Below are 72,089 nucleotides of genomic sequence, written 5' to 3'. Positions count from 1 at the left end.
GGAGGGACAGTCTCCTCATGTACCAGTCAGATCTGATTTAATGGGACCAATATCATGACCAACCCAAGCTAGAAAACCTGAAGATTCACTCAGGACTTTTTTTGTCTCTACATTTAACTGTCAATTCTTGCCTATTTGATTTCCCAAATCAATCCCTGACTTCTCTTATCAACCGCCAACTCAGGCCTGTATTATGTCATGGCTGATCTACTGTACCTCCCTCCCTTCTAGGCTCCAATCTCTGTGGACTCTAGACATTTGCTACTGCTCTCTATCACGACTCTTCTTAGGGTTGCTACCTCTCTTGGTTCTCTCGGGACTAGCCTGGTGTTAACACGGCCTGAGCAAACTGGGTCAGTTGCTCAACCTACTTTGGGTTGCAAATGAAACCAGCTAAATCACATAACTGAAAATCCACGGCCTTAATTTCAGGTATAGCTGGATTGAGGAACTCTTATTTTTAAGATTCATCCCTGCCTGAGCTTTTGAATAACCTTAATATTCTTTGGCAGGTGAAAATGACTCCTAGACTTACATCTGTCCATTTAGAGATTTTCTCTTGTGAAAGAAAAGTCTCAAGAAGGTAATGATTGGCTAAGCTGCCATCTACCCCTAAACCAATAAGCCATGGACAAAAGGATTAAGCCAGTCCTTGCAAAAAGACATTATACTCAGGAGGGGAAAATTCTCCACAAGAGGATTAACGTAGTGACTCTAACAATGGACTCAAGCGTGGCAGAGATGATGAGGATGGCACAGGACAGGGCTGCTCTGTCTACAGATCCATCATTCGCAGAGTTGCTGTGATCTGTAGTAGACTCAATGTCACATAGCAGCGAAAACAACACATACACTATAAACTTGACTTGTGATTGACTACTGACTTTATAAGGGCTGACAATTTGAACCCACCCAGTGGTGTGAGATAGAAAAGCCTCAAGACCTGTGTCAGGAAGTATTGAAAACAAGACAATCCTATAAGCATATAGACAGTTCTATTCTAATGCCCATAATCAGATAATGTCATAGAGAATGTGCAACTTGAGTGCTCCTTGGACGCAAGGATGGCAAAGCTTTGTCTCACATGCTTTGTGTACTTTGTTAGGAGACCCTATTTCTTGGAGATTCTATTGCTTGGAAAGGTAGCGGGTGAGGGAAGGAGAGAAAAATTCTCCAAGAAATGGACTGATAATAAGAATAATGCAGGCTAGGGCAGAGTTCAGATCTGTTGCTCTGAGTGACGTATGAGTTGTACTCTACTCAATGGCACTTAAAAACAACAAATCTAATACACGTCACTCTGAATCAACTCCTCCACAATGTTCTGGTTTATTTATTTATTCTCTCCGTGTACACACACATATATAAACAAACCTTACAGTTGCTGTGTTGTGTAAATTATTAAGACGCTTGGCTGCTAACGAAAAGATTGAAAGTTCAAGTCCAGAGATACAATGAAAGGGCTGCCTTCCAAAAAAATCTACTTACAAAATATCAGCCACTAAAAGTTCTATGCACACAGCTCTACTCTGACATATACAGGGTTGCTGTGAGTTGGTTTGGTTTTATATTACAAGCCTACCTTATACCTGGAGCCTTAATCGTACAAAGGGTAAGTGCTAGGCTGCTAATGAAAGGTGCACCAACCAGCTGGTCAACAACCCAGTGCTTTATCACTGTACACTAGGGAACTTTCATAAAGATCAGAGCCTGGGCCTCTCTGGGGCAGATTTACTATGTCACTTGGGAGCACTCGAAATTGAGATCTCAACTTGATCGCTCCTATCAACAGCCCTGGCGGCTGAGTAGAGAAGTACATGTTACTGATTGTTATGTGCTGTCAAATCTGAACTTATAGCTGGCCTAACAGTGGGTTTTCAGAGTATGTAAATAACACAGTTGACTGCTTGTCTTTCCCCCATGGGGCAACTGGTGGGTTTGAACCACCTGCCTTTGGGTTGGTAGTGCAATTCTTTACCACAGGAAAGAAGGGAGCGGACAGACAGCAACAATAAACATCTGTCCCCTTATCCTACAGTCCCCTTAAATCCCTGCAATACAGTGTGTCCTGAGTTATTGAGTTCAGCTAAGAATGAACCATAAAACAAACAAAAAGAAGAAAAAAATATTTGTGTCGTTGAGTGGGTTCTGATTCAGGCAGCCCCACAGGACGGAATCTTTATTCATTCCACAGTGACAATCATTATGGGATCACATTGCCACATCTTTGTCCTGCAGAGCAATTGTTGGGTTTGAGCTACCAACATAGCAATCGAATGCTTTAACCACTTATCACCATAACAACCACCACACACAAACACACACGAATGTTGGTTCTAACTTAGAGCAACCTTCCAGAATGTTGTGGTTTTTTGGTGTTTTTTTGTTTTTTTGTTTGTTTACTTTTTACTCACTAAGCTAGAGCTGGACAATGACTAGGGATGATAGAAAGGAGAACTGAAGCCTTTGAGCTGTGGTGCTGGAGAAGAGTGTTGAATATACTGTGGACTGCTAGGAGAACAAACAAGTTCATCCTGGAGAGGGTGAAACCAGGCTGCTCCTTGGAGGCAAAGGTTCTGAAGCTTCCTATGACATACTTTGGACATGTTGCAAGGTGGGACCAGTCCTTGGAGAAGGACATCATGCTTGAGAGGATGGGGGGACAGCACAGGAGAGCAAGACCCTTGGTGAGATGGTTTGATTCAGTGACTGGGGTAATAGGAGTAAGTGTGTCAGAGACAATGAGATTGCCACAGGATAGAGCAGGATTTAGGGGTGTTGTACATAGGGTCGCTATGAGTAGCAGGTGGCTCGATGGCACATAACAACAACAAGCTACTAGGGTTCCTTAAATCATTATCATGGGACTCCCTGTTTTGAGCTTTTCACATTTCCATATGATATCCCTCCTTTCCTGCAGAGGAAGTCCATACTCCTTAGAGGGCATATAAGGTTTTCTGTGATCTAGTCTTTGTCTGCTCTTTCAACCCTACCCTCTTCACTCTTTTCCTTAACACTTAATCCTCTAACAAACACCACAGATTGAAAAAGTCTCTTTTGCACCACACCTGTCTCCCCTGTCCGGCTCCCAAGCATGCTCAAGACTCAGGTCAAGCATCACACTTTCCTGGAAGGCTTCCTGAGTGCAGCGCCACACAGTACACACCCACCGCCCACGTGTACACATTCACATGCACACACATGTGCACACACGCATGCGCACACACACTTGCTCTAACTTGCCCCTAACAGGACACTATACTGGCTTGAAAAACATCTGTGTATATATTACCTTCAGAGGCAGGAATTGTAGTCTACTCTTTATATGACAAGTTCTAGTTTGGTGCTGGGGACATCCCTGGAATGCACAGTTACATGCTCAGCAGCTTGCCAAAAGTTTGGAGGTTCAAGGCTACCTAGAAATGCCTTTGAAGAAATACTTAATTTATTTCCAAATATGGCTGCTGGAAACCCTGTGGAGCATCGCTCTGCTCTGATGTACATGGGGCCACCAAGAACTGGTACCTACATTGGGAGCTCTGATGGCTTAGTGTTAAGGAATTACATTGCCAGAGCAAAGGCACACAGTCTGAATCCACCAGCTCGTTCTACAGGAGGAAGATAGGCAGTCTCCTCCCACGCTATTCATCACCTCTAGAAGGTCAGCTATGGCTCAGTTCCAACTCAGTGGTACACAACAACAACAACTGGTTGTTGGTTGACATCAGTATTCTGAACACCATGGGCATTCAACACTTGATTTTGAACAGAAAATTCTGAAATTCCAAATGAGACATAAAAACTAAATTAAGGTAATGAGAATAGGGAAGAGAAACTATATTAAAATTACCATCTATTTAAGAGGATGGTGTCTTTCCATATTAGGTGATACTGATTGGGCTGTATACTTCCCCGGGCATAGGGAGACAGGGCAGGATGTGCATACTCTTTTTAAATTATATAACCCTCTTAACTTGTAAATATGTATACAAAGTTACCAGTCATGGGAGGAGTAATTGTTCTTTGTTGTTGTTGCTGTTAGATGCTATCAGTCCCCAAATCATAGCGACCTTACATACAGAACAAAACACTGCCTGGTTCTTTTACCATCCTCACCTTCACTACTGGACATTTATTGGATGCTTCATGCCACGAACAGAGCTAAATGCTTTTTAAGTATCATGACCTTTAATTTTCACAACTCAGTGATATGTTGTTGGTTTTTGTATGACTATGACTCATAGCAAGCCTATGAACAGATCAAACCTTGTCCCATCCTGTGCTATCCTCACCACAATCAGTCACCTGCATGCTTAAGCCCATTGTAGCAGTGGCTGTATCAACATCTTGTTGAGGGTCTTCTTCTCTTTTTCTGACCCTCCACTTTCCCCAGCATAATGTCTTTTTTTCAAGGACTGGCCTGACAATATGTCCAAATATGTGAGATGACATTTCACCATCCTCACCTCCACAGGAGAACTCTAGTAGTACATTCTCCAAGAAAGATTTCTTTGTTCTTTTGGCAGTCCGTTCAATTCTCTTCTCTAACACCACCATTCAAAGACATCAATTCTTCTGTCTTCTTATTCATTGTCCAGTTTTCAGATACCTAGGAAACAATTGAAAAAATAGATCATGGTTTGGATCAGGTACATTGTAACCATTAAACTTACATCTTTGCTCTTTAGCTCTTTTGGGTCAGGGGTTTGGTTGTTGTTGTTTTGGGTTTGTTTGTTTGTTTGTCTGTTTGGGGTCCCCCCTTTAGCACTTTAAAAAGGTTGTTTTTTTTCACTAAATGTTTGTTATTGCTCTTGTGTGTCATCAAGTCAGAACAAACTCATAGCTGACTGTATTATAAGTTTTAAGAGGCAGTAAATCTCCTGTGGAACAACTGGTAGATTTGAACCATATGCCTTTGGGCTTGCAGCATAGCTCCTCACCACTAGACCACCAAAGTTATAAGCCCTGTTTATTTTACAAGGGTGGAGGGGGAGCCTTATGAGGCGTAGAGAAGTTACATTAATTTTCCCAAATGCTAGATGGAATCCAGGAACTTTCTGGCTGTAAGAGCTCACTGTCTTAATTGCAATACTTTTTCTCTTTATCTTTTGCCAGCCCTGTCCTTAATAGTTTACCCAAAGAGGCAAAATGCAATCAGAAGGCTTTTATCCAGGTGAGCAATTTCTTGCTGAGTGATAATTTGGATGATTGTAATACGATTGCAATATGGTGATATAATCATGTGTTAAGTGATGATACTAAGAACGTTTGCTGCTTCTCTACATAATAAAGTCTTTCTCAGATACTAGATTCTAGAAAAAAAGAATGTTAGCATAAAAGCACTCAGGGACATAAAGAACACTTTCCCCAAATGAAAGAGAACAGTTCCTAGAATTCTCTCCTCCAGGTGTTTTGAGCTCTTTTAGTTTTCCTGAGGCTCTGTCTCATTTATTAATTAGATAAGTAAAAGATTATATTCAATTCTATTCATCCTCCCCTGGTTAATCACTACTGCTTTGGCCTTTTTGAGAGATAGCTATAATACAAAGAGGATTGAGTTCACAGTAAAATTCTTATTCTTTTACTTACTTGCCACATGTCTTGGGAGATGTCTCTTAACCTCTTCCAATGTCAATTGCTTTAGCTGGGTATCAAATGAATTAGTAAATGAGGAAGCATCCATAGAACAGGAAGAGGTATAATATGGATGTCAGGAAAAGAACACTCGCTTTCCAAGATCCTACATATCCCATGACACTGAGCAGTACATTTTTAATAACAATAATAGGTTTGCTTTTATCATACTTCCCAGCTTCTTCCTTGTTCTCCAAAATAACCAGTACTGTGTCTGACCCTTAACAGGTCTGTTAATTGATCAGTTTAAGGCTAATCTTTTGTGAACTCTCACCTTTTGTGATTCTTGTCACTGTACAGTAATTACTGTCTTTTTTTAATTGCTCTCATTGCCTTTGGGTGGGATCTGACTCATACCTGACTCTCCAAGAGGTTCTGAGAGGCCGTAAATTGCCCAGAAATTTCCCCGTCTTTCTCCTTCAAAGATGCTGGGGGATTTGAACTGCAAGAGAGTTGAGGTCTTTGGATTTATAGTGCAACTCCCCATGAACTATGCCACCATGATCTATATGAACTCTGCCCTGTAGTTAATAAATTCTTTGTCCCCAGACAATAAATTGGCAGATACTTACTTCAAACACAGCTTCCCTAGAGCTTCAAGTTAAGTGGGGATGGGATAAAACTCTGAATTTACTTTTTTTTTTAACACGTACTTCCAGTGATTCTTATTGTCAGAGAAGTTTGAGAATGTTGCACCCTCTCTTGGAGTTCTTCCAACTGAAGAGTCAGCAGAGCCGAAGAGAGATGATGCCACTCTATGCAACTCTCAGGGAAAGGGGAGGAGAAAGGCAAAGCTTTTATGTGATCAGTTTCCAGGTTTCTGTGATGTCAGCCCACCAGGAGCTGAGCAATACACATTTCTTTGCAACGGTTGGAGAGGTTCCCAAGGGAAAGGCATAACCAGAACAATTTGCCTCTTCTCTCAGTTTTAACGGTTATTTTTAAATGCTATTTTAAGCAATTACCACCTAATGGAGGAAAACTTAGCTCTTCTTGGCCTGGTTCCTACCACCTTTCCTACTTTCTTAACCTGGAGAATATGAATTTGAGAGCTAGATTTTGCCTCAGTTTGCAGCCTGGCTTTGCCATATGCGGAGTCTGGGTGGTGGAATAGTGGTTGAAGCACTTGACTGCTAACTGAGAGATCAACAGTTTGAAACCACCAGGCATTTGGCAAAAAAACAATGTGATGATCAGCTTCTGTAAAGGCTACAGCCTTGGACTTTATTGGGCAATGCTGTTCTGTCCTTATAGCTTTGTTACATTGACTTCTTGCGCTGTCCTTTGTAATCTCCTGTTTAGCTCTCTTACTTCACCATTTTTCCCTTTATCCCCACCCCCACCCCAGGAAGGATCTTTGACAGTAATGTTTATTAATTATGAAATAGTTCTCTTTATCATTATTGTTGTTATTATTTTTATTATTGGTTTGCTTACTTACAAAGTTCTTACACATTGTGTTTCACACTATTCTTTGACCTCTCTCCATTCTAGTATAAGTTCCAAAGTCTCTCTACAGCCATCCTGGTCTTTTCTTTCTTCTCTATCTTTGTAATGATCTTTTGCTTTCTTCTTGGATTATGCCTTTGATGTCAACTTGTGTAGTTTTAGGCCTTAGATCACTAGTGTTCAATGCATCAAAACTATTATGGAGATGATTTTTAAGTTTAGTTCCAATAGACTCGGTGGTGATATTTTCATTCTTGTGGACTGGCTTTACTTTTCTTCTGCTTCAGTTTAAACTTGCACATGTTAATTGATGGGCTGTTCCTATTCAATCTGTATGCTGAGCAAATAATTCAAGAAGATGGATCAAATGCAGAATATGGCTTCAGTTTGGAGAAAGAATCATCCATCAATAACCTGACTTCTGCAGATGACACAACCTTCCTTGCTGAAGAAGATCAAAGACAAAAGGCTTTAATATGGATTGCATCTCAATAAAAAGAAAACAAAAATCTTCACTTCTAGATGAATAAATACTTTCATGACAGATGGAGCAAAGGTTAAAATTGTCAACTATTTCATTTCATTGGGTCCTCACTCAATATCCATGCTAAAAGCAGTCAAGAAATCAAAAGGTGTGTTGTATTAGGAAAATCTGCTGTCAAGGACCTCTCCAAAGTGTTGAAGAGCAAGTATGTCAGTTTAAAGACTGAATGAGCCTAATCCAAACTTTGGTGTTTTCAATTGCCCTATGCATCTGAACTTGGATCTGAATAAGGATGATTAAAGAAAAACCAGTGTCTTTGAATTGTAGTACTAGAGAAGAGTACAGAACATCCTATGAACCACCAAAAGAACCAACAAGTCTGTCTTGGAGGAAGGACAACAATGGTGCTCTTTTCGAGGCTCAAGCATGTCTACAGTGATGAGGATGGCAAGGATAAGGCAAGCTTCTGACCTGTTGTTCATTGGGTACCTATAAGTAGTAAAGGACTTGGTGGTACATAACATCTGCCCTATAAGGTCACTGAGTTTATTTTGCTTTTGGGTTTTTTTAAGTTATTTACAAACACTATAAATTTGAGGAAATTATTTAAGCTCTGGTGGCCTAGTGGCAAGACGCTGTACTGCAATCCCAGAGGTATGAGGTTCAAATCCACCAGATGCTCTGCTGGAGAAGGAGGGGGCAATCTCCTCCTGTACCAGTCAGATCTGATTTGACGGTACACATAAAAATAATACAATAAAAATTTAAAAAAATCTGTGTTAATCTTCCCATCTTCAAAGTGGAGACAATAGTATTTACTTCTATTGAATTACTTCTTCTTTTACATATTGACTTTTTAAAATTCATTGTTGCATATTTTCTTCTCATCCTCCCCCAGCCCATCCTGCAATGCAATAAGGGAAGACTGATTGGTTTAAAATCAGGAAAGGTGTGCATCAGGGTTGTATCCTTATTCTATACCTCTTCAATCTGTATGCTGAGCAAAGAATTAATGAAACTGTAATCTATGAAGAGGAATGTGGCATCAGGATCAGAGGAAGTCTCATTAGCAACCTGTGTTATGCAGACAACACAACCTTGCTTGCTAAAAATGAGAACTTAAAATGCTTGCTGCAGACGATCAAAGACTTCAGTTTTTAATGTGCATTGCATCTCAACATCAAGAAAACAAGTAGTCCTTACTGCTGGGCCAATAGGATCTACAGTACTAGCAGTCATGAGATCAGGAAAATCATCTCATCTGACACAGAAGAATTTCATGAAACAATATATGATCAAGAGTCAATGGTGGAAAAGAAAAAAAAGAGTCAATGGTGATGAAGGAAGGCATTCAGCTGCTCTGAAGGAATTGGGGAAAAACAAGGCCCCAGGAACTGATGTCAAGTAACATATTTTTACAAACAGATGCTTCCCTGGACATGCTCAACCAGGTTGACAACTACCTGGCCAATTGACTGGAAGAGATTCCTATTTATTCTTATTCCAAAAAAAAGAGGTGACCCAACAGAGTGTGGAGAGTACCTAACAATATCACTAATATCACATGCAAACAAAATCCCGCTGAAGATTATTAAAAAATTACTGTAACAGAAATACAAGGTTGGTTTAGAAGAGGCTGTGGCGCTAGAGCCAATGTCGGATGGATCTTGGTCAAAAGCAAAAAGTATTAGAAAAATGTCTATCTGTGCTTCATTGACTGTGTAAAGGCATCTGGCTGTGTGAATCACAATGAACTGTGGCTAACCTTGAGAAGAATGGAAATCCCAGAATGCTTGATTATGCACATGTGACGGCTATGCTTGGACCAGGAAGCAGTCCTTGGAGCAGAGCAAGGAAACATTGCATGGCTCAGAATTGGGAAAGGATTGCCTCAGGGATGTGTCCTATCTCCATACCTTTTCAATCTGTATGTGGAATAGATCATTTGAGAGTCTGGGCTTTGTCAGGAGAAATCTGGCATCAGAATTGGAGGAAGACTCATCAACAACCTGCAATATACAGATGACACAACCTTTCTTGCCAAAATTGAGAAGTGCCTGAAGTGTTTGTTAAAGAAGGTCAAGGACTACAGCCTTCAATGTGGATTGAGCTCAACATCAGGAAGACAAAGATTCTCACTACTGGGCCAATTAGCAGCACCATGTTGGATGCGGAAGAGATTGAGGTTGTTAACAATTTCAGCTTACTCAGCTCCACAACAACACTGTTGACATCAGCAGTCAGTAAATCAAAAGACGTATTGCATTGGGGAAGACTGCTGTCAGGGACCTCTCCAAAGTCCTAACAAGTAAAGATGTCAGTTTAGAGACTAAGCCTGATCCAGATCATGATCTTTGCAATTACTTGCTAGGCATCAGAGAGCTGGAAAATGAGTGAGGATGACAGAAGAATCAATTCCTTTGAGTTGTGGTGCTGAAGAGTATTGAACAGATGATAACATGGGCCACCAGGAAAACAAACAGGCCTGTCCTAGAGAGGGTGAAACTAAGTGTCTCCTTGGAGATAAGGATTTTGAAGCTTGATCTCACATACTGGGCATGGGGCCAGGAGGATCGGTTTTTGGAGAAGGACATAATGCTTGGAAGGTTGGAGTGACAGCGCAGGAAAGGAAGACTCCAGATGAGATGGATTGACACAGTAACCGGCGTAATGAGTATAGATGTGTCAGCTTCAGTGAGATTGGCTCAGGATAGGGCCAGATTCAGGACTGTTGTACATAGGGTTTCTATGACTAGAAGGCAACTCAATGGCACATAATAATAACAATTGCTTTGGGCAAGTCAACTGTCAGTCAGGAAGTTCTCCAAAATACTGAAGACCAATGATGCCAGTTTGAAGACTGACGTGTGCCTGACTCAGGCCATAGTCTTCAATTATTTGCTATGCATTTGTGAACTGGATAATAAATAAGGATGACAAAAGACTTGATGCCTTGAGCTGTGATTCGGAGAAGAGTACTCAATATTCCCAAGAAGGCCAAAAGAAAAAACAGATGTATCTTGACCAGAGTGCTTCTTGGAGGCAAGGATGATGAAGCTTTGTCTCTCATCCTTTGGATATGTTACTAGGAGAGGCTATTCCATGGAGAGGGATATCATTCTTGGAAAGACAGAGGTTTCCTCTAAAGAAAGGAAGACCCCCACCAATGAGATTGATTGACATGGTGACTGCAGCAATGGCCTTAAGTGTAACAGAGACGAATAGGACAGGATTCAGGTCTGCTGTTAATGTTACTATGAGTCTTACTTGACTCCATGACATCTAACAAAAACTGAACCAAAGTTTTCCTTTCTGGAATAAATTTTCTTATTGAAACTGTGAGGTCTTATCATATCTATCTCTTACCTGTTTTGCCTATATCAAGAACCTTCATTAAACTATGCATATATTTTGTGATTCAAAGACCTATTTAGGATAGTGCTGGGGCATGATAGGTATTCAGAGTTGTCATTGTTGGGTATTATCAAATGGATTCCACAAAGATAGAACCTTTTGCCCTCCAGGCTCCCCCCCCCCCCTTATAACCTTTAACTTAAATCTTACTATTTACAAAATGAAAGGCTAACCTTTTTCTTTATTCAACCTGTATCTCAGAGCAGTTCTCTGAATCTTTTATGTTGATTAGCACTCTCTGCTTTAAACTCTTCAGCATATACATCTCACTGCTTTCCTAGACTGTGAACTCCTTCTGGCAAAGTATATTTTAGCATCTACACAAATCTAGCCAGCAGCCCTTGTCACACATGCTTCTATTGCCTCAAGTCAGTTCTGACACAGCATGAGTTTAAAGAACTGAATAGAACTGCTGCACTTCAGGGTTTCCGAGACTGTATAATCTTTGTGGCACAGAATAGGGTAAGGTTCAGATCTACTGTTTATAGGGTCATAGACTATGAGTTGTAGTTGACTTGACAGTATCTAACAACAACAGTAACAACAACAATCTATGTGAAATCAGACTGCCTTATTTTTCCTGAGAGAGTCCTGGAGTTACCGCTCGTTTTTGGTTGTGGGTTTTTTTTTTTTTTTCAGTTAGCAGCTGAAACCAGGGTTCCTATTTACCCACAAAGGCATTCACTGAACATTTCTTGATGGTTTTAATGAATACATCCTGTTGGCTAAAGATTTTTATGTTTCTTAAAGAAACCAAAGATTATTTAAGAGAGGGGAATGATTCCGTTCTCAGTTTGAGGGACATTAAGTCTGGTGGCACTGAAAGCATGTGATTTGAGGCCACCAGCTGCTGCTCTGGAGAAGGATAGGCAATCTCCTCCTGTGCTATTAAGTGCCTCTGAAAACCTGCTGGAGGGTCAGCTATGGGCCTGCTCTGAATCTCCAGTACACAACAACAGCTTACCCTTCGAGAATTGTGTTCATTTGAAAGAAATAGGCTTGCTTGCAGCCTCTTACCACATATAAAAGAATAAAACTTAACTCAGAGGTAAAATTTGAGGAAATGGTTTCACAAAGATTGCAGGAAGGCCTCTCAACACATGCTTTAGAAATGTTCCCAATTGACGGTATGCAGCCTGTCCTTTCCTAGAAATTACCCTTGTTTTCTTATTTAGAAAATTATATACCACAGAGTATTAGTTACCTTTGTGGGTTCTTTCTTAAAAGTTTACTGAGGACCTTGGTTATCTGTAGAAAGGAAGAGGCAGTGTGATTTATGACACTTAGGTCAAGTCGCCGAAGAGGAAATAATTGGGTATTTTCCACTTTTCCAACATACAGCACACCTTACATAGATGAGGGGATTTTTTTAAAAATTCTCCTTGCAGTAGAAAGTGTGTGGTTTTAAAAATAACTGAAGAATATTATCACCAACTATAAGTAGAATCTTTTAGGTAGTCGTGTACTTGTTTACAATTAATTGTTTCATAACTGAATTTTTCATTGCCATGTTAACTTTGTTTATGTTCAAGCAGGAAAGAATTATAGCCGTTAGAATAGAAAACAAATCCCCAAACAATAGCATTGCACTGTTGAGATTTGCCTGAAACAAAACAGTCTGAATAAAGCAATGCTATACTACAGTAAGGCTCATATAAGGTGGAAACCTGTCAGAGAAGAAAAAACAAGTATTTTTCACTTTAAGAAGCGATAGAAAAGTGGTTCTCCTCCAAAAGCAGAGAACATTCAATATTCAGAAAAACAAGGTGGTAGAATTGTTAGGATCTGGTTCTCGTAAGGGTTCACTGTACGTTATACCTCTAAGTATTATGGATTCTGAAGTATTTTTTAAAAATTTATATATATATATATATATTGTGTTACAAGTAACAGATCTCTCTGATGCCTTAAAGATTTCCTATTGCTCTCAGGTAGGTTTTAGAAATGGATACCATGTATTGAGTACCATCCTGTGCCTGGTAGTTTGCATTCATTATTTTGAGTAATTCATTTATTCAACAAGTATTATTTCAGCACCTACTGCTTGCTGGAAAATATGCCAAGGATGGGGCCTACAAATATGAACCAGACAATAGTTTCTTCCTGCAGGGAGAGTCTATAATATAGGGCAGATGACTCTACAAATGGGTCATTTTATCTCCATTTTGCAGATGAGGAAAATGGCCATAAAGCATTTGGGCTACTGGCTACTCTGTTCTGCTCTGTTTCCATCATGCAAAGCACTTTTTCTCCACTTTGCCTATCTAATTTCATTTCTCTTTGCAGAACAATTTTTACTGTGTGGTAGTGGGAAAGGACTGGCAAGAGTTTTTAAGTAAGGGGAAATGTTCTACTATTCAATACTGCTTTTAATCTTTTGGTTATAGAAGAAATATTAGATGTTTTAGATTGAGCTCTGGCTGTCAAAAAAGATACAAGCCTGCACAAGATCTAAAACTCCACAAGTCTAGCCTATGTGAGAAAGAAACTTTGTTTACTAGCTGAAGGGCTCCTGAGTCTGTTACTAAGATATGCAGGAATTTGGAAATCATTGTGACTATTGGACTGCTTTTCCCTGCTCTGATTTCTACTTTTTTCTGATTATATGGAATAGTGACAAGAATGGGAGGACAGAAAACAGGAGAGCAATTGGTGGTGGTTGCAAGGATGGAGAATTGGTCTGAGAAGTAGACAAAGAAAAATCCTGGGGCAGAAAACCTCAGTAAGCAGTTTTGCATTCTTTGTCTAAGCTCCACATAATATTGCTGCAGTTAATTATCAAATGAGTGTTCCAACTAGATTTTTTTTTCCCCTAAAGCTTTTCATTTCTTCTTTGCCATCTCACCCATTATTTTAACCAGACCTCTTAGAACCACAACAGAAATGTCCAGCTGGAAGACACGGAGCTCTTAGAAGAGACTAAGGACTCCAAAAATCTTTGCCAGAACTCTTCTTGTCCGTTTCCTAAATTTAGTTCTGCAAAATATATAGCTTTTGACTGTTAGTCACTTCCTAGTTGGCCTTACCTACAGCAGCTCGTGCCAATGACCTGTCTTAAACAGCTCGCAGTGTTATCTTCCTAGAACACTGGTCGCGTCACTCCCTGCGTGGTTAAAGCCTCTGTTGACTCCCCAAAGTTTACAGAGGGAAGTCCAGATGCCAGATGCCTAAGAGTGACACAGAATGACCTTCAAGTCTGGGCCTAATCCCCATGTACCTTTTCAGCTTTATCTCTCTTATCTTTCACACCAGAGCCACACACAGAATTAAGTCTTTGTTCTCCAAACAGGTTTTGGGCTTTCAGACCTCCATACCTTTGCACAAACTGGTGCCTTTGTCACATTATCCTTTTCTCCACTCTAGCTGGGGAAAAGAAACTTCATTTTTTAAGATTCAAATAAACTGATGACTCTCCAGTAAATAAATTATTATTCTTTTGTAAGTTGATTTGATCACTCTTGTGTTTCCCTAATATTTTGTGTTTGACTTTGTTATACAGCACATTAGATTGCAATTATTTATCCTGACTTTACAAGTTCAATCTCTATTCCTTTTTACTACCTCCAACTCTTCTTTTTTCCCCGACTTCAGACTGAGGTTGAAACAGGTAATCTATAATGTTATCTACTGAGTAAAGGATAGTTTACACTCTCAAACCTAGCCTAAATGTTTAAAAGTGAAACCAACACATTTATGAGACATGATTTTATGAGTTTGTTTCCGAATATATTTTTAAATGTTTAAGTTAAAAGAAAAAGCACACAGTGAGAAATTTTGCAATTAATTCAGACCAGTTTATTGTCGGTATTGTGTTTCAAAAAAATTCATAGCATAAATAACCTTTCATGTCATAAAATAACTTAGTACAATTTATAATAAAACTTTGAGAATTTAACATCTCATGAAAAGACAATAAAATACGGCTTTAAAATATGATTAGAATAACCCTTTCTGCTTTTCTTTTCCTTGAGGGCATATAAACCAAAAATATTCAAAACTAATTGCTGCATTATTTAAACTTTAACAAAGCATATTTGGTTTATTGTAATGTAACTCAACCATTCTAAATGAATACATGGTTTGTTTTTTCTTCCTGCATGGTTCTTTGTAAGTTTTGTTCCTTTTGTCTTGTATTTCTGTTTCAACACAGCTTCCTTCTTCATTTTTACCTCTTTCCATCTGCAAAGTCACCTATCTCCGGTCCCCTAGAACATGTAGTTGAACTCAGTCAGCCCGTTGACATCAGTTTCTGTAATCCTTGCATCAGTGTAGGGAGTAACTGCTTGAGTAACTACAAAGGTATTTCAAAACTTCAGTGCAATTTGGTTCAGTTATTTTCATTCAGATGCCATCACCGTTCAGGGAGGTTAATCACTGGAACCCACTGATCCATGTAGCGACTTTCCCGGCAAAAACAAATAAGTTGACTTAGGGCAGGATCCTTCCATTGTGAGGAATGTGGATTCTGAAACAAATTTAGGAAAACAGACTTATTACTATTATTTGATTGGCATTGGTTAATAATTACACTACTTCGAGGAAGATATGAAAACATCCTGTATCTTTATTGTGCAAAACAGAGACCATTTCAAAAACCAAAATTTCTACCTGCGTGGATTTCCTGCAAAACTAAGCATATGCAAGTTTACATGATTGTAGTTATTCAGTTTTGCATGAAAATATCAGGTTTGTTCTGCAAAACTGTACCCTTGCAAAATTGAACAAAACAATTTGGAGAAATAGCTCCATGCTGTGGGTTCAATGGAATGAGCTTGAACAGAAGTTAAATCGAATGGCCACCTGTTATCTTCCAAACAATGAGAGCAGTATTTCTCAGGAGTTGCAAAATAGCCTGCCACTTAACTAGAACTAGTCAGAATGCAATAAAATTTAAAAGATAAAGCTATCATATTTACTTCTGAAAACAAGTCCCTTACTAACCAAAGTTTATGTCCTCCTATTTTTATTAGAAAAAAAAAAGGTTCACGGGAGGGGGGGGTAAGTAAGATGGAAAAAAAAATTCACTCCAACCTCTTAATGTACTTCTAGGGAATTAATAAGGTCTGTGTCCTACACCACTTCTATTTTTAGCTGTGACTGGCAGAGAATGAAGCTGACTCCTTAATGAGGGCGAGCCAGGAATTTATTTGGCTTTATCTAATCTGCCCTGTTAAAGGAATTAGTCACGGGAGGTAGTGCAGATGTAGGTAGGGAGTAGCTGGCCTGACAGTGCTGACTCACAGGGATCTCTTCCGCTGCTGGCAGCCTCTAACGTGCTTAGACATGTTCTGTACCAAGGAAAATCCTGATGATGAAACTAGCACATCTCGGCTGAAAGTCCGACCACAATCTCTAGTGGGGCAAAGGCAGCCACTGTCTTACCCCCACCCATTCCAGAGCTGCAGTCAGGAGACTTACTTTGCCCTCCCTTCACTTTCTTCCAGGACTGGATAGGCCAGGAGTCCTTTTCATGCTTACCGTCACCAGCACGCAGTGCAGGTCGGAGGGCTGCTCGGCGCCCTCGCTCGCAGCCGGGCTAGAGTCTGGCTCCAGAAGCAAGAGTTTGGCCAGCCGGCCTGGGTTGCTGACGCGCAGGATGTTGATGTCGTTCTCGCAGCAGAAAGCCTGGATCAGGGTGAAGTGGATCTGCAGAGCCACATCCCTGTCGTCGTCCTCGTCGGCCGCCAGCAGGCACAGCACCACGTTATCCGGGTCGCTGAGGGTAGCAGTGGGGGCTAGTGAGCCCCGAGGCACGACTGGCCCACGTGGGTCGCTCGTTCCTTCCATTCCCCTCCCCCCACCCGCACCCCGAGCATGCAGCCAGGACAAGCAGGCGAAAGGCAGCAGGAGGTGGCGCTGCAGGTTGAGGGGCGAGGGGCACGGGGCACGCTGCAAAGCGACCTCGCCGGGCTGGGGCAGGAAGCGGTACCAGCCCCAGGGGAAGCGTGAGAGTCCCACTTACACGTTGAGCAGCTTGGCCGCCTCGTACACCCCCACAGTGATGGTGCGTTGACTCAGGGCTTTGCTGAGCACCTCCTCGAGAGCATCCCCCACTTTATCCATCCTAAAGGCGGACAACGGTGTTAGAAGAGGTCTTACCAATCCAGGTCCTTCAGGGGGCCCGTCACCACCCCTTGGTCCCTCGCAGAGTGCAAGTGCAGCGGTGCACTGGGGTGTTTTGGAAGCTGGGACTCCCCGCCATCCCGCCACCCACCTCATCTCACACTCCCAGAGGCCGGCGTACACAACAAGCCAGAGAGTGTCATCTGCCACCCTCTCTGGACAGCACAGCCAGTCCCTATAGCTGGGCGCAGCCACAGGAGCCGCGCGGGCAGGGCAGTCGCGCTGCGGCTTGCAAAGAACAAGGGAGAAACTTGACCGACTTTCAAAGTGGGTCTGAGCTAGGTCAGATGGGAGATGCCCTCTGCAAACTTTTCCACGAGCGCCCCCGCACACCTTCCCCAGCCCTCTGCACCTGGGGTGCACAGAGTGTGTGAAAGGACTTCAGGAAGTGCCTCTGGAGATTCCCACCCGCCCGAACAGTCCACAGCCTGATTTACCTTTCAGTCTTCTGCTCTCCAGCCGAGAATTCCTCCAAAGTCATATTGCAACTACTGGTCTCCCGCAGAGAGCGGCGTGCCGGCTGCTCTTGCCACCGTGCGCGCACGGTGGCGGTTCTCTGCACTCTCTTCACAGTCACGGTGTGTAGAGCTTCAGATCTCACTGCGTGTCTGGCACTGCCCGGCTGCGGCCGCCCCTAGCCCGCTTGGGCTCCTCCTCCAGCGCCCGCCACCGCAGCGCCGGCCGCCCCTGGCGCCCAGTTCGCTCGCCTGCTCTCTGATCCTCAAGCCCCAGCGGCAGAACGAGTACAGACTACCGCAGCTGCCCACCAGCCACTGAAGGACAAAGGGCTGGCTCGCCCAAGTTATCATGTCAACCTCTAGCCAACCGCCTCCAGCTTCATTTGCATACGGTGCAGCCATTGGGTTATGCAAATTAGCTAGCTCTGGCAATTTGACTCTAACTCCTGGATCCAGGCTGAGAGGAGCGGAAGGGGGAGGAACTACGTGGAAGGAGGCACCAGAGAGGCGGAGGGGTTGGGGAAGGCGGGGTGGCACCCGGCGGAGGGCTGGGTCTTGAGCTGGCTCTCAGATGTCATTGGCTGGGCGCATCTGTGGAAAAGGACTTTGTGGTTAAGCGGTGGAGGAGTGTGTGTGTGTGTGTGTGTGTGTGTGTGTGTGTGTGTGTGTGTGCGCGCGCGCAAGCGGTGGAGTGGGGTGTGTGTGTGCGTGCCTTCAACTTGGTTTAGAGAAAGCTGCCAAGTGTTTTTCTAGTTGGTGTGCTTTTTTTTCTATTATCGTTTCATGTCTTTTGTTTTTAGGGGTTGCTATTAAAATCTATTTCCAGGGTTAATGCACCCACGTCTAGTAATTACTAGCAAGCAGGTTACATAAAACGAGTATACCCAGACCTCTGGGGCAAAGTTTACCTCAAAAGTGTTGTTTATGTAAGTCTGAGCAAAGCCACTTATTAGTAGTAGTATTATTTCGGTGCCCTGATGGCTGGTTTGATTTATTTTTGGAAGGTTCCAAGGGTTGGAAGCTCCAAAGAGAAAAATCAACACGTTTGTGTTTGATGGTGGCAGGGAACCAATTTGGAATCTTTTCCACAGAAAACAGAAGGGAGTCCCACCTGCCCAGTGTAAGTGAAAAACCGTGAGCTGATGATGAACCGGAGGAGCTGGCGGCCACATGTGTGAATCCCAGCTGGACAACCCCAATTCACCTTTCCCAGAGAGCTTTTCCCCAAAAGAGGATTCTCCTGAGCCAGTAAAAGCTGGGAGACAAACGTCTGACACCCACACATGCTGCAGCCTAAACTCAAATTGTTCTCAATATGCTCTAAGCTTCCTTTCATAAAGCAAATGAGTATGTCAGTACCTTCTGCAGAGAGCCTATGATCTCATTGTGAATTATTGACGTTAGATGCTGAATCATGAAGCTAGAGCTATAGGATGTTTTAGTCATATGCTAAAATTTCACCTTTGAGATAATGGCAACCTGTGGGTGGAAAGCAGACCTTTATAACTTCAAGCCATAATCGCACATTTTTGAAATATGAACTGCAATGTATAGACTTTCACTGATTGGGCCCAAAGTCCCTTTCTTTGTTATGCAAATTTATGCAATAAATACAAAAACATTTCTTAAACCTACTTAAATTACCAGAAGTGATGAAAATGCCTCCCACATGCTTGCACTCCAAACAGTGCTGGCATCAGTAAAGTCTCTTTATAGTCAATGTCCACAGAAGTAACTTTTTGCAAAGATAGCAGGGTCAGGTACAGTTGCAGTTATATGAGACCATATGAGTTTCAATGTGGTCTACTTTTTTGGAAGGAGCTCACGAGTCCTTTCTTTCAAATCATTGCTGAGGAAACTTAAGAATCTAATCTGTGAGCAGCTGAGCGAGTGCATTAACCATTTGTGCCACTTAGTAACATGGGCTCTGAGAGTGAATGGTTAAGCGCTCAGCTTCTAAACACAAAGTGGGTGATTTGAACCCACTAGCTTCTCCAAGGGACAAAGATGAGGTAGTCTGCTTTTGTAAAGATTTATAGCCCTGAAAACCCTACAGGACAGTTCTACTACATCTTATATGTGAGAATTAACTTGTTGGTAAAGGCTTATCTTTTGTTAAGTTTGCATCATGCTGGAAAAACTATTCTTTAGTTCTCTTTTGATTTAATTTAATTGAAAAGAAAAGTAGTGGATAAGGTTTCTAGTTTTACTTAGTCAAAGCATTGGAGTTTTGGGGGCCTTTTCATTGTTGTTTTTTTCTTTTCACACAATCCTTAACTTCACTGCCACCAAGAGAACTTGAGTGAAGGAATGGCCATGTCCTGTTGAGTCAGAACTAATTCCTTGCTGACCCTCCACTGGGTTTTTGGAGGCTGTAAATCACATGAAAAATTGCCCATCTTTATCCTGCAGAGCAGCAGGTGGATTTGAATCACCATCATTTTTTCACCCTGATTGCATTGTTGGCAAGAGAATTTAAGTAAAGGAATGGTCATGTTCATTGTCTAATTCCCCCTAAGGTACTTGTGTATCTCATATAACCTTAAACTCTAACAAGAATTGAAACTTAGGTAGGCGCTGTGGTATTTTCAATTTTGCAAACAAACGTGAGTTACACAATCTAGCCTGAGTCACAGTTTGGAAATTGTTGAGCTGTGTTCTTCGGAACTGCAACATTCTACATGCTTGATACTTCTTAGAGTTTCTCTAGAAGGAAGTGGAGAGGCAATCTCCAGATTAGGTTTCATTGATAAATATGATCTTCAAAATATAAATTTAAGTCTGTACATAAGTTAGAATAGTTAGGGATGAGTCATGTCTTAATGTCAGTCAGATGTTTGTCTTAGTAAATAGTATACATTTCTATGCATAAAAACATTAAATAAAGGGAGCTCTGGTGGCCTAGTGGCAAGAAGCTGCACTGCAATCCCAGAGATATGTGGTTTGAATCCACCAGATGCTCTGCTGGAGAAGGAGGAGAAATCTCCTGTACCAGTCAGATCCGATTTGACAGTACATGCACAAAAAAAAATAATAAAATGTAAAAAACCAAACAAAATTAAAGAAACATTTCTAAGTACACTAAAATATCTTTAAAAGAATAATGTTTGATGCATCTTGCAAAGTAACACCTACATGTGATTACAAACCGTTATTTTCATCTCAAAAGTTTAGTATAATAAACTTTACCACTTTGGTTTAAAAGTGTGAGTTGGACATAAGTCAGAACTTCATAACCCAGACTTCCTATAATAAAAAATCGCTGCAGCGACTGTGACTTTACCAACTTGATATTCTTAGCACCTAGTACTATGCCTTAGGCAGATGACACAGCCCTGCTTGCTGAAACTGAGGAGGACCTGAAGCGCTTGCTACAGAGGGTCAAGGACTGCAGCCTCCAATATGGATTGAGACTCAATGTCAAGAAGACAAAGATTCTCACCACTGGGCCAATTGACAGCATCAGGATGGATGGTGAAGAGATTGAGATTGTTCACAGCTTTAGTTTGCCTGGCTCCACAGTCAACACTCTTGGCACCAGTAGCCAAGAAATTAAAAGGAATATTACCATGGGAAAGTCTGCTGTTTGGACCCCTCCAAAATACTGAAGAGCAATGGTGTCTCTCTGGAGACTAAGGTGTGTCTGATACAGGCCGTGGTCTTCGCAATCACTTGTTATGCATCAGAGAGTTGGACAATGTCCAAGGAGGATAGAAGAAGAATTGATGCCTTTGAGCTGTGGTGCTGGAAAAGAGTTTTGAGAGTACCATAGACTGCTAGGAAAACAAACAAATTCATCCTGGAAAGGGTCAAACCTGGTGGCTCCTTGGAGGCAAGGATTCTGAGGCTCCATCTAACATTCTTTGGACATGTTGTAAGGAGAGACCAGTCCTTGGAGAAGGACATCATGCTTGGGAGGGTGGAGGGACAGTGCAGGAGGGGAAGGCCCTCTATGAGGTGGATTGATTCAGTGACTGGGGTAATCGGGATGGGAGTGTCAGAGACAGTGCGATTGACACAGGACAGAGCAGAGTTTAGGGCTGTTGTACATAGGGTCGCTATGAGTAGCAAGTGACTTGACAGCACATAACAACAACAAGAAGTACTATGCCTGCCTTTAGTAGAAACACAGTCAATGTATAATGAGTGGACTACAATCCAAAATTTGAACAAGATCTTACAATTTTTTTCAGTTTTGTAAATCATATAAATCCCCCTCTAAAGTATTTCACATTTAATCTTAATTAGAAAGCAAACAAACATAACCCAAGAACTATATTCTTGATCTTTGCTGTTAAAAACCTTATGATCTAATAGATAAGTTTATGCTTGAACTGGATTTTAGGACAAAATACTATGCACTGTCATCAGCTAGCTATGCTGAAAGTCCCATGACTTTAGTCATCTGAATGGAAGCTGTAGAACAATAGAACCCATGTATTGTTTACACCAATTCAAATGAACCACAGTTGTAATAATACCCTATCGTGTTCATCATGTGCAATAAAAATGTGGCATAAAATTGTTAATTCTTAATATAGATCTAGCCTCTCACTCAACAACCATATTGCCTGCTTTATTTGACCTCATGAGAAAGGTATTTGTTAAAGGATTGTGGGGGTTTTCTCTATGAGATAAGCCTGAGCTTCCAGTATTCAAAAATATTCATTTGTCATGCTTTCTGACTCACACAAGTTACATCATTTTGTCTTATTGCTACCTCGAATGCTTCATCAGTGATTATCTTCAAAATCAGACTTTGTGGCTAGAAGCAGAAACTACATGTAGCTGCATTTATAATATAGTTATGTGTTAGAATGAGCATAGATTTTTTTCTTAAATGTTTATTTACCCTGGAGGGAGGGGGAAAGGGAACTTACTATTTGTAGGTAAATCAGATAAATTTCCCTAGATAAACATAAAATACACATATTTTTAACAATCAATATGAGAATTCTAGTATAATAAATAACTTTAAAAACTACTCCTGGTAGCCCTGAGTAGTTTAACTGCAGTTATCTTTGGAAAGGATGCCAAATGGTTGTATTTAGCAATCAAGTGGAAATATGTGCTCAAGAATTATGGAAATTTTTTAGCTTTGCTACTTGCTTTGTGTACGAAAGGTCTTTATGAAGTTGTTTTAGGTTTTTTTTTTTACTTTTATCATGTATACATTAGGCCCCAGGAATCAATGGGATACCAATAGAAATGTTCCAAATAATAGACGCAGCCCTGGATGTACTTACCAGTCTATGCCAGGAAATTTATAAGACAGCTAGATACCTGACCTTCTGACTAGAATAAATTTATATTTGCACCCATTCCCAAGAAAGATACCTCAACAGAATGTGGAAATTATCAAACAATATCACTAATATCATATGCAAGGAAAATATTGTTGAAGATAATTCAAAACCAGTCAGAATAGTACATTGATAGAGAACTGTTAGAAGTTCAAGCTGGGTTTAGAAGAGGCTGTGGCACCAGGGATATTATTGCTGATACCAGATGAATCCTGGCTGAAAGCAAAGAATACCAAAAGAATGTCTATTTTGTCTTTTATTGACTATGCAAAGGCATTTGACTGTATGGATCATAAGCTATGGCTAACCTTGAGAAGAATGGGAATTCTAGAGCATCTAATTATGCTTATATGAAATCTATACTTGGACCAAGAAGCTGTTGTTCAGAGAAAGGGAACACTGCATAGTTAAAAATTGGGAAAGATGTGTACCAAGGCTGTATCCTCTCTCCTTATTCAGTGTGTATGCTGAGTAAATAATTTGGGATGGAGATAAATAATTTTTGAAGGAGAGTGCAATATCAGGATAGGAGGAAGGCTCATCAACAACTTTCATTATACAGATGACACAACCTAGCTTGCTAAAAGTGAGCAGGTCTTACTTCAGTGCTTACTTCAGAGGATCGAGGACTGCAGCTTTCAATTTGGAGTGCATCTTAACATCAAGAAAACAAAATTCCTCACCATTGGTCCAACAGACAACATCATAACAGATGGAGAAAAGATTGAAATTGTCAACACCATTGGTGTCAGCAGTCAAGAAATCAGGAGATATATAGCATTGAGACATTCCATGGTCAGGGATATTGCCAATGTCCCGAAGAGCAATAATGTCAGCTTAAAGACTAAGGTGTACCTGACTCAAGCCATAGTCTTCCCAGTCATCTGCTATGTATCTGAGAGCAAGACAATGTATAAGGATGACAGAAGGAGAATCCATGCATTTCAATTGTGGTGTTAGAGAAGAAAGCTGAATATCCCATGGACCCTCAAAAGAGCAAATAGGTATGTCTTAGACTAAGTGCAACCAAATGTTCATTGGTGGCAAAGCTTGTAAAGCTCCATTTCACCTATTTTGGGCAAGTTGTTAGGAGAGGCTGTTCCCTTAGAAAGATACTTCCTACTTGGAAAGTCAGCAAAGGGAAGGAAGTTCCTCAGTGAGATAGATTGAAGCAGCCTCTGTGGCAATGGACTGAAATGTGTCCAGGATGATAAGGATGGCACAAGATAGGACAGAATTCAGATCTATTGTTCTTAGGGTCACTATGAGTCTACTCCACTCAATGGCACTCAACAATAACAACAACTCACTCTAAGTACATAATTAGAACTTTCCCCCTTTTTAAACAATAAGCCTTTAACATCTGAAGGAAATAGGATGCTTTTTATTTTAGTATTAGAAAGAGCATTGTTCACACCAAAGGGAAAAAAACCAACCCCACAAGTTTGACTGTGACAGATGTATCTACCATATTAAATTTTACTCTGAGAAATCATAAAGTTCTTGGGGATTCTTTTGTTTGGGTTTCTTTCTTTCTTTTTTAGAAGTCTGGTGAAGTTAGTTTCCAGATGCAGCCTTGATCTTCCTTTTCTGAAGATCATTAAAGCAAGGTTTGATTTTTGTTTGGGGTCTCTTTTTTTTTTAAAGTAAAACTGGCTTTTATTACAGATATACATAAACAAATTAATCAATCTTGCCATACCTTTCTGTGTGTGTGCTTAGATTTCTTATACCCGTAACTGAATACTCTGCTTCAATAGGATAAGCGCCTTAGAGAAATTGATTGCAAAGATCTGATAATCAACTCCCAAATTTTATGCTTCATTTTTCCATTTCTCTCAGTTTCTTGGTATATTTAAATGTGTTGTTGTTGCTATGTGTCATTGAATCATCTGCAACTCATAGTGACCCTATGCACAATAGCCCTAAACCCTGCTCTATCCTGTGCCAATCTCACTGTCTCTGACACTCCTACTCCCATTACCCCAGTCATTGAATCCATCCATCGAGTGTCTTCCTCTCCTGTGCTGTGCCTCTATCCTCCCAAGCATGACGTTCTTCTCCAAAGACTGGTCCCACCTTGAATCATGTCCAAAGTATGTTGGACAAAGCTTCAGAATCCTTGCCTCCAAACAGCAGCCTGGTTTAACCCTCTCCAGGCCGAACCTGTTCGTTTTCTTAGCAGTCCACAGTATATTCAATACTCTTCTCCAACACTAAGCAAGAAAATCTCAATAAATTGCATGCTTGAGAGTCAAGAAAGATCACGAAGAACTCTGGCAAGTTGCATATATCCCATGCTGCTTTTGGTTCCCCATCTTTTCTTTGCTTCAAATCCCCATGCAAGTTTCTTCTTTTTAAAAACAACCTGCTGAATTTTCAGCATTGTTTTTGGCTTTTACGAAGTTGTGCTAGGCAATAACTTTGGCAATTTTAACACCAATCTCTCAAGTTGGCTGTTTGCAAGGCTGTTTGCTGAGTTCCTCAGCCTTCTCAATATTCCACTCATCTGCAGGCTGACCTATTTTCTTTTCAATACCCAGTTTGTCAATCTTTTTCTTTTTCAGAGGGGAATCAAATTGATCACTGACTCCAAAATATTGGGTAAGCTCCTTCCACTGTGCATCGTTTGGGGACTATACATTATGAATTGTTTCTTCATTCTTCAAGTTACCTTCCCTAGAGCCTCTTCCTCTTCTCCTCCTGAATCCTGAGGATGAGGCTTTCTGTTCTGATTTTTTTTTTCTGCAATTCTTGAAACATATTCCACATGCTTAAGGAAATTCCAAAAGAACACTCTTGAGAGGCATTTACATCTCCCTCTGTTTCCAGTTTTGGATCATCCGTTGGGAAATCAGAGGTTTCTATTTTTCTGGTCATCTTATCTTCAACTTCCTGCGAGTGAAGAGCAGAATTTTTTGATGTGACTTCATCTTCAAAATCAGCTCAATCTCACTTTCATTTCGGTCAGGAGGCAGTAGTCCCCTCCATGTCTTTTCAACCAGAAACCAGCTGCCCGGCAGCCATTGTAGGACCCCACCAACTCAAGCAAGGGTTTTTTTTTTTAATCCATCCACAATGTGTCTTGCTTTAGGATCAAAATGTGGATTTGATTTTAAGATAAAAGTTTAGTCTCTTGGGACATCACTGTAGTAGGCAGAATTCTTAGGTGGCTTCCAGGGTCTTCACCTCTTGACATTACACTCTTTGTAATTCCCTCCCCTCCAATGTGGGCAGAGCCTGCCATGTGTTTCTAACCTACAGAAGATGGAAAAGTAGATGAGCTTTTAACCCTATATTGTGTGGTGGCAAAAGTAAAATAATCTTTTAACGGTAATTAAGATTGCTGATTGTTGACTTTTAATTAATTGAAACAGAAATTATCCTAGGTGGACCTAACTTAATTGAGTGGGCCCTTTAAAAGGACTGGAAATACCAGAGACTGTCCATTGCAGGCTTGAAAGAACCCTGCTGCCATAAATTCTACAGCTGCAAGGAAATAGCATCTGCCAGCTGGAACCTAGGGAAGCTTGGAAACGGATCCCTCACTAGCCAGTCCAGCCTGGCTGACACCTAGATTTTAGCCTTATAAGACCCTAATCATAAAACTCAGCTAAGTCATGCCCAGACTTTTGATGTCCAGAAACTATGAAATAATAACTAGATGTACCTTTAAATCATACATTGTGTGATTTGTTGTTTTTCTTGATTTCTTCTTTAAAACATTCTGATTTTAATGGAAGTTTACAGAAAGGTTGGATTTTCATTCATTCATTGTCATATATTTATTCCCTCTGCCTCACTTCCCCTTTGTCTAGTCCACTTTGTGATGCATCTCTTGTCCGGATTGTTAATTATTGTATGTATAATGACCAATTCATATGTTCCTTTCAGATAGTCTTTCTGCTCATCTGTTCCAATGCAATTTCATTCTTTTCCTGTTTTCCTCACTACCCACCATGTGTGGTGATGTTTTAATATACCAAGAATTAATATAGTCACCTTAATGCCTTCTTGTGTGTTCAACATATCTTAGGTGGTGTTTTTGTTGTTGTTAGGTGCCGTCAAGTTGCTTGCAACTCATAGTGACCCTATATGTACAACAGTTCTGAACCCTGTTCTAACCTGTACCAACCTTATCATCTCCAACACTCCCATCCCTATTACTTCAGTCATTGAGTCAATCAGTCTCATCCAGAGTCTTCCTTTCCTGAGCTGTCCCTCCAACCTTTCAAGCATGATGTCCTTCTCCAAAGACTGGTCCCTCCTTGCAGCATCGCCAGAGTATGTCAGGGGCCATTAAATAAATCTCAACTCACAGTGACCCTGTGACAACATACTGAAACACTATTCAGTCCTGTGTCATTCTCACAGTTGTTGATATGTTTGAACTCACTGTTGCAGTCACTGTGTCAATCCATCTCACGGAAGGTCTTTCTCTCTTTTGCATGAGCCAAGCATGATGTCTTTCTTGATGTACTAGTTCCTCTTAATAATATATCTAAAGTACTTGAGACAGTTTCACCATCCTTGAGCCCAAGGAGCTTTCTGGCTGTACAACTTCTCAAACTGACTTGTTCATTATTTAGACAGTTCATGACATATTCAATGTTCTTTTCCAAAACCATAAAGGACATAAATGTTTTAATCTTCCTTCTTCATTATGCAGCCTTCGTGAAGATATATTCTTATCCTAACGAAATTATCCTTTTATATTCAGAATCATGACATTGAAGCCTTGGGACTCTTGATTTTCAAGCTAATCATTTTATGTTATTACCTGCTATTCAAATTTCACTGACCAAGAAGTAAAACCAATTAAGCTTATGTATTCATTGTGTTTCTGATGTATAAATAATAAGAGATTGTCCATCAGTCTCATGCAGAATTGCTGGTAGGTTGCCTTCATATTTGTGTCAGCAGCATAATTCCCTATGGATTAGGCCACTAGAGCCTGTCTCCCTCCCTCTCTCTCTTCGTACTAAACATACAACAACAACTATACGTGTGTGTGTGCCATCACACTGGAACTAACTCATAGCTGACCCTCCAGTGGGTTTTCAGAGGTAGCTATAAATTGCACAGGAGGAGATTGTGCATCTTTGTCCCAAGAAGCAGCTGATGGATTTAAACCACATGCCTTTGGGTTGACAGCATAACTCCTTGCCATTAAATATTTATCTATCTATCTATCTATTTATCTATCTATCGCTAAAAATCAATTTCTAATGATCAGATCTTAATACTGGAGAGCCTAATGACTCCAAGTTACAGACAACAGGTAGTCAGGGTCTCAGGCTGCTGGCTTTGTATTGTAGATTGTTGACTTCGGAGGCTGATATGCCCAAAGCTCATTATCAGGAAACAGAGTCAGAAATGGCTGACTTGGGAGACTGGTGAATCCAAAGTAGGCAAGCATAGCAGATCTCTGTTAGCCAGATATAGGATGGATTGCTCCCTAGCTTTGCCATAGAGCTCAAATATATCTATAGCCACATCATAGAGGAGACATTCTCATCATCCAATAAGATTGACCATATTTTTGCAGAACCATCTATAATCCTGCCTTATTAGCATCATGCTCTTGTTAGGTGCCAACAAGTTGAGTATAACTCATACCAATTCTATGAACAGGTGTGAACCCTGTCTTAGCCTATACCATTCTCACCATTTCTGACATACTTGAGCCCATTGTTGCAGTCACTGTGTCAATCCATCTTGTTGAGAGTCTTCTCATCTTTCACCAACCATCAACTTTTCCAAGCATTATGTCTCACTCCAACGAATAGCCTCTTCTAACAACATGCCAGAAAAGAGAATTTCCAGAAGTTCAAACTAGATTTAGAAGAGACTGTGACACCAGAGATATCATTGCTGATATCAGATGGATCCTGTGTTAAGCAAAGAATATGAGAAGAATGTCTATTTGTGTTTTATTGACTATTCAAAGGCATTTGACTATGTGGAACATATAAAATTATGGCTGACATTGAGAATCCCAGAGTCTGGGAGTCCTAGGACACTTACCCTATAAACATATACCTAGACTGAGAGGCTATTGTGTGAATAGAGCACATGAACACTGAATGGTTTAAAATTAGAAAAGATGAGTGTCAGATTTGTCCATTTTCCATACCTGTTCAATCTGTGTGCTGAGCAAAATACTCAAGAAGTTGGGTGCTGTGAAGAATATGGCATCAGGATTGGAGGCAGACTCATCAATAACATTTGTTATGCAAATGACATAATTTTGCTTGCTGATAGTAAGAAGAACTTGAAACACTTGCTGCAGAATGTTAAACCCTGTAACCTTCAATATGGATTGGATGTCAATGTGAACAACTATCTTTCCCCATGGACCAATAGGTAACATCATAATAGGTGGAGAAAAGATTAAAACTGTCAACAATTTCATCTTACTTGGATTCACAATGAGTACACTTGGTACCAGCAGTCAGGAGATTAGGAAATGTACTACACTCCAGGGAAACTTTGCAATCAGGGACCTCTCCAAATTATTGAGGAGCAATGATGCAAGTTTGAGAATTAAGATATGCCTTATTCAAGCCACCATGTTTTTCAATCAATTGTTATGCTGTGAGAATTAGACAATGATTAAGGATGACAGAAGAAGAATTGATACCGTTGAATTGTGGTGTTAAAGAATATCCCATGGATTGCCAAAAGAACAAACATATGTCTTAGAGAAAGTGCAGCCAGAGTGCTTATTGGAGACCAATATGATAAAGCTTTGTCTTACATACTTTGGTGATGTTGCTAGGAGAGGCTGTTCATTGTAGAGGGACATTCATACTTGTGAAGATGGAGGGATGGCAAAGGAGAGGAAGGTCTTCAATCAGGTGCTTTGACACAGTAACTGCAGCTGTCGTCTCAAGTGGGTCAGAGATTGTGAGGATGGCACACGATAGGACAGGGTTCTGATTTGTCATTCATAGGGTTGCTATGTTGTTGTTGTTGTTGTTATGTGCCATTGAGTCGCTCGCGACTCATAGCGACCCTATGTACAAGAGCTCTAAGTGCTGTTCTATCCTGTGCCAACCTAGCCATCTCAGACGCACTTATTCCCACTGCTCCAGTCACAGAATCGATCCATCTCACCAAAGGTCTTCCTCTCCTTCGCCTCCCCTCCACTCTGCCAAACATGATGTCCCTCTCCAAGGACCTGTCCCTCCTCGCAACATGCCCAAAATATGTCAGATGAAGCTTCAGAATCCTTGACTCTAGGGAACATTCTGGCTTCCCCCTCTCCAGGACAAACCTGTTTGTTCTCCTAGCAGTCCATGGTATATTCAACACTCTTCTCCAGCACCACAGCTCAAAGGCATCAATCCTCTTTCTATCAGCCCTATTCACTGTCCAACTCTCTGATGCATAGCACATAATTGCGAAGACTATAGCCCGGATCAGGTGCACCTTAGTCTCCAGCCTGACATCATTGCTCTTCAGTACTCTTGAGAGGTCCCTATGAGTCATGTTTAACTCTAGAGTACCAAACAACAACTGCATGCCCACACAGAATGGCTAGAACAGTAAAAAGGTGGAGAACTGCCAGATTCAAGTTGGATTTAGAAGAGGCTATGTTGCTGATTTCTGATGGATACTGGCTAAAAGCAAAGAATAGTAGAAGAATATCTATTTATGCTTTATTGACTATGTAAAGGCATTTGATTGTGTGAAACATAGTAAACTCTGGTTAACATTGAGAAGAATGGAAATCCCAAAATACTTAATTGTACTCATGTGAAACCTATACCTAAACTCAGGGGCTATTGTGCAAACAGAATCAGAGAACATTGCGTCGAGGTTATATCCTTTCTCAATACCTATTGAATCAGTATGCTGAGCAAATCCTCCAAGAAGCTGGGCTCTATGAAGAAGAATGTGGCATCAGGATTGGAGGAAGACTCATCAATTACCTTTGTTATGCAGATGACACAACCTTGCTTGCTCAAAGTGAGGAAGACTTGAAGCACTTACTGCAGAATGTTAAACACTGCAGTCTTCAATATGAATTGATTGCATCTCAATGTTAAGAAAACAAAAATCCTCCCTAGTGGACCGATAGGTAGCATTATGATAGATGAAGAAAAGATTGAAATTGTTAACAACTTCATCTTACTTGGATCAACAATGAATACACCTGGTACCAGCAGTCAGAAGAGTAGGAGATGTATTGCACTGGGAAAGTCTTTAGTCAGGGACCCCTCCAAGTTATTGAGGAGAAATTATGCCAATTTAATGATTAAGATGCACCTCATTCAAGCAATGGTCTTTTTAATCACTTACTGTATGAGAGCTGAAAAATGAATAATAATGACAGAAGAAGGAGGAATGCCTTTAAACTGTGATGTTGGAGTATTGAATATCCTATGAACTGCAAAAGAACAAACAGATATTTCTTAGAGAAGGTACAGCCGGAGTGCTCCTTGGAGGCACAGATGATAAAACTTTGTTTCACTTACTTTAGACATGTTGCTAGGAGAGGCTGTTTCTTGGAGGTGGGCATCATGCTTGGAAGTGTGTAGAGATGGTAAAGGAGAGGAAGATCCTCAACCAGGTGGATTGACACATTGACTATAGTAATAGGCTTGAGTGTGTCGGAGATTGTGAGGATGGCACAAGATAGAACAGGGTCCAGATCTATTGTTCATAGAGTTGCTACAAGTCATACTCAACTCTCTGGTACCTAACAACAACAACAACAACAACATGCCCAAAATAGATGAGAAGAAGCTTTGTTGTTTTTTACTCTGGCTGTACTTTCTCTAAGATAGATCTGTTTGTTCTTTTAGAAGTCTATGAGGTATTCAGCACTCTTCTCCAACACTACAGCATAAAGATATCAATTCCACTGCCATCCTTATTTCATTGTCCAGCTCTCAGACTCATAGGAAGTTATTGAAAAGACTACAACCTAAATCAGGTGCACCTAAGTTTTCAAATTTATATCATTGTTACTCAGTAATTTGGAGAGGTCCTTGACTGTAGACTTTCCCAATGCAATACATCTGCTGATTTCCTGACGTTGCTACCGAGGGTGTTGATTATAGATCCAAGTAAGGAGAAATTGTTGACAGCTTCAGTCTTTCCCCCATCTATCATGACACAATGCCTGTCAGTTTAGTGATAAGAATTTTTGCTTTCTTGATTTTGAGATTTAATCTATATTGAAGATTCTAGTCTTTGATCTTCTACAGCAAGCATGTCAAGTTCTCTTCACTTCCAACAAGCAAGGTTGTGTCATCTGCTATAGGTTGTTGATGAGTGTAAAAATTGCAAGGGTCATTTGAGGACAGCCATATCTAACATTTACCAACTTCACAAAGGGGAATTGCCTCTGTCAACAGCATCAATAACAAAACCAATTTCTATGAGGTCACACATATCCCCCACACTCCCCTACCTCTTTATACTCATCTTAATACCAGTCTTACTGCTTTGCTGGGTCCAAAATCTGATGTGGTAGCTCACAGACTACACAGAACCATATTGGGTAAGTAAAAATGTTGTCATACACATTAATAACAGAATACAGTCAAGACAGCTCCTGAAATGTATACACAGGCACCCCAGCCTCGAACCTTATGGGTTTTTGGTCGATGTTCCCAAGTTCTCAGTCCTGCCAATATTGGTTCTCTCCCACCAAGGTCCTATCTCACATCACATCTGCAGTTTGACCACAGGTATTGCTGTTATAAGTGTAACCAATGCAGAAGTGGGGTGGGGGGAGTGGGGTGAGGTGGGGGGTGGTGGTCCTATATTGTTTTGATTTTTCTTCAATGGTGTCAGAAGATCTGTCTGTTATCACTGCTGTCTTGCTCAGTTCAGTGAGGAGACTAGCCAATCCTCTTGTAGACTGTTGAGTTTCACCAATTCCATGAATGATACATAGTCAATCCCCTTTTGGATAGGCTAATGTGCCCCATTAGCATATTCCTGCACATCTACAGAAAAGCCAAACAATGATTAGTAAAAGTCATATTGAAAGAGAAACTCTACAATGAGTCTTTCTTTGATCCTGATCCACACTGTTCTTCATAGAGTCTAGTTTCTTGTATTACTTACTCAGCATACAGATTGAATAGGTATGGAGAAAAGATATAACTCTTACACAGACTTTCCCTAATTTTGAACCTGGCAGTGTTTCCTTGCTCAGTTTGGACAACATTTTCCTGGTCTGGATATAGGTTTCACATGGCATAATTAAGTGTGTTGAGAGTCTTATTCTCAGTGTTCGCCTTACAGAGTTTATTATTGTCAGAGGTTAGAATTTACCACACATAGGATTGGTATGTGGAACTCTGGGGGCCTACTGTTAAGAAGTCACTCTGCCAACCCATAGACATGCAATTCAAATTCACTAGCTGCACCATAGAAGAGATATGGACATTCCTCTTCCATGCAATTTACAGCTTGTAAAAACCCACTGGAAGGTCAACTATGAGTCAGTTCTGACTAGACAACAAGTAACAACAACAATAGGATAGCTATATTATATTGAGATCATGGTCATGTTTATATTTACTGCCACAGTCCACCTCTTGTTCACCTGACACCTATACACATCTCCTCAAATTATATATAATTTCTAAACAAAATAAATTATACAATCATGCCTAACATGATACAACTAACACATGTACATTTTACCTTAATGAGTGAAAAAAATTTCATATATTCATAAAAAATACTCATAAAAATGACAATTCTTGTTTAATTGATCACAAGGTAACTGTACCTGGTATTTAGAATTTCCTTCTTTCAATACGTATTCTGTGTTCCCTTTGCCCTTAGTAAGGACTCCAGCTGGTTATTATTCTTTGCTTGGTGGAATGGCCCAAACTTTCATTCCTGAAAGCTCTAGGCCATTAACAATCATGCCAGAATAGGGTTGTCATACTTTTCCATTTACTTAAATCACAAGGTAAAACTAAAAGATGACTTAATAAATCTCCAGTATTCCAGTCGTATTCTTCTTTACCTCCATTATGTAATACCAATCATATTTTACTTTGATAATCAGGATCAATCACATCAGACAATACAGCTATTTCCTTCTTCACAGGCTAATCCAAAGGCATGAGTCCAGATCAGTGGAATCATCTTGTGTCTCCAGGTGAGAGTACTTCTCCCTTTGGAACTAAGACTTCAATATCCACAGATCATAGATTGCAGATACAGGAAGCAAAAATTTTGCAAGAGAGTCATTAAGCGTAATAGTGAGGGGTACAACTTACATATTCACCCCTTGGTTCCTTGACCCATGAATCATTGCTACTGGAGAAATAGCTCCATTTCTGCTTTAGAGTATATATAGGCTTCCAGGAGAACATTGCCCCATCCATACAAGATATCACCATTTTGCTGGTGGTGTAACTGTGTCTTTAGTAGGCCATTCCATGATTCTATCAAGACAACTGCTTCAGGATAATGGAAAACATGATAAAACAGTTAATCTCATGATGATAAATCCATTGCTTATGACCACAGCATTTCATTTGCTGTGAAGTGAATCCCTTAATCCAAAGCAATGCTGTGTGATATATGATGATGGAAACGGAATTTTGTGAATCTATGTATACTAGTCCTGGCAAAACATTTCATTAAAGGAAGGAAAATCTGTATCCAGAGTAAGTGTTTATTCTAGTAAAAATAAAATGTTGCCCTAATTGATGGTCTTTTCCACAGTCCACCCTTATATTAGTTGTTTTGGGGTGTTTTTTTGTTGTTGTTCTTTTTAAATACTGGTTTATTTACGAAGTTTGTATATACTGTTTTTCACATCGGATCCTTCCCCTTTCTTCATACCCTCCCCCATCAAACTATGTGACCCTATGATTAACTCCATTCCCCCCCATCCTCAGCCCTCTGCTCTTCCCCTTCTTCTTTGTATCCTCATACTCATCCTACAATAATGGTCTTACACAGTATCTGTCCTTATGGGACTGAGTTGGTTCACTTAGCATAATGCTCTCTAGTCCATCCTAAATAGTATTCCATTACGTGAATGTACCATAATCTTTCAATTAATTTGATTGTGATTGGACATTTGGCTGTTTCCATGTTCTTGTGATGGTGAATAATGCTGCTATGAACATTGATGTACAAGTCTCCATTTGTGCCTCAGTTCTCATTTTCTCAGGGTGTTTTCCAAGCAATGGAATAGCTAGATCATATGGAATTCCTATGTTCAGCTTTTTGAGGAAATGCCAAACTGCCTTCCAGAGACATTGTATCATTCTACAATCTCATCAACAGTGTATTAGAGTTCCTGTCTCTCTACATCCTCTCCAACATTTATTACTTGTTGTCCTGTTAAACTTTGCCACTGCTACTGGAGTGAGATGATATTTTATTTCATTGTGGTTTTGATTTGTATCTCTCTTATTGCCAGTGATTTGAGCATTTCTTCATGTGTCTGTTTGCCATTCAAATATCTTCCTATGTGAAAACTCTTTGCATGTCTTTTGCCCATTTTGTAATTGGGTTATCAGACTTTTTCTTGTGGAGACTCAGGAGTAGTCTATAAACTTTCATTATGAGACTCTTGTCTGAGATGGTATTGCCAAATGTTAGTTCCCAGTCAGTAGGTTTTCTTTTCACCCTGTTGGAAAAAGTTTTTTAGGAACACAGGGATTTAATCGTTAGAAGATTCCATTCATCAATTCTATCCACTTCAGATTGTACATTTCTGGCTGTTTTTGGCAGACTGTTTATACAGTAGACTAGAGCTTCTAAGCTTGATCCCTGTTTGTTTGAGGTTTATGGATTTGGGTTTTACTCCCAAATCTCTTATCCACCTTGAGGTGACTTTTGTATATGGTGTGAGATGTGGATCATATTTCAGCTTTCTGCAGGTAGCAGTCAAGTTTTACCAGCACCATTTGTTGAAGACCTAGGCTAGTTTTGATTGCTGATATTGAGATTTTGCAATGATTCCTTCCACAAATGTAGTCAGTCTGATTACTATGCATCATGTGAAGGCTACATAGGAATATCTTTTCTTCATATTTTCTTAGAGGTACAACACTAAACTGTCAGTTTGTTGTGTTTGGGGAATACATTGTTCTATTAGTACAGTGCTTTTCTGTCAGTTTGCTGTACTGAAATAACTTGTGGGTTGCTGTGATGCTGAAAATTATGCTATCGGTGTGTCAAATGCCACTACTGGTAGAAGGGTTTTAGTAGAGCTCCCAGGTTAAGACAGATTAGAAAGCAGGATTGGCCATCCACTACTTAAATAACAGGCTTCTGAACACCCAATAAACAATTGAGGAACACAAATAGTTACAGCATTAGAGGTAGATCCAAAACTTGGAAGTCAATTGAAATGAAGAAAAATGCTGGCAAACATCCTTTAATAACTGAAACATGGAATCTAAGAAGTATTAATGTAGTTGTTGTTGTTGTTATGTGCCATCAAGTCACTTGTGACTCATAGCGACCCTATGTACAAGAGCCCTAAACTCTGCTCTGTCTTGTGCCAATCGCACCATCTCTGACACACCCATCCTGATTACTCCAGTCACTGAACCAATCCACCTCATAGAGGGCCTTCCCCTCCTGTGCTGTCCCTCCAACCTACCAAGCATGATGTCCCTCTCCAAAGACCAGTCCCTCCTAACAACATGTCCAAAGTATGTGAGACGGAGCCTCAGAATCCTTGCCTCTAAGGAGCCCGGTTTGACCCTTTCCAGGATGAATCTGTTTGTTTTCCTAGAAGTTCATGGTACCCTCAATACTCTTCTCCAGCACCGCAGATCAAAGGCATCAAAATGAAATGGAATGCACGAACATTGATATTATAGGTATTAGTTAGATGAGATGGACTAGCTTTGGCCACTTTGGATCAGATAATCATATGGTATACTATGTCAAGAATGAAAAACAGAAGAAAAATAGTGTTGCATTCCTAGTAAAAAAGTACATTTCAAGTTCTGTAATGAAGTTGTGAGAGATAGGGTATTATCCATATATGTACAAGACTGTTAACACGACTATTATTTAAACATATGCTTCTATAGCTAAAGTCAAAGAAGAGGAAATTGAAGATTTTTACCAAATATTGCAGTCCAAAATGGACCAAACGTGCAATCAAGATGTGATAATAATAATAATAATAATAATAATAATAAAAATAAACTAGAATGCAAAAGTTGGAAACAATGAAGAAGGAATGATAGTTGGTGACAGAAATGAGGCTGGAAATAGATTCATTGAATTTTGTATGTTCACTAATTTATCTATTGCAAATATCTTTTTTTAAATGGCAAATTTACACATGGACTTCATCTGATGTCATGTAGAATTATCTATAAACCAGACACATATTTCCTTTTCCATAGCAAATGATCATAAGTAACTGCTGATAAGGTCATAGGTTTCAACTAGGAGACAGAAGGTAATGTGGCAAGAGTGGAGACCATGGGTATTTGGGCCACTTCTTCATGCAACTCATTTTGCCTTCAGGTTCTGCTCTAACCTTCTTCTATTTAATATTTAACCACTTCTATTTAATAATGGGCTAGAGGCAAGTTAGGTTTGAGGACTCCGAGCACGTGTGGTAGTTTTTTGAGGCCCACGAGGGGGTTGGTAGAGCAGACTTGCCAGATGAATGGGAGTCTGGGGCAGGGAGTTTCCCAGCATTTGGGCGTGCCAGGCTGCTAAGACTAAAAACAAACAAACAAACAAAACCCCAAAAATTGTTTTTGTTCAGACATTCCTCTAGGTTGCATAGCCCTGGTGTACAAGTTGCCGTACAGTAGTCACTTGTGGTTGCTGTGAGGCTGAACACTGTGACACTGATGTGTCAAATGCATTAATGGCTGGTTACCCAATGCAGACAGAGAGTGGGATGGAGCTCCCCGATTAAAACAAGCTTGCTTGGAAGGAGGAGTGGCATCCACTTCCGTAATAGCTTGCCTCCGGAAACCCTATGAACCTGGAGAGAGGATTAAAGGCACCCAAGTGTCGAGGACTCTCCTTCATAGGGTTTCTATGAGTTGCCTGCGACTCGACGGCACTTAACAACACCACCACCACAACATTTAATAATAGAGTCCTGCTGTGCATATCCAACTTTGTAACTTTGTGAACAGACAATACCTAGTTTGTGATGGTCAGCTTAGGCCATATAATAATTTAGCGTCCCTTACCCAAGTGGTGGTGTTGTTTTTTTTTGTCTCTAAGGCCTGGTAGCAAGCCAAAACAGTTTTTTTAAATGGAGAGTATTTGTCTGCAGAGGATGGTAAGGCTTTGCTTCCAAATCCCAAGTTCTGTGCTATAAATCACTTACAGGGGACTATTAACAAACAGCATCTCTATCTGCCACTGACATTTTAAATACCATTGAGTCAGCTGGATCACATGGCCCAAATGGCAAAGAAACTTGCACAGCAGCCTGAACTTGTTGAAAAGCCTTCTCTTATTCTGGGCCCCACTCACAACTAGCTTTTTGAGTCACTTGATGAGTAAGCCAGAGTGTTGTTTTTGTTGTTGTGTACTGTCAGTCAGAATCAACTCATAGCTGATCTTCCAGGGGGTTTTCAGAGGCAGTAAATTGTATGGAAGGGGATTACTCGTCTTTCTTCCGTGGAGTAGCTGGTGGATTCAAACGGAATGCCTTTAGGGTGGCAGTGCAAGTCCTTACAAGTAGGGCACAAGAGCTTGCTTTGTAGGTGCTGTCACGTTGACATAGCTACCCTATGGCCACCTGATCTGAACTCTGCCTTCTTCTGCACCACCATCACAGCCTCTGTCATGCTCAAGTTCATTGTGGACATTGTATCAATCCATCTTGTGGAAGATCTTCCTCTTTTTCATTGACACTTACCTCTCCTAGCAAGATATCTCTATCTAAGGATTTGTTCTTCCTGAAAACATACATGCCCAAAGTATGTGAGATGACGTTTCACCGTCTTTGACTCTAAGAAGCACTCTGATTGTACTTCCTTCAAGACAGATTTATTTATTCTTTTGGCAGTCTAGGTAAATTTAGTACTTTTCTCCAACATCACAATTGAAAGACTTCAATTCTCCTCAGTCTTCCTTTTTAATTGTCCAATTTATAATTGGACAGTATAATATATGCTTCAGTGAACTAACCAAATAGATTATTTGATCTTTTTTTTTTTTTAACCTCTCAAGCTGAAACAGTGAGTGAAGAATCAATGCTTCATGGGCCTAAATCAATACGTTCAATCTGACCCAATTTTGGTTTTTTTCACTATCATCCTAAACTATTACTTGTTTTTTCCCATACATATTCTCCAGGTTTCTGTTTGTATATACCAGAAAAACTTAGTTCTCTTGCAGTACAGGATATCTCTTTCTGGCTCACAATTTTGTACTTCACTTTTGGGGAGCATACTGGGATTTAACTCTCGTTTTGGATCTAAAAGCAAAAGTGAAGGGTGGGGATGGTTTGGGGGACCATTTGGTGATGTGACATTGTAGACACAGGCTGTGAGAGAGGGATAATGGAAGACTCATTAAGTACAGCTGGTTTAATCTCATCAAAATGGGTGAAAGAGGGCTGGTTCAAAAGAATTTAGAGACTTACTGCCTCTAATTTTCTGATATTCTGCCCATCCCATTTCTTCCCAAGCAGTGCCCTCATTTTAACTTCAGATACCATTTGATATTGTCACTTCAACTGGCATACTCATACAATAAACTACTTTTATAATAAGCTTTTGAGTTTTGTTTTGGGCAATTTCGACTCCGTTGCTATAAAACAAGAAAATGTCCTTCAAGGTACAACTGGAAATTTGAGACGTTTATGGGATGCTTGTACTGTGACTTGGAAGCCCAAAGTTCATCTCTTTCTAGCTTATGCAGGATTAAATGAACCAGCTTTCCTAAGATCATACTGACAAAACTGTAGAAAAATATCAAACTCCTGGTCACTCAGATTGTCTCATTTCTCACTAACATTTGATCTACTGATGATGATATTTTGGGTATTAATATTGCCATCTGATGTCATAAATGGGCCGAGTCTTCTTGAATATTGGTGGCAGAAAACTTATAAGGATAGTCAGATCTGAGAATCCATTTAGAATATCTATTTTTAGCATTTTGTTTCTTTATAAGCACTCTCAGAGCCAAATGTCTTACATTGAGTTTTCCATAGTAGCAAAATCAATGAAATGTATATATTCACATATATTCTCCATCCATTGTGATGTTGCCTATCAGTCCAGTGGTTAGGATTTTTATTTTCTTGATGTTGGGATGCAATACATGTTGAAGGCTTCAGTCTTTGATCTTCTGTAGTAAGCACTTCAAGACCTTCTTATTTTCAGTGAGGGAGGTTGTGTCATCTCCATAATGCAGATTATTGATGGGTCTTACTTCAATCCTGATGCCACGTTCTTCTTCATAGAATCCAGATTCTCGAATAATCGTCTCAGCATAGAGATTAAATAGGTATGGAGAAAGGATACAACACTGACATATACATTTCCTAATTTAAAACCACGCAGTATTCCTTTGCCTATAAAGACTGGTAATTCTCAGGTTAGACTTCAAAAGAGTAGCATCTGGTGAGATTAACTACTCCAAATTATTGGCAGGCAGAGTCCCAGGCTGTTGATTTCAAAAACTGCCAATTTCTGAGGCAGAAAATCCAAAGGTTGATGTCAAGGAGCAGGGTCACAGATGGCTGACTTTGAAGACTGCTGGCTTCAGAGGTTGATGGCTCCAAAGCGTTTTATCAGGGAGCAGGGTCATAGATAGCTAACTCTGAAAACGGATAAATCCAAAGTGGCAAGGATGTCAAGCAATTGAATCAAGTTTGGAGGCCCTAAGTGAGATACCCAGTGGGAATGAACAAAGAGCTCTCTAGCTTTGCCCTAGTACCAAACATATATTCACACGCAGGCCACACTCCTAAGAAGATTTCCTCTTTATCAGATAATAGCGATTATCTTTTTTTAGAGAATCACCTCTAATCTTGCCTTAATAACATCGTGTTATTTCTTGTTAGGCGCCATTGAGTTGATTACAACTCATAACAACCTTACAAACAACAAATCTGAGCCTTTCCTATCCTGCACCATCCTCACAATCTCTGTCATGCTCTAGCTACTCACATCCATTATCTGGGTGTTCCCTGCTGAAGTCGACACTACGGGCCTCCTGACTGGCTCCTAGCATGCAGCTGGGTGCAGCTGCTCATAGGCCTCCTGGCCTGTCTCCCTACTGTGTGTTAGGGTGCTGCTGCTGCTCACGGGCCTCCTGGTCCTGCTTGTGTGGATCACAACACATTTTGGCTAACACTGAGAAAAAAAAGAATTCCAGAACACTTTATTAAGTTTATGCTATGCCTGTACCTAGACCAGGAAGCTGTTGTCCCAACAGTGCATGCTTAAAAACCAAGAAAGAAGTGTGCCAGGGATGTAGCCTTTCTCTATTTTCAATCTATATACTTAACAGTTCATTTGGGAGACTAGACTTTATGAAGAAGAATCAGGTGTCAGGGTTAGAGGAAGAATTATCAACAACCTGCAATATGTAGATGACACAACCTTGACAACCTTGTTCACCAAAACTGAGGGGGACTTAAGGTATTATTGTAGAAGGTTATAGGCTGTAGTCTTCAATATGGATTGAATCTCAACATAAAAAAAAAATACTCACCATTGGGCCAATAAGTAGCAAGCATCACGATAGACGGAGAAAAGACTGACACTGTTAATTATTTCATCTTGCTCGGATCCGCAATCAACATGCTTGGAACCGGTAGTCAAGAAATCAAGCTACATTGGGCAAAATGGGAATTCCAGAACATTTAATTGTACTCATGTGAAACCTAGACCTAAACCTAGTCTAGTGTGTGAACAGAGCAAGGGAACACTGTATGGCTTAAAATTAAGAAAGGTGTGTGTCAGAATTGTATTCTTTCTGCATACATATTTAATTTGTCTGCTGAGCAAATCATTTGAGAAGTAACTGTGAAGAATATGGCATCAGGATTGGAGGGAGATTCATCAATAATCTTCAACAAGCAGATGACATAACCTTGCTTGTTTAGAGGAGGACTTGAAATACTTGTTGCAGAATGTTAAACACCGCAGACTTCAATATGGATTGCATCTCAATGTCAAGAAAATAAAAATCCTTCCCACTGGATCAGTAGGCAACAGCATTAAAGATAGAAAAAAATATTGAAACTGTAAACAATTTCACCTTACTTGGACCCACAATGAATACACATGGTACCAGCAGTCAGGAGATCAGGAGACATATTGCACTGGGAAAGTCTGTGGTCAGGGACCTGTCCAAAAGCTTGAGGAGCAATCATGTTAGTTTGCAGGCTAACGCGTGCCTATTTAAGGCCATGGTCTTTTGGATCACTTTCTATGCTACTGAGTGTTATACAATGACAGAAGAAGAATTGATGTGTTTGGACTATAGTATTGGAGGAGGGTACTGAATGTTTCATGGACTACCAAAAGAACAGTAGTTGCAGAACAGCATTCAGGTCTTTTGTTCATAGGGTCGCTATGAGTCGCTATGAGTCATGCTCTACTCGATGGCACTTAAGAACAAGCAAATATATGTCATGGGGAAAATGCAGCCAGAGTACTCCTTGGAGGCAAAGATAATGAAACTTTGTCTCACATGCTTTCTGAATGTTGCTAGGTGAGGTTGGTTATTTTCTTGGAAAGGGATATCATGCTTGCAAAGGTGGAGGGACAGCAAAAGAGAAGAGAACACTCAACTAGGTGGACTGACACAGTGATTGGAGCAATGGCTTTGAGTGTGTCAGAGATTGTGAGGACAGCATAGGATAGGACAGGGCTCAGATCTGTTGTTCACAAGGTTGCTATGAGTTATAATCAACTCAATTGCGCCTAACAAAACCAGTATGGCTTAAAAAATCCTGCAAAATTTCTTTCTCAAAATGAAAATTTTCTAAAATTGGTTGTGATGATGCTTGTACTATTCTGAATATACTAAATTTCATTGAATAGTGTAAGAAGTGAATGGAATGACTAGTTTAATAGAGTTGTTACAAGGGTCCTTGGTGACTCAATGGTTAAGTATTCAACTGCTAACTGAAAGGTTGATGGTTAGAACCCATCCAATGGATTCATGGGGAAAAGCCCTGTGGTACAGTTCTACATGTTCACATGAGGTTGCTATGAGTCAGGATGGACTAGACACTTGTTATGTGCTGTCAAGACACCTGAGACTCATAAGGACCTTATATACAACAGCCCTAAACCCTGCTCTATCCTGTGCCAATCTTATTGTCTCTGACTCACCTATCCCCATTACCTCAGTAACTGAACCAATCCACCTCATTGAGGGTCTTCCTCTCTTACACTGTCCTTCCACCATCCCAAACATGACTGATGCCTCCTTGCAACATGTCCAAGGTAGGTTAGACAAAGCTTCAGAATCCTTGCCTCCAGAGAGTATCATGATCTCACCCTCTCTACGATGAACTTGATTGTTCTCTTAGCAGCCCCTGGTATAGTCAATACTTCTCTCCAAAACCACAGCTCAAAGGCATCAATTCTTCTACCATCCCTAGTCATTAAATAGTAACAACGTAAAGAAATATGCTCTTCATTCCTCTCTCATCTTCTAGTAATCACCTCTTGTTCATTCCTCTCTAACCACATTGGCCTTTCACCTTCCATCGGACCTTTGCATTGATTGCATACCTGTAATATTCTTTCTCCTGATACTCACAGTGTTCACTTCCTTAAGTCTACTTCTCCATGAGGCCAAAACTCTCTTTAGATTTTAGCACCTTGATGCTCCTGCATTGTTGAATCGCTGCGCTTTGTTCTTTTATTTTTAAAATCATATTGCTTATAATCTTTTAACATTTACTTTGTCCATGTATTTCTTTTTATTATTATCTCCTCCACTCTCCCATCCCACATCACTCCTCACATTATATATGGTTAGTGGGCTAGGATTTTGTTTTGTTCTGTGGTTGATTCCCTAAGTGATCTGAACAGAGTACCACAGAGCAGATTTTCAAGAAGTATTTGTAGGATAAAATAGTGTTGAATGAATAAGTCTTACAAATTTAAAAAATGTAATCAATTAAATAGAACTTGAAGTTATATACCTTCTAGTCTCTTTTCATATACTATAAAATGTGATGTCTTGATTGAATTCCACTGTCAATGGTTGTATTTTTGTAATTGCAGAGAGTTGTATACTCTCATCTGAATTTTATATTCTTCTTCACACTTCCTTCCCCTCAACTATTTTTCTTATATTTCAATCAAGAGGTATAAATTGGCCCATTTTATAAACTAAGAATTTGTGACCTCTATCATTCTGTATTGTATACACATATAAAATCCAATGATTAAAAGGTACTTAATTGCCAAGCTTCCAGGCTTGTTCTTTAAATGTAGCATAAAGAGATTATACTTATGAAGAAAGCGACCTTGGAAGGCTTTATGAAGGTGAGTTTTGAAGTGGGAGATTTAAAAGAATAAATATGGGGTATATTGTTATTGAAACAGTATGTAAGAAACACAAAGGAAGGTGGAATGAAAGAAATTGAGTAGTTTAGGGGAGAAAACAAAAGAAACAAACAAAAGAAAAGAGGAATCAAGGAAAATAGAGCATTTCCTACTACTATTTGAACTTTTACCTCTTTCTGTGACTTTAGTATTTGCAAGCATTTAATCTTCATTTGCTGGAAATTTCTGCCAGCAAAGCTGATGCTTTGAAATTGCTTGTAGGATTTCTTTTGTTCTGAATAATATGCATTCTTATATTTCTCTTTGGTCCTCCTTTACTTTGGCAAAGAAATGTCATCTCCAAGTCTGGAAGATATTAAATATTAGAACAGGATAATTTAAGATTAAGCCCTATAAGACTCTGATCCTTTGAAGAAGGTCTAGGATGCAATCATTTGGGCCTCCCGTTTGCTGATGGCTGGTCTCAGAGAATGGCCACAGTTTTGACATTCTGACAGTGCTGTGCAGCTACTGTATGACTTTCCAGTGTGGCGGTCCTAAGCAGCCTCATTTTTAGTAACTAAAGAATGTAGGGAGCTGGCTGTTATCTGGCTGTCCATTATGAACACTTTGCTCCTGTGTTTCACAGGCCCTATCAGCTTGTGGCAAAGTGATGGATTGTGTTTAACATTTGGTTGTTGACCTGTAAGGATTTTTACCATATGGTCGAGCTCATCCCCTCAAGATATAGGAGGGGGAGGGCTTATTAGCATCACTGGCTACTAAGCAGAAATGTGTCAGGATTTTGCTTTCTCAGCTGGAGCGTCCCCCTTGGCAAGCCACCCTCCCTATTTTAGGAAAGCTTCTCCATACAATACAAGAAAGCCTGTTTATAGACTGGTGAGGTTGTTTATATTTTATATCTGGCCTGTGTTATAGGGAGGTTTTGAAATGATGCTATAAAATTAATATCAGTGTGGCTACTTTACATACATAAACAGTTTTAGAAAAATCTATTCTAATGCTCCTCCCAGAATGTGGCTTGCTTGGTGTGTGAGCTTAGGCAGGCCATTTTCCCTCTCTGTTCCTGTTTCCTCAGCTGCCAAATATTTTCAAACTTTTACAATTTTTAGTTAAAGAACTCCCTTTTAATAAGATAAATAATTGACAATACCCTCACCTATAGGAAAATTCTATAGCTTTTCTATACATTAGTGTTCGGCCTGAAGTATCCAGATGGGGATGTTGGTGAGGCACAAAGACCTATGGGTTTGGTTTGGGCTTTCTCTCCACTTGTTCCTCCAACTCAACTCACAGCCCTGTAGACATACATCTATCACAGCTGGACTTGCAAGATTTGTTCTAGAACAGACACATAGCTCTAACATTTCATTCATAATAATTTTGTTATTCTATAATAATACTAGAAGTTATAGCAGTCATTTTAAAAAAATCACATAGAAAAGCCAATGATTAAATTTTAAATTAACTATCTTAATTTACCACACAAAGAAGTTATTTTCAAGGTCTTCAAAAGTCAGTCACCAGATCTGTCTAAAGAATTAAGTATTCATATTTCTTTGCCTTGATATCAACTTTCAAAAATTTCAATCCATTTCAAGAGGTTAGTTGAGATTATATTACAATTTGCTTTATTAACCTTTATACACTGCCTGGTTACCAAATGCTATGGAGTATGATTTGGCAGTGTCTTAATAAACAGATCGCACCTGGGAGCTGGTGGGAATGTTCCCGTCTGAGAAGAAACAGCTACAGCAGATGGTAAAACGACTGAAAACCAGGTGGGGTCATTGTTTAATGACCATCTGAATTAAGTTTGGTTAATTTGGCGTGTCTCTCATTATCCCTAGCAACTGGACCCACTACTCCATTTTATAAGTTTGGGCTTACATCTTTTACAGAAACTATCAAAACAAGTCCATCTGTGATCCTGAACTTATGCTTGCTCTAAATCTAACCACAGTGTAAATCCTAACTTCTTTGGTTCTAACTGTAAGGAGCCTTTAAATGCTTTGAATTAGGTTTTTGCAGCGTTCTGTAATTTGCTTTTTCTCAAGTTACTTCTTGTCCCCATGACATGGGTATTTTCCCCACCCTTTTTCTAAGTATTTTTTAATAGATAGAACTATCTTTTATCCTAAAATGTTTATTAGCATAATTTCCCAGAGTCAGAGGTATAACATTTTTGGCCCATGTGCATCTTTTTTTGTTATATGCCTTGAAATCACTTCCAATTCCTAGTGACCCTGTGCACAGCATAATGAAATATTGTTTGACCCTGTATCAACCTCACAATGCGTTATGTCCTAAAGATCATTGTTGCAGCCACTCGGTTAATTAATTTTGTTGAGGGTCTTCATCTTTTTTGTTTACCTTCTGCTTTATGAAGCATGATGTCTTTCTCCAGGGCCTGTCCTGACCTGATAACACATCTAAAGTATGTGAGAGGAAAATATCTTCTGAAATCTACATGCAACACCAAGTAAACCACTATTGTTTATTATTCAGAAGTTTTTGAGATTGTATTACCTCCAATACTACACTAGAATGGAAGGTTATAGATTCTTTCAAGATACAGGGGTTTTTTTGTCCTGGCTAAGCTTGTTATTATTAATGTTGTTATGAGATGCTGAATCATTCCTGACTCACAGCAACTCTGGGGCAGAGTAGAACTGTCCCATAGGGCCTCCTGGTTTGAAATCTTCATAGGAATCAGTTTATCATCAGGTCTTTTCTCCTGTAGAGCAGCTGGTGGATTCAATTTGTCCACAGTTAGTAGACTAACACTTGCTTGTTGTACCACCAGGACTCTTTCATGAAATGAAACAACTAATTCATTAAAAGTTATCTAAAAAAATGAAATCAATTTTTTTTTTTGCACTTGCTATGCATCAGAAAGCTGGACAATGAATAAGGATGACTGAAGAATTTATGTCTTTGAGCTGTGGTGCATGGACTGCCAGACGAACAAACAAGTTTGTCCTGGAGAGGGTGGAACCAAGCTGCTCCTTGGAAGCAAGGATTTTGAAGCTCTGTCTCACATACTCTGGGCATGTTGCCAGGAGGAGCCAGTCCTTGGAGATGGACATCATGCTTGGGTATGATGGGCATGAGGGTAGAGGGACAGCACAAGAAAGGAAGATCCAGGATGAGAAAGATTGGCACCGTAACTGAGATAATGGGGGTAAGTGTGTCAGAGACTGGCTCAGGAGAGGCCTGGGTTCAGAGCTATTGTACATAGAGTCACTATGAGTTTCAGGAGACTTGATGGCACTTAACAGCAACAACAATGACACTGCTTAACCTTCACGACAGTCTACAAGGTGGAAACTTCATTTTACATTAAGGATTCTGGGGTCTCAACAGAACTTATTGCAGTCGAGTCACAACTGACTCAAAACTGATGGTAAGCATCTTTTTAGGGGCTATAAATCTCACAGGAGGAGATTGGTGGTTTTTTATTCTTTTTCTTTTTCCCACAGACCAACTGGTGGATTCAAGTCAACTGCCTTTGAGAATCTGAGGCCTCACAGAAGGAAATACCAACTCTAAAGACCCAGAGATAATATGTGGGAAGACAAATTTCACTTTATTAACCATATCTATCCCTGGTGGCTTGGTGATTAAAGTACTTGGCTGCTAATTGAAAGGTCAGTGATTTGAACCCACCAACCACTCTAGGGGAGAAACATGAGGCAGTCTGCTTCCATGAGAGTTTATAACCTTGGACACTCCCGGGGACAGTTCTACTTTGTCCTATAAGGTTATTTTTCTTCCAGAAGTATTCCAAGTCTTCACTTTTGCAAGCAATAGTGTATTGTTTACATACCACAGGTTGTTTGGTCACTCTTCTTCCAATCCTGATGGTATATTCTTTACAGAGTACAGCTTCCCAACTTATTTGCTCAATATAGAGATAATAAGTATCATGAAAAGATACAACCCTGATGAACACCTTTTTTTTTTATTTTAAACCATAGAATGCTTCCTTGTTCTATTTGGACAATTGCTTCTTACTTTATGTAAAGGTAGTATTTTTAAGTTTTCTGTAATTTCCATTCTTTTCAATGTTATCTGTAATTTGTTACGATCCACATGGTCAAAGTCTTCTGCATAGTCAATAAAACACAGACATCTCTAGGATTCTCTGCTTCTAATCAAGATCCATCTGACATCAGCAATTATGTCTCTCATTTCATGCTGTCTTCTGAAATTGAGCTTGAACTTCTGGTAGTTCCCTGTCATTGTACTCTTCAAGCTGTTTTAAAATAATCTTCAGCAAGATTTTACTTTGTTTTAATATTAATTAAATTGAGAATTTCCACATTCAGTTGAACTTTTTTTTTTTTTAAATGAGAACAAATATAGATTTCAGTTGACCATGTAGCTGTCTTCCCAATTTCTTAGCATAGGCACGTGAGCAAGTTCAGGGCTGCATTAGGTAGTTGAAACTTACTAATTGGCATTCCATCTGTTCCTGATGGGATTTTTTTTGCTTATTTTTTGCCAATTCCTTCAGTGCAACTTGGACTTCTTCCTTCATTTCCCATTGGTTCTTAGCTGCTTCCTGGGATGGTTCAATATAGAAATGATACAACTTTGCATGAAGAAAGTGAAAAAGGCTTGAATCACGTCCTAAAGAAGATCAAAGACTACAGCATTAATATGGATTACATCTCAACACCAAGCAAACAATATTCCTCACCACTGGATCAAAAGGTAACATTATTAATATAGGGAGAAAATGCTGAAGTTGCCAATGATTTCATTTTACTCAGATCCATAATCAGCACCTATGGTAGCAGCAGTTAAAAAAAAAAATATTGCATTGGGAAAATCTACAAGTGCTAAAGGGCAAAGACATAGTTTTCAAGACTAAATTGTGCCTGATCCAGGGTATCATTTTTAATTGCTTTGATGCATCTGAAAGTTGGATAATGAATATGGATGACCAAAGGAAAATTGATGATTTTGAATTGTGGTGTTGGAGAAGAGTACACCCAGGCACTGCCAAAACAAACAAACAACCCAAAGAAATCTGTCCTGGTAAGTGCAACCAAAGTTGACAAAGATGATAAAACCTTCGTCTTACATACTTTGGGCACGTTGACACGAGAGGTCTGTTGTTGGAAAAAGACATTATGTAGGGAAAGGTAGAAGGTGAGAGAAAGATGGGAAGACCTTCAACAAAATAAATTGGCACATAACAGTAAGCTATAATAATGTGCTTGAGCATGAAGATGGTGCAGGATAGGTCAAGGCTAGGCTCCAATTTGTTCTTCATAAGCTTGCTATTAGCTGTAGTCAACTTGACAGCAAATAACAAAAGCAGTTCACAGGGAGTTGGGATTGACTCAATGGCAATGGGTTGGGTTTGGATTTTATCATCCCCTAAAGCAGCCATTGCACTGCTAACTCACATGCTTTGCCTCTCTGGTGGTTTGAATCCACCAATGGCTTTTTGGGAGAAAAATGGGCAATCTCCCTTTTGTGATTTAGAGGTTCAGAAACCCAATTTAGGTAGCTCTAAGTTGGTTCTGACAGTATGACAATGAGTTGAGTGGAGAAGAGTTGTAGTGACATTAGGTTGCAGTGCTTGGCAGAGGTTCTGGAATCAGGTTGAGCAAGTCATCTAACCTCTTTGTGTTTCCTAAGTAGAAATAGCATTATCATACATTATCATACGGATCAGTTGAGATGATTTGTTGTTGTTATGTGCCGTCAAGTCACCTGTGACTCACAGTGACCCTATCTACAGCAGCTCTGAAGCCTGCCCTGTCCTGAGCCTGTCTCACTGACTCTGACACACCTACCCCCATTGCCCTAGTTACTGTTTCAATCCATTTTATCCAGGGTCTTCCTTTCCTGCGCTGTCCCTCTACCCTTGTGAGCATGATGTCCTTTTCCAAGAACCAGTCCCTCTTGGTCATGTGTCCAAAGAATGCGAGAAAGAGCTTCAAAATCCTAGCCTCCAAGGAGAAACTTGGTCTCACCTTCAAGACAGACCTGTTTGTTCTCTTGGCAGTCTATAGTATAGTATGTTCAAAACTCTTCTCCAGCACCACAGCTTAGAAGCATTACTTTTTCTTCTATCATCCTTAGTTATTGTCCAGCTCTCGGATGCATAACAAGTAATTGTGAAGACTCTGACCTGGATCAGGTGCACTTTAGTCTCTAGACTGACATAGTTGCATCTCAGTACTCAGGAGGGGTCCCTGAATGCAATTTTTCCCAGTGTAATTTGTCTTTTGACTCCCTGGCTGTGAGTGCCAGAACTGTTGACTGTGGAACTAAGCAAGCTGAAATTGTTAATCACCTCAATCTCTTCTCCATTTATCATAGGATACACCTACAAGGCTTATAGTGTGCTTGGTACATAATAAGATATCATGTAAGTTAATTATATGGCATTCATTTTCTACTTTCTATCCCCATTTTGTTTGTTCCTCTTCCTGAATCTAAGTAAAATGTTTCTTTTATTCCCATTTTGCCTAACATTGCTAATAAAAATACTAGGTTACCCTCTCCTTACCTGGTGCTATGAAACATTTCCACTGAATTTTTATATAGTTGGAGATAAATGCAACATATGTGTGTACACTGTAACTGAGTGAACCAAGCTTTTCTCATTTATGTACTTCAGATCTTTACTCAGTTTTGTTAGGGAGAATGATGTATTTCTGCATGCTGTGGACCAGTGCTTGATGTTATTCAAACCCTTCCCTTTTTTTTTTTAATACAGAACAATGAGTTTCTCAAATTCACTGTAGAATACTCTTACAATGTCTTTTATCTTCTGAGAGCTTCCTGTATTTGTGAACCCCTTTCTAATCAACAACGGCAGCCTTAACATCTGGATCCTCCCTGCTGTAGGGAACATAAATTAGCTGGTAAACCAAAACCAAGCCTGTGGCCGTCAAGTTGAATTCTGACTCATCGTGACCCCATCAGACAGAACAGAACTGCCCCACAGTGTTTCCAAGCCTGTAAATCATTAGGAAGTAGACTGCCTTGCCCTTCTTGCATACAGGAGCTGGTAAGTTGGAACTACTAATTTCTCAGTCTGCAGACAAGTGTTTAACTACTGTGCCACCATGGCCTCTCTGTTAGCCGGTGGTGTTATGGTTGCTACCTACCATGGACTCAGAAGCGATCATAGTTAACCTTCCAGTGGGTTTTCACAGACGTAAATCACACGGGAGAGTGCAGATCTTTCCCCATGGAAAAGCAGGTGGATTTGAACCATGTCCTTTTGTGTTGGAAGTGGAGTTTCTTACTGCTAGGCTGCTAGAGCTCCTAGACAGAACTCCTAGGTTGAGTTGGGTAAATTAGGAGTCCTGGTGGTATAGTTTTAATGTGTCTGCTGCTAGCCAAGGTTTGTGGTTTGAATCAATCAGCTGCCCCTCAGGAAACAGATGGGTGGTCTCCTCTGGAGATTTACAGTCTCAGCATCCACTTGCTGGTAGTGGGTTTGATTTTAGGTTTTCCTATAAATAGGGGGCCTGACAGTTCGGTGGTTAAGCACCTCGGTGAAAGGTTGGTGGTTCCAATTCGCCAGCTGCTTCTCAGGAGTACGATGTGACGATAATCTGCTTCCATAAAGATTTACAACCTTGGAAACCTTATGGGGAAACCTTTTCCCCCTAAAGGGTTGCTCTGAATTGGAACAATTCTATGAAGGTGGATTTTTGGTTTGGGGTTTTTTTGGGGGCGATGCAGTGGTGAGTAGGAGGTCAGGTTCTAACCCTGTAAGTGTTGTGGGTAAGAACTTGGAGCGTGCATGGACTCAGGTCACGGTGCTTTCAGTATCTAGCAGCTGGTCACGAAGCAGTGTCTCAGAACTGGTTTGAGCTGACGTCAGATAACGCTGATGTGCACCAGACTGGCTTGTAGTACCAGTAAAGCTAACCCCTCCCACTTCCCCTACTGCCCCTGTGCTTGCCAGAATGCTGGAGACCATTATGAACTCACAGTTGTCATTTGATCTCCATCTGGCTGCTGTCACTAACGCTGCCTTTTATCGTTTGCCAAAAGTGTAAAGTTAAAGACATTTCTCTTTCTCACAGATCTCAGTCTATTCCTTACTGTTCTAATTTTCTGGGTCGTTCCAAATAATTTTCCTTCTGTCTGCTCCCTATGTGTATGCCACCATCAGGAAACTAACAAAGAATTACCTAGATTATTAACTCACACCTCTTTTTCTCCTCGATGAACTGGATTTAACAATAGGCTTTTTAGATGTGCTAGAGGTGGGGTTTAGTTTTGCTACCTTCAAATATTGTCCTACCTTTGATGTGATTTTGATTTCTGAAATAAAAGATTTGTGTGGAGGACAGCCTGCCGCGGAAAGTTTTAGACAGAGATTACAACAGTCTAGCCATACAATTCTGTTGGTACCTGTATTGAATTGCAATCTATACAAATTCAACAATAAATATCATAGTAACATGCCATACATTGGATTTTATAGCAGCTTACTAATCTGGGGTGGGGGAAGGAAGAATTAATTCTGAGGTGATACTGAATGTACATAATCATTAGAATGTTCTTAGTCAAAGCTGATTGTGAATCTAATGTCAGCTCGAGGATACACTGTTAGGGATTGTCCAGTGGTTAAAAGTTGGCAATTTTAGCACTAGATAATTCTCTGTGCAGGAAGCTTTTTAGGGGAGGCATTTTCCATTCACCATATGCTGCGAATGATCTTGATAATGGACGATCAGACATTCTAAAAGCTTTGAAGCCAAATATAGAATCCAGGTTTCTACCTAGTTTACCAAATTAATCCTTTAAAAAGTAATTCTAAAGGGTTTTATGTATGTTCATGGGTATAGCTAAGAAAGAAAATAAATTAGAAGGCATTACATTTTATGCAAATGCATGTTATATATGTGTATGCCTACAAAATAATTTAGAAGGGCACACACCAAAATATTATTAGTGCTCCTGTTTGAGTGACAGAGTTAGTTGTAGATCACTTTGAGTTTCTGGATTTTCAGTCCCATTTGGATTGTTCTTGTATTGTATTTGTATGGGCAATAGTGAGTCAGTGGTAGAAATGGCTCATTTCATGGGGGTCTTGGACTTTTATTCCTAGGCAATGCACTTAAGTGTAGTCACCACTCATCTGTCAGTGGAAGCTTGAGTGTTGCTGTGATATTGCATGATCTTCAACAGAGCTTCCAGACTAAGATAGACTCTGAAGAAAGGCTTGGCGAATCTCATTCTGAACACCAATCGATGAAACCATATAGTACATGATAGCTGATCCCTTTGTGCATGGGGTTGTCATGAGTTCTAGTGCTGACTCGATGGCAATGTACAACAAACAACAACAATGTTTAAATAATAAACATAACCTTTTTTAAAATTTAAAGACAAATTTTAAATGTCATTATATACAAAAAATCTCTTAGATGTTAGTTTTTCGAATTCTGACAATTATACATACATACATACACATCATCATTGCCATAAATCAGAAAGGTCTCTCCTGTCTTTTTTGTTTTAACATTTTATTGTGTTATGTGAAAATCTATGTAGGAAATTAGTTTTCTTTTAAGCAATTTGTACACAAATTGTTCTGTGACTTGACACGGGTTGCTGTCCTCACCATGTGTCAACACTCCCCATTGCCTCCTGGCTTTCTCTGTTTCCATCCCTCCAGTTTCCTTGCCCTCTCATCTTTGCTTTTGGATAAATGTTACCTATTTAATCTTCTGTAGTTGATTGTTCTGAGAAGCACGATCTTCATGGATGTTATTGTTTACTTTATAGGCCAGTCTATTATTTGGCTGAAAGGTGGCCTCTAGGAGTGGCTTCACTTCCAGGTTAAAATGTATCTCAAGGTAATAAGCTCATGTATTCCTCCAATCAGTCCAGAAAATCTGTTGTTCTTATTTTTTAAAAAAGAAATATTTTAATTTGATATTACACTTTTCTCCCATTCTACCTGGGAACTTCCAACGTTAAGAACTATTGGTAATAGGATCTAGGCATTATCTAGTTCTTCTGATTTGAGGTTAGAAGAGTAATTTTCTTTTTTTTTTTTAATTTTTTAAAAGAGTATTGATTTATTTACAAAGTTTGAATACATTTTCATGCCGGATCTTTCCCATTTCCTTCACCACCACCCCCCACCCATCAAATTGTGCATGGGGACGTTGAATGTTTTTTAACATTACAGTGAACAATGTGGCGTTTCTGCATTTCGTCTTTAGTTGTTTTTTTTTCCAACCATATTTTACGAGTAATGTGATAAACAGAAGAGATTGAGGTTGTTAACAATTTCAGCTTGCTCTGCTTCACAATCAAGACTCCTGGCACCAGCAGTCAGGAAAAGACAAATTGCACTGGGAAAATTTGTGGTCAGGGACCTCTCCAGAGTACTGAGAAGCAACAATGTCAGTCTAGAGACTAAGGTGCACTGGATCCAGGTCATGGTCTTTACAATTTCTTGCTATGCAGCAGATTGAGCTGGACAATGACAAAGAATAATGGAAGAAAAATCAATGCCTTTGAGTTGTGGTGCTAGAGAAGAGTATTAAAAATACCATGGATTGCCAAAAAAAAAAAAAAAAAACCAAATAGGTCTGTCTTGGAGAGGGTAAAAATAAGTTTCTCCTTAGAGGCAAAGATTTTGAAGCTCCATCTCACATACTTTGGTCTTGTTTGTGTCCAGGAGGGACTAGTCTTTGGAGAAGCATCTAATTCTCGGAAGGGTGGAGAGACAGCACAGGGGAGGAAGACCCTAGATGAGTTGGATTGACACAGTAATTAGGGTAATGAATGAAAGTGTGTTGGAGTCAATGAGAGTGGTTCAGGATAGGGCAGGGTTCAGAGCTCTTGTGCATGGGGTTGCTATGAGTCACAGAAAACTTGACGGCATATAACAACCACAATGTGATATTACTAATATTGTTCAATCATTTCTGAATTCTGTTGGGTCACCCTTTTTCTTTTCTTTTCTTTTTTTTTTTTTAAGGCACTAGGCAAACCTAAGTTCTTTTCCGGTCAGATTGGGTAGGTGTTTTAAATCTTCTAGCATAGATTATTTAGTCATTTAAGGCGGCAAATACTTGTTGGAAAATTTCAATTGATGTACTCTCAATTCTTTTTTTTTTTTTACCTGAGCCTTCAAGGTAGCTTGGCCTTCTTCTTTCATTACGATTGGTTCTCAATCATAGCTATTTCCTAATGTTTCAGTGTCAACCAATTCCTTTTGGTACAATGGCGTATCACATCCAACTTATTTTGATGCTTGCTTTAACGTTCAGTTTTTTTCCGTAAGTATCCTTCAGTATCGAAGCTTGAGGCTTAAGTTTGTTCTTCAGTTCTTACAGCTTGAGAAATATTGATTCTGTTCTTCTTTTTTGGTTTTTTAACTCCAGATCTCTGCACATTTCATTATAATACTTTAGTTTCTTCATCTGCACTTAGAAATCTTGTTTAGCTGTTTTATTTCATCATGTCTTCCTCTTGCTTTAGCTTCTCTACATTTTCAAGTCATTTTCAGAATATCTTTTGACACCATCTTTATATTTTCTTTCTTGTCTTTTTAAATGACTTTTTGATTTTTTTACATATGGTATTCATTTTGTTAGCCTACAGTTTGTCTGGCCTTCAGCCATTAGTGTTTGGAGCACTAAATGACATTTATGATGGTTGCTCTTTATTCTTGTATATTTTCAGTGTTCTCATTTACTTTGGCCACATTGTACTGATTTCCACTGTATTGTGAATTGTGTTTTCCTTGCCTAGAACTAATTTATATCTACTAACTACTAGTCTACTTGATCGTTCTAATGCGAAACTTATACTTGGACCAGGAGGCAGTCATCAGAACAGAGCAAGGGAACACTGCATGGTTCAAAACTGGGAAGGGCGTACGCCAGGGATGCATCCTATCTCCATACCTTTTCAACCTATATGCAGAACAGATTATCCGGGAGTCTGGGCTTTATGAGGAGAAATGTGGGGTCAAGATTGGTGGGCGATTTATTAACAACCTGCGTTAAGCAGATGACACAACCCTGCTGGCTGAAACTGAAGAGGACCTGAAGCGCCTGCTGCAGAGTGCCAAGGACTGCAGCTTCCAATATGGATCGAGGCTCAACGTCAAGAAAACAAAGATTCTCACCACTGGACCAATTGGCAGCATCAGAATGGATGGTGAAGAGATTGAGATTGTACACAGCTTTAGTTTGCTTGGCTCCGTAGTCAACAGTCTTGGCACAGCAGCCAGGAAATTAAAAGGCACATTGCCAAGGGAAAGTCTGCTGTTAGGGACTTCTCCAAAGTACTGAAGAGCAATGGTGTCTCTCTGGAGTCTAAGGTGCATCTGATACAGGCTATGGTCTTTGCAATCACTTGTTATGCATCAGAGAGTTGGACAATGACCAAGGAGGATAGAAGGAGAATTGATGCCTTTGAGCTGTGGTGCTGGAGAAGAGTATTGAGAATACCATGGACTGCTAGGAAAACAAACAGATTTGTCCTGGAAAGGGTTAAACTGGGTGGCTCTTTGGAGGCAAGGATTCTGAGGCTCCATCTAACATACTTTGGACATGTTGTGAGGAGAGACTGGTCCTTGGAGAGGGACATCATGCTTGGGAGTGTGGAGGGACAGCGCAGGAGAGGAAGGCCCTCTATGAGGTGGATTGATTCAGTGACTGGGATAATTGGGATGGGAGTGTCATAGTGCGATTGGCACAGGACAGAGTGGAGTTTAGGGCTGTTGTACATAGGGTCGCTATGAGTCGCAAGTGACTCGATGGCACATAACAACAACAACAACTACTAGTCTTTGCAGTCAATCACTTGTTATGCATCAGAGAGCTGGACAATGACTAGGGATGACAGAAGGACAGCTGATGCCTTTGAGCTCTGGTATTGGAGAGAAGTATGGACTATACCATGAACTCCTAGGAAAACAAACAGGTTCATCTTAGAAATGGTTAGACCAGGCTGTTCCTTGGAGGCAAGAATTCTGAAGCGTCGTGTGACCTACTTTGGACATGTTGCAAGTAGGGACCAGTCCTTGGAGAGCGAAGTTATGCTGGGAAGGTGGAGGGACAGCACAGGAAAGGAAGACACTTGATAAGATGGATTGATTCAGTGACTGGGATGGTGGGGATAGGTGTGTCAGAGACAGTAAGATTGGCACAGGATAGAGCAGGGTTTAGGGCTGTTGTACACAGGGTCGCTATGAGTCACAGGTGACTCGACGGCACGTAACAACAACAACAAAAACAGCTAACTACTAAGAGATTCTTCCTCCCTCTTTCTTACATCTCCAGTAGCCATCAAAGAATGTTTCTTTCTGTACATAAGCAAATGTTTGTTCTTTTGTGATTGATTTAGCAACAGCATAACACATTCCAGATTAATCTATATTATGTTTCATAGAGTTTCATGATTTTTTATCTTTGCATAATGTTCCATTGTATGTGTGTGTACCTCACTTGTTGGTCTATTGTTAGACTATTCCCATCTTTTTGCTATTGTAAATAATGCTACAGAGAACATGGGTGATAGGTATAGAAATATATTGCCGCTACTGCTGTTATTTCTCTAGTATATATACCTAATAGTAGACTTCCTGGATCATAACATATTTCTATTTCTAGCTTTTCCCTATACTGCTCCTATTTCTAGCTTTTAGGGACCCAGTATACTATTTTCCATAATAGTTGTATTGTTTTAGAATCCAACCAGACGTTTGTAAGAGTTCTACTTCCCTAACCATACCAACATTTCTTAGTTTTTGTTGTGTGCCATTTTTGCAGGGATGAGCTAGTATGTCACTTTAGTGGGTCTGGAAACTAAGGTGCACCTGATGAAGGCCATGATCTTTGCAATTATGTGTTATGCATCAGAAAGCTTGATAATGACTAGGGATGATAGAAGGAGAATTGATGCCTTTGAGCTGTGGTGCTGGAGAAGAGTGTTGAATATACGATGGACTGCTAGGAGAATAAATAGGTTAGTCCTAGAATGGGTGAAACCAGGCTACTCCTCAAAGGTGAGCATTCTGAATTTCTGTCTGACATATCTGGGGCATGTTGCAAGGAGAAACCAGTCCTTGGAGAGGGACATCATGCCTGAAGGTGGAGGAACTGCACAGGAGAGGAAGACCCTTAATGAGATGGAGCGACTCAGTGACTGGAGTAATGGGGGTAGGTGTGTGGGAGATTATACGGTTGGCTCAGGATAGAGCAGAGTTCAGAACTTTTGTACATAGAGTCTCTATGAGTCACAAGTGACTCAATGGCAAACAACAACAACAAGAAGAAGAGTGGCTAATGATTACAATTACCACATTATTACATGTTTGCTAACTGCCTAATGTCTTCCTTGGTGAAGCATTTGTTCATGAAACTTGCCAGTTTTTATTGGATTGGTTCTCTTTTTGTTGTTAAGATGCAAGTATAACTTTTAAAATGGTTTTAAATTTATATAAATTTTATGCTTAGTGAGATTCATGCATGCTAAATGTATAATTTCATGAGTTTTGACAAATGTACACAGTTATATAGCCCAGTCAAGACAGAATCCCATTAATTACATAATTCCAATTGAGATATAAAACACTTCCATCACTCCACAAAGTTAACCGCATAGCCTTATTCCACATTCCATAAGAAATTCATGTTCTGACTTCTGTCACCATAGAGCAGCATGTATTTACTTTTTTATTAATTTTAATGAAAGTTTACAGAGAATTAGGGTTTCCAGTCATTAATTGTTATACTTTTCTCCCTGCCCATGCCCTGCACCCCAATTCACTCTTCTTGAAAAGTAAAAGAAAAACTCTTTCATTGCTTTGCAATCCCTCCCCCCAAGTCCACTCCACTATGCAACCTTCTTTCTGGACTTCTGTAATGATAACTATAACCTAATCATATATCCCTTTTAAACAGTTCTCTCCCTCATCTGTTTCAATGCAGTATACATCATTCCTCCCCTCCTTTTCTGTCTTTCCTCAATCCTGATGTCAGTCCCGCTTTACAACAGTGGCCCTATGCAATATTTGTCCTTTTGTGACTGAGATATTTCACTCAGCATAATGTCCTCCAGGGTCATCCATTTTGCATAATATTTCATGAGTTCCTTGTTTTTCAATGCTGCATAATATTCCATTGTGTGACTATACCAGAGCTTCTCTATCCATTCACTTTTATTCAATTTTATAGAAGTGCAAGAAAGATTTCTAAAGAGAAGTACATTTGAAAACTGAGATAAAAAAAGTTAAAACAGTTCTTTGACTTTATAGGAAAAAAATATATATGTGAGTTCAGGAAAGGGCATCTACAAGCTAATTTGTGTAGCTCTACAGAACTCAGAGAAGAGCAAGATAATCACATAAGATTGTATAAGATGTATTAATTAATCCCAATAGAAAAAGGTGAAAAGGTCATAAGATTATAAATTTCTAGTGGCCAGCGGCTGTGTTATTCTGCTTACTTTATCCCTAGTGTTTTTCACGTTACCTGGAGAGAATACTGACTCAATAAATATTTGTGAACTGAGCAAGTAGATATTATTTATTCAGTTATTCAGTCAACAAATATTTATTCACTCTTCCAACAATTATTTCTTGAGCTCATACTATGTATATGCTGAAGATTGTGCTAAGCCTTAAGTATATAATGGTAAAATACCATGCAGAGTCCTTAACCCTACAGGATTACAATTATATCTTGTGGGAAAGACTGTTTAGGAACAGACAGACTGTAGTTTATGGGCAGATAAAATGGCTCTAGTGAGGGATTAAAGTGGAAGGAGTTTGGCATGTCTGGGAAATAGAGATAAGCCTGGTGGAGGAAGCAGGTGATAGAACTGGTGATTTAAGTAAGAACTAGATTGTGCAAACAGGACCTCAGCAGTTGTCATATAGATTTGGAATTTCTTTCAAGAAAAAGATAATATCCTTGAAGAATATTAAACAGAAGATGGGCATTGTTATCACTAATGTTTTAAAAATAGTATTCTGGGTTCTTGTGTAGAGAATTGCTTGAATGAAGTCAAGGTTGATATAAGAAGTCCCATCAAGAGGCTGTTGCAACAGGGCAGAGTGAAAGGGTTTTGGAGAGCATGGCAGTGGAGAGGGTGATGGGATGCACAGAAATGAGCTGCATCACAGTCAGAAAGAGAACTGAGCCTTGCTGGCTGACTGACTGTGATGCATGAGTGATTAGGAATATCAGGTGACCCCACATCCTGGCATGAGCATGGTAGTTGATAATAGTAGCTTACCTTTTCTCCCCTCTAAGATGCTAATAGGGAGAAATTCCTGGATTAACTGTAGTGAGGATTAAAACACTACTATCCAGAGTGTAGACCACTGATCTTTCATTTGTTCAATGTATACCTAAGGACACCTTGTTATGCTGGTGTAATTGTTATATGTCTTTGAGTCGAATAGACTCAGAGCAACATGAACAACAGATCAAAATCTTACCCTATTCTGCACCAGCCTCACAACGTCAGACACGCTCAAGTCCATTGTTACAGTCACTGTGTCATCCTATCCTGTTGAGGATCTTCCTTTCTTTCTCTGATGTTCTACATTTTCCAGCATGATGTCTTTTTCCCAAGGACTGGTCCTTCCTGACAACATGCTCAAAGTATGTGAGACAGGGTCTCTCCATCCTTGCCTCAGGAGTAAGGGCAGTGAATGGAAACAAGCTATACAATATCATGATAAATGGTACTGAATTAACATCAAGGATTTAATTATGCTTGCAGTAATAATCAAAAGCCATGAAAATGGTAGTCAAGAAGTTATAGGAAACGTTGTGCTGGGAAAATCTGCTTAAAAAATCCTTAGAAATTTAATACCAGAGAGATATTTACTTGTACTTTATAGATTATACAAAGTCATTTGACTTTGTTGTTGTTGTTATGTGCTGTTGAGTCACCTGCAACTTCAGTAGTTTGGAGAAGTCTCTGACAGCAGACTTTCCCAAAGCAATTTATCTTTTCATTTCCTGGCTGCTGGTACCAAGAGTGCTGATTGTATAGCAAAGCAAACGGAAGGGGTCAACAATCTCAATCTTTTCATCATCTATCTTGATGCTGCCAATCGGCCCAGTGGTGAGAATCATTGTTTTCTTGATGTTGAGCTTTAAGGTGTGCATCATAATAATTTCTTAATAGCATGGAGAAGAATGGGAATCCCAGAACACTCAATTGTGCTAATGAGAAATGTCTAAATATGCCAAGGAGCAATTTTCTGAACAAAAAAAGGAATAATTTAAAATAAGAAAAAAATTTCAAAACTAAAGATTTCACTTTAGATGATTAAGCTATGTCTGACCTAAGCCATGCTATTTTCAGTTACCTCATATGCATGTGAAAGCTGGACAATGAAAAATGAAGATGATGAAGGACTGAAGTATTGAAATTGTAGTGTTAGTGGAGAATATTGAATACTCCATAGATTTGAACCCATTTAGAAACAGTCTTTAAACTCAAGAATGGTGAGATTATGTCTTGCTTATTTTTGACACATCATCAAGGAAGATCAATTTCTACGAAGAGACACCTTGTTTGATAGAGTATGTGTGATAACAAAGGAAGTCCTCGATGAGATGAGTTAACACAATAGCTGCAATAAGAGATTCAAACATTCAGATGATAATGAAGCTGACACGGGAAGGGGCAATGTTTTATTCTTCTAAGTGTAATATTGCTATGAATAGAACCCACTCAACAGTTGTTGTTGCTGTTATGTGCCGTTGAGTCGCTTGTGACTCATAGCGACCCTGTGTACAACAGCCCTAAACTCCGCTCTGTCCTGTGCGAACGGCACTGTCTTTGACACACCCATTCCGATTACCCCAGTCACTGAATCAATCCACCTCATAGAGGGCCTTCCCCTCCTGCGCTGTTCCTCCAACCTACCAAGCATGATGTCCCTCTCCAAGGACCAGTTCCTCCTTACAACATGTCAACAGTGAAGGGAAAAGTGTTGATGGCAGAGAAATTTTTATTTGGTACTCAGTCAACACTCTTGGCACCAGCCTTCAGAAAATCAAAAGATGAATTACATTAAGGACATATGCTGCCAGAGACCTTGCCAGGGTGAGGAAGAACAAGGATGTCAGTTTAGAGACTAAGGTGCACTTGATCCAAACCATGGTCTTCACAATTACTTGCTATGCATCTGAGAACTGGACAGTAACTAAGGGGAACAGAAGAAGAAATTGATGCCTTTGACTTGTGGTGCTGAAGAAGAATTTTGAACATACCATGGACCACCAAGAGAACGAAAAGGTCTGTCTTGAAGAGGGTGAAGCCAAGCTGATCCTTGGAGATAAAGATTTTGAGACTCTGTCTCACATACTTTAGGCGTGAGGGACCAGTCTTTGAAGAGGACATCATGCTTAGAAGGGTGGAGGGACCACTCAGAAATGGAAGACCCTGGAAGAGATAGATTGATGCAATAACTGGGGCAATGAGGGTAGATGCATCAGAGGCAGTGAGATAGGTTCAGAGTAGAGCAGAGTTCAGGGCTATTGTGCATAGGGTCACTATGAATCATAGTTGACTTGATGACACACAACAACAACAATAACAAATATCTATTCTTCTGAATACCTTTCCTCCTCATTATCCACTCTGCTATTTTTCTGCCAAATTTCATGCTTTTTTCTGGTATCTACGAACTCATTTCTGCTACGATGATAATTGATAATTTTTTTTTTAAATTTTTGTGTGAGTGTACCATCAAATCAGATCTGACTGGTACAGGAGGAGATTGTCCCTCCTTTCCCGGCAGAGCATCTGGTGGATGATAATTGATAATTGTGCCACTGTGGTAGGATTGCCTAATTCTTCCTCTCCCTGTAGTCTTTGACTTTTAAGAGAAGAATAAGCATAAGAAAAAGAATGTTCAGCTGGTTGTTCTGAAAAAATATACGATGGATTAGAATGGCAAAATTAGTTGCCTTCATCAGAAGTGTCCTTCAGCTGAATGTAGTGCTGGAGCTTTTCTGGCCAGCCTCTTTGATAGACATTACTGTGGCAGGTGTTGTCTGACCTGTTGCTTCAACAAAGCACGGACAAGTAATTATGAGTTAATAAAAGGCATGAATTTTTAAAAAAGGATAAATTGAACGGCTCCTGGGGAAATGGGATGAGTAACACAGTGCTTGTTGGGAGTGTAATTTCTTAGAGAAAGGAGACTGTCCTTAAGTCTTTGAGGGCTGGGTCATCTTTTTATGCTCTATTTCTCTACATTTTTTCTTCCCTTTTCAGTGTTATATTAGAACTTTATAAGCTGTCTTTATTTTTTATTGTAGCTCTGTGACCATGGAAAATTTACTTAACATCTCTGAATCTCAGTTTCTTCAACCTTAATTGGGAGTGAACATCAACATCATTAGATTCAATGTAAAAACGGTAGTTTTTCAGGAATAGTTATTTTGTGATGCCCACTGATTGGCTCCATGGTTTCTAGACCCAGGAAATCACTCTCTAATGTAACCAACCTCTATAGGCAAGCTTAATGAGGCTATCTACTGAATTTGGAAGTTATTTATTCTCATCTCTATTTTGCTCCTTATCCACTCTGTGAGACTATGTTGACTTTGAGAGATGGCAATTATATTGCCATGAGATAAGAATATACCATTGAACACAATAACTAAGGGAAAGAGCATGGTTGAATCTTCACAAATCCATCCCAATTATTATAGAGGAAATAAAGAACATAAACTGTTTAGATTAGGCAGCTCTGGTAGCCTAGTTGTAAGAAGTTTCTCTGCAATCCCACAAACATGTGGTTTGAATTCACAAGCTACTCTGAGGGAGAAGCGGACATAATCTCCTCCTGTGTGATTTAGTCTCTGAAAATGCACTGGAAGGTTAGCTTTGTGTTGGATTTGACTTGATGGCAAACAACAACATATTGATTGTTGTTGTTATGTGCCATCAAATCGACTATGACTCAAAGCAACCCTATGAACAATGGTTTTAAACCTTGCCCTTTCCTGGCCAACCTCACCATCTCTGACATGCCTGACCAATCACCACAGTGTCAATCCATTTCATCCAGGGTCTTCTTCTCCTGTGCTGACTCTTCCAAAAATGATGTCGTTCTCCAAGAACTAGTCCCTCCTGGCAACATGCCTAAAGTATGTGAGATGGAGTTTCAAAATCCTTACCTCCTCAGAGCTACCTGGTTTCACCCTCTCCAGGACAAACCGGTTTGTTCTCTTGGCAGTCCATGATATACATTCAGTGCTTTTCTCCAGCATCACAACTCAAAGGCACTGATTCTTCTTCCATCATCCTTAGTCATTGTCGTCATTGTCCAGCTCTCAGATGCGTAAAAAGCAATTGAGAAAGTTACGGAACAGGTACACTTTAGTCTCAAACTGACATCATTACACTTTAGTACAGTGGAGAGATACCTGTCAGCAGACTTACCTGAAACAATAAGGACTAATTTTCAGTTTGAAGAGTACACACACAAGTTGAGCAAAGTTACCAGTATTACTGTTGGTGTTTATCCATATCATTAATGCGGTGCAGCACCTCTACATTCATTTAGTGAGACATGGTGGATAAACACCTCATATGTGTGAGAATGTGCCAAGGGATGAATCAATTGTAGTGAATGAGACAGAACCCTGGTAGAGTTCACATTCTATTGACATACTTGAACAACAAATTACAAAATTAATTGTTCATTTAGTATTGTGGTAAGTTCTACAAAGAAATAATTATAAGCTATTTCTCAGATTTCAGAAGATCTGGTGTGGAGGATGCAGAAGTCAGAAAAGATATTTGAGGAAATTATTTATAAACACTGATACAAAGACTAAACACAGTTCATGAGAAGGAAAGAGAAGCTTCTGAGAGTTGTTTGAGTATGATGATTCTGAATTTCTCAGTGCAGGTGGTATTATCTCTTCATGTAGAATTGACTTTAGGCCTCAGTGATTGGTTGGTATTTGTAGCTAGGGCCATTAAGGATCTCTCCAGAAGTTGCTCTGCAGAAGAAAGATGGGCAATCTCCTCTTGTGCACTTATAGCCCCTTGGAATCAGCTATGAGTAAATTTCGACATGGTACATAACAACATCATGGTATGGTAGTGTTTGGAGTTGGATCCAAACTTCCTAGTTATACCCAAATGGAAGAAAGCCACAAAGGCACCCTTATAAGCTAACCAATCAGTGATAATTGAGGAGAAATTACAGAAGTAAACCAGGCTGTTTCTTGGAGGCAAGGATTTTTGAAGCTCTGTCTGACATACTTCAGTCATGGTGCAAGGAGGGACCAGTCCCTGGAGAAGAATATCATGCTTGGGAGGGTGGAGGGACAGCACAAGAGATGAAGACCCTCAATAAGAAGGATTGACTCAGTGACTGGGATAACGAGGTTAGGTGTGTCGGAGACACTGAGGTTGGCTCAGATAGGGCAGGGTTCAGAGCTGTTGTACATAGGGTCAGTATGAGTTGCAAGCGACTGGATGGCACACAACAACAACAGCAAACATACAACAAGAAATTTCATTTCATTTCCCTTGTAAAATGCAGACTATATAGAAAATTCACTTTATTGAAGGTCTCTTTTGTGATAACTAAACGAGGCTAAGTGACCCAGTGGTTAAACACTCAGCTGCTAACTAAAAATCAATAGTTCAAACCCTTCAGCCACTCTGCAGGAGGAAGATATGAGTCAGTCTACTTCCATAAAGATTTCAGCCTAATAAACCTTAGGGGGCAGTTTTACTCTGCCCTGTAGGGCTGCTATGAGTCAGAATCAACTCAATAGCAACGGACATTTGGTTTTCTTTGTTTTATCATGTATGTGTATGTGAGACAACTGTTCTATACATACATGATGGGCTTCCTCAGTCTTCTATTAACCTTATAATGCAGATAAAACTTCATTCTCTGTACTGAATGAGGGTGAATGAGGATGAAAGCTGTTAAGCAACCTCCCCAAGGCCACACCTGCTCTAAGCTTTGTTCATCTGACCCAAAAGTCATGATCTTTCAACTACACTCTCTGTTTAGTTAAGTATTAGATACTTGCTGTCCACATTAGAACACTAAAGAAAGTGACAGCGACTCATGGAATCCGAGAATAAGCTACAGTGTAATGTGCAGTGTTCCTACTTTTCACAAGGGTTCTTTAGTGAAGATCACTGAGCTGTGCATAGATTTATACTCTATTTAACTTTGTATGTGCTGATAAGTCCAGTTGCCTTGCTTGATCAGCAAAAAGATGACAGGAAAGGTAGCATGATTAAGGAAGTTTCCAGAAATGGCTACAGCTTAAAAGAAGTAGAGAGAAAATGACACCATTTGACAGTTAAAGAGAAGTCATTTAATTGTGTGAACCAAGATCTAGGCGAATTACTTATTAGTTGACTATCTCTATTCTTCACCTTTCATAACTGCCCTTTCTAGTACAGAGGGGAAGAATCCTAGTGTACTTTCCATAGCGAGAAAATAACCCCCAAAACATTTTATGGAAATCAAACTACTTTATCTTTTAGCTTCTGTTGTTCGTTGTTACATGCCCTTTCCAACTCTTAGCAATCCTTTGCTTTCTATTGAAACAAATGGCTTAATAATTCTTTTTAATGGAGGAATTCTATTTTGGTTTAATATCACATGAGTGAAATCTCTCAGAAGTCAAGATAATTTATTTGTCTTTCACTTAAGACATCAGATTATCCATAAAGCTAAAGCAGAAGCCTACATAAGTTATACCTTTCAAAACCTTGCTTATAATTTTCCTTTTAACCTTTATTCTTTCTTTTATTGATAAAATTATTCTTTCTTACATTGAACCCCTACAACGTGCCATACAATGAGGCAAGCCCGAGGTATTCAAAGATGCAAAAGTATGCTACCTCCTTTAAAGTGTTTACTGTCTTCATGTAAGTAAACCGATATGCTTCCTCCTTTGTGTTTACATGAAACTACCATATCTAAAGCTGGATAATGTATTACTTAGTTTCGTTATATTTGCCATCACACTCAAACTGTGCCAGAAAACCACATAGAACTCAAGAAGCTTCCTGGGAAAGGCTTGGTAATTGAGAAATCATATCAGAAGAATTTAAGGATCATTTCTTTTTTCTTTTTTTTTTTATTTCATGGGAAAAACTCAAGTGACCCACAAAGGCAAGGTTCCTTGGAAGGAGATCAAGAAACAAATAAATAGACTTCATTTGCCTCTGTGCTTGTGAGAGTCACAGACAGTGAAGCTGCATGAGGATTTTATTTCTTACTGTTTGTGCAATGAACCTCAGCATGATGGGGATTGCCTTGATATTATAGATAGAAATTATTTTAAATAATTATGTCAAGCAGTGCTTTAACTTGGTGTGGCAGCATGAAACAAATTAGAGATGTTTTCTCTTGAAGCTCACAGCCCACATGAAGCTGGTGTCAGCCCATCCCCCTTTTCTCTTTGGCTTCTTGTGTACCTTGAATGTAAACTACTGCAAGCCATATCTCTTCCTCATTTCTCTAATTTCCCTTTCCTGGACATTCCTACTGAACAGGTCAAGTTCAAGCTGCCAGCCACTTTGGCCTGTGCTATTGCCACATTTGCTGTGCTGTTCTCTTGCTTTCTAATCCTGATAGAATGGCCGGATAGCTTTCTGCCCACTCATCCAATCAGGCTGCATCATTGCTGAGAACTCTTCTATAGCTTCTGGTTACCTATGGGACAAAGTTCATGCACCTCAACACGGCATATGATCTGGCCTCTACTGACTTCAATCGTGTCATTTCCTGCCTCATAAAGTAATTCGTCAGTGGTACTCCGTGTCCCAGTCCTGCCAAAGCATTTATGATGTCCAATCGGACTGGCCGCGTGAGTGTTTGACCTGTGTCTGTGTTTGACTTAATGCTCTGCTGTAATGGCTCTGAAATTATTAATAATTTATGAACAAATGGCCTCACATTTTTTATTTTGCACTGTTGTTGCTGTTCGTTGCCATAGAGTTGATTCCAACTCTTGATGACCTGTGTGCACACAGCAGAACTACCTCATATGGTTTTCAAGGCTGTGGCCTTTTGGAAGTAGATATCCAAGTGGGCCTCCTGAGGGTTTCAACTGGCAACCTTTTGACTGGTAGTGGAGTGCTTTAATCACTTGCACAATCAAGGGATTTCTTCTTTTGCTGGTTTCCGCAAGTTACATGCCTGGTCCTGGTACTCAAACATGTTGCTCCTCCCCTCTGTACATACACTTCTCTCTCTGTCTGATATGTCTGTCCCTTCCTCTCCATCTGATAAACACTTCTTTGTCTTGCAGTCCTAATTTGGACATCCTATCTTTCCCAAGACAATGATCGGTCACTCCTCTGGGCCATCTCACCGTGTTGCTCTTACATCTATGATAGTTCTTCTACACAGCGGTGATTGTAAGGATGGTGTAAGATAGGGCAGCGGGGTTTTCTTAATTGTTGTTATTGTTGCACGTGGTGTCACTCTGAGTTGGAGCCAACTCCATGCCACCTAACTACAATAACAAACATATAAAAACAAATAAACATTAATAGTTGCCATCAAGTTGATTGCAGCCCATGGCTATTCCGTGTATTTCAGAATAGAATTATGCTCTTCACTGGCTGTAGTTTTTCCAAAGTAGATGGGCCGACCTTTCCTCTTAGGTGCCTTTGGGTTGATTCTAAATGTCAACCTTTGGGTTAGTAGCTGAGAACTAAACTGTGGCTGGTGATTAATCGCTTCCTGTATATCTCCCGCTAACAAAATTTGAACTCCTTGAAGATAAGGTCTATTCATTTGGAGATAGTGAAACATAATGGTTAGGAGCTCTGACACCAGAATACCAGACTGAATGTAACCCTGGAGAAGTCACTTAGGGTTTGGGTGTTGTTTTTTTTTCTTTCTCTTCTCTTTTTTTTGTTTTTTGTTTTTGTTTTGTTTTGTTTTGTGTGTGTGTGAGAGAGAATTTCCTCAAATGAAAAAAGAAAAGTGTAAGATCAGAAAAGAATGAATGACTTTGAATTCTGGTGATAACAGGTAATATTGACTATAATACGGACTGCCAAAAGAACAAACAAATCTTTCTTGGATTAAGTACAGTCACAATGTTCCTTAGAAGCAAGGATGGTGAGACTTCATCTCACATACTTTGGGTACCTTTTCAGGACAGACAAATCCCTGGAGAAGAGTAACATGCTTGCAGTATAAGACAGTCAGTGAAAAAGAGGAAGACCCTCAATCAGATGGACTTAGTCTCCAGCTCTCTGGTATTGAGTACCATTGAGTTGGAACCTACCCAGAGCTGACCCTCTGGCTGGTTTTTAGAGGCAGTTAATTGCCTGGGAGGAGATTGCCCATCCTTCTCCCAAGGAGCTGCTGGGTGGATATGAACCACATGCCTTTAACACCTAATAACTACAATAGAAAAGTTTGTTTGTTGTGCGTTTGAATGAGAATATTCTTTTTTAAGTTCTTGAAACATGTGTAGTAAGTGCTTAATATGGTCGGGAGTAGCATTGCCTACCCAAAGGCACACAATTCCAATACACCTGCTGCCCCACTGAAGAAAGGCAAGCAATCTCTTCCTGTGAGATGTGTTACCTCTGAAAACCTACTAGAGGGTCAGTTGTGAATCCATGACAACTAGATGATACATAACAACAACCATGTAAAGTAAATAATGTTTTCTATAAAAAATATTTTGATCCCTGATAGCAGGCTTCTCTAGTACAATTCATTCTAGGGACTAAGGTGCACCTGATCCAGGCCATGGTCTTCAAAATTATTTGCAATACATCAGAGAGCCAGACAGTGACTAAGGATGACAAAAGAAAAACCTTTGAGTTGTGGCGCTGGATAGCAGTATTAAACATTTCGCATGTGGATTACTAAGAGAACAAACAGGTTTGTCTTGGAGTGGGTGAGACAAAGTATCTCCTTGGAGGGTAGGATTTTGAAGCTCCATCTCAAATACTTTGGGTACATGCCAGGAGGGACCGGTCCTTGGAGAAGGACATCATTCTTGGAAGGGTGGAGGGAAGCGCAGGAGAGGAAGACTCCTGGATAAGATGGATTGACACAGTAACTAGGGAAATGGGGGTAGGTGTGTCATATCAATGAGACTGGCTTACGATAAGGCAGGCTTCAGAGCAATTGTTTGTACACAGAGTTGATATGAGCCACAGGGAACCTGACAACACATAACAACAAGCAACATGAGAACATTTATTTATTTACTGTTCTTACATAATATTTTCTAGTACAGAGACTAGAACATCTATTCTTGAATATTTCTTTAATACGTACTATGAACCAGACTCTGTGCTAGCTGCTGGAAATAAAAAGTGAAATACTATATGGCCTCCACTCTCTACGAATTCAATTTCAGTGAGACGGAGAGACAAGCAATTAATAACCATGACACATATGATAAAATGCTATGTGCAAAGTGCCATGAGATCCCAGCAGAAATGTAATCAAATCACACTGCAGATCCAAGCAAAAAGTTGTAAAGGAAGTGACTGGAAAAGGAGGATGCTTATTCTAGAGAGAAGAAACAATACATGTAAAAGCACCCAAGTGTGGGGAAAGCCCCTCATCCCTAGGGAGCTACATATTATTCCCTGTGAAAATAGCAAATGGTATTTGATGATGTTCTGGGAGATGGAATAGACCAGCAGGCATGGCAAGTGGATTTTAACTCTCGTGCATTGATGGTGGTGGCTGCCTGAAACACTGCCTTGCAAAGGATCCTGAGACCATGTCCAGTCTCAGAAAAGAAGAGTGATGGCATAGATTAGTGCCATTTGTCATGAGAACAGAAGAGAGAGTGGCAATCTGCATGTCATATATTGGCCAATGTTGATAGATTATGCAGAGCCTCCCATGCTGTACTAGGGAACTTGGATCTTTGTCTTGAAAGCTATAGGGAATAATTGAAAGATTTCAAGGCTGGCAGTGGTGTGATCAGATTACATAGTAGGTATTCCATAAATGCTTGTTGAGTTGAACTGACTATGAGCCCCACTTCACCTATTCATGATTTAGTGTCTCAAATCGCACCCAAATGATCTGAAACCAGCATATAAAACATGTATAATTAAGCCTCTCATGCTCAGAGGCACTGGGCTAAGTGCTGAAAGAATTAGAGCAGTATCCAAAGGTGCTTAACATGCTCCCATGGTGTGGCTTACACAGTAAAACAGTCTGGCTCACCCTGCAGTTTCAAACCAAGGATTAAGTGGTGTTAATAATTTATGCAGCTATATTGTTTCATGCTGAGCTGGAAACATCCCAAAAGAAAGATTTCCAGGGGCTTTTTGAACCTTTCACTGTCCTAGCAGTTATGAATCAAACAGTAAGAAAATTATCAGAAGAAATAAATCCCAGTGTGTTAGACATAATTATATTGGATTTTTACACATAATTTTAATTAAGTTGTTTGTAATTGGGAAGAAAAGGATCCAAAATTTTATTTGGTATGGTATTAAAAAATTAATACCAGCATTATTATTATTCTTGCTTTAAAAAAATTGAAACACTTATAAAAGTGGCATTTGTAGTAGCAAGCATGCATTATCTTTTAAGTGTTATTGAATAATGAAGTCTTGTTCTTAGAATATAATCATCCAGAAAGAATAAAAGAGGATAATTGCTTCCTCAAAAAATTTAATGTCATCATTAAAGGCATGTTTTTCTATTTCTTTTTATATTTATTTATTTTTCTCTATTTCTTTTTCTAGATCTTTCCTTACT

The 72,089-nt window shown here is 39.8% G+C and overlaps 1 protein-coding gene and 1 pseudogene across 3 annotated transcripts; both read right to left on the bottom strand.

The window, feature by feature from the left end:
• Window positions 1-14,749: 14,749 nt before the first annotated feature.
• GADD45A (growth arrest and DNA-damage-inducible, alpha) lies at window positions 14,750-17,585 on the bottom strand. 3 transcript variants are annotated; one of them, XM_006879781.1, is made up of 4 exons: window positions 17,542-17,585; window positions 16,944-17,045; window positions 16,460-16,697; window positions 14,750-15,446 (listed from the first exon to the last, which is right to left on the bottom strand). In XM_006879781.1, exons 1-4 carry the CDS (start codon window positions 17,583-17,585, stop codon window positions 15,333-15,335), a joined length of 498 nt encoding a protein of 165 aa, XP_006879843.1. In that variant the 3' UTR covers window positions 14,750-15,332. The 3 variants fall into 3 exon arrangements, with proteins under 3 accessions (XP_006879843.1, XP_006879845.1, XP_006879844.1); XM_006879783.1 differs by lacking the exon at window positions 16,460-16,697; XM_006879782.1 differs by lacking the exon at window positions 16,944-17,045.
• Window positions 17,586-25,119: 7,534 nt separating this feature from the next.
• On the bottom strand, window positions 25,120-55,511 carry LOC102862186 (annotated as a pseudogene).
• Between the last annotated feature and the right edge of the window lie 16,578 nt (window positions 55,512-72,089).

The sequence above is a fragment of the Elephantulus edwardii genome, unplaced genomic scaffold (genome assembly GCF_000299155.1).
Source record: "Elephantulus edwardii isolate Elephantulus edwardi_28Jun2011 unplaced genomic scaffold, EleEdw1.0 scaffold00005, whole genome shotgun sequence".
Classification (NCBI taxonomy): Eukaryota; Metazoa; Chordata; class Mammalia; order Macroscelidea; family Macroscelididae; genus Elephantulus; species Elephantulus edwardii.
Note: the sequence above shows the minus strand (reverse complement) of the source record. Positions and strands in the feature narration are given on the sequence as shown.

Excerpts from the sequence above, each read along its gene's own strand:
- GADD45A (XM_006879781.1), bottom strand. The coding sequence starts at position 17,585 with ATGACTTTGGAGGAATTCTCGGCTGGAGAGCAGAAGACTGAAAG. Across the intron at positions 17,046-17,541 it reads GGAGAGCAGAAGACTGAAAG|GATGGATAAAGTGGGGGATG; the intron begins GTAAATCAGGCT and ends GTCCGCCTTTAG. Across the intron at positions 15,447-16,459 it reads TGCACTGCGTGCTGGTGACG|AATCCACATTCCTCACAATG; the intron begins GTAAGCATGAAA and ends AATTTGTTTCAG.